The 71,047-nt window shown below is 42.9% G+C and overlaps 3 protein-coding genes across 3 annotated transcripts; all 3 read left to right on the top strand.

Moving 5' to 3' along the window:
- The first annotated feature begins 14,538 nt into the window (after positions 1-14,538).
- On the top strand, positions 14,539-25,177 carry slc12a3 (solute carrier family 12 member 3). Its single transcript, XM_063480449.1, has 26 exons — positions 14,539-14,820; positions 14,895-15,038; positions 15,655-15,730; positions 15,823-15,918; positions 16,023-16,162; positions 16,261-16,371; positions 17,275-17,386; positions 17,471-17,601; positions 17,750-17,834; positions 18,142-18,302; positions 18,573-18,680; positions 19,022-19,145; positions 20,120-20,221; positions 20,341-20,496; positions 20,580-20,679; positions 21,677-21,788; positions 21,900-22,037; positions 22,199-22,305; positions 22,492-22,574; positions 22,778-22,855; positions 22,952-23,050; positions 23,199-23,310; positions 23,729-23,815; positions 24,583-24,721; positions 24,831-24,898; positions 25,036-25,177. Exons 1-26 carry the CDS (start codon positions 14,539-14,541, stop codon positions 25,175-25,177), a joined length of 3,093 nt encoding a protein of 1,030 aa, XP_063336519.1.
- Positions 25,178-26,437: 1,260 nt separating this feature from the next.
- LOC134630347 (homocysteine-responsive endoplasmic reticulum-resident ubiquitin-like domain member 1 protein) lies at positions 26,438-35,852 on the top strand. Its single transcript, XM_063477554.1, has 8 exons — positions 26,438-26,794; positions 27,806-27,883; positions 29,895-29,972; positions 30,727-30,881; positions 31,883-31,993; positions 32,087-32,455; positions 34,687-34,798; positions 35,033-35,852. Exons 1-8 carry the CDS (start codon positions 26,642-26,644, stop codon positions 35,204-35,206), a joined length of 1,230 nt encoding a protein of 409 aa, XP_063333624.1. The 5' UTR covers positions 26,438-26,641; the 3' UTR covers positions 35,207-35,852.
- Positions 35,853-37,972: 2,120 nt separating this feature from the next.
- Positions 37,973-58,306, top strand: cetp (cholesteryl ester transfer protein, plasma). Its single transcript, XM_063480448.1, has 18 exons — positions 37,973-38,071; positions 38,305-38,595; positions 39,136-39,250; positions 39,336-39,467; positions 40,481-40,551; positions 44,132-44,219; positions 44,292-44,361; positions 44,446-44,506; positions 45,566-45,657; positions 45,808-45,907; positions 46,873-46,952; positions 47,626-47,676; positions 47,766-47,918; positions 48,100-48,167; positions 48,913-48,955; positions 49,348-49,417; positions 57,411-57,496; positions 57,588-58,306. Exons 2-18 carry the CDS (start codon positions 38,457-38,459, stop codon positions 57,663-57,665), a joined length of 1,497 nt encoding a protein of 498 aa, XP_063336518.1. The 5' UTR covers positions 37,973-38,071; positions 38,305-38,456; the 3' UTR covers positions 57,666-58,306.
- The last annotated feature ends 12,741 nt before the right edge of the window (positions 58,307-71,047 follow it).

Genomic DNA, 71,047 nt, shown 5'->3' with positions numbered 1-71,047 from the left:
TACCTGCAGTCATCTGCATTTCTTGCCTTCTTACAGATTAAGAAATTAAATTTTGGTCCACTCAGAGAAGACCTCTATCGAATTTAAAAATTACTTTCCTCCTGTTAAGATAGATCTGCATCAGTATACTGTCAAACTGTAGATGTTTGTAGCTTGATATAATCTGTGTTCTTACCCGTGTTCTCTCTCTCTCTCACTCACACACACACACACACACACACACACACACAGCCACAAGTTCTGTGCAGCCTAGAGCATGGCAGGGTGGAAGAGGGGAACACGATGTGTATGGAAATCCTCGTCCTTTCCAGTACATGAGGGCTCTGCGGCCGACAGATCCAAAGATCTACCCTAATGTGCGTGATCAGGTCCAAGTCCAATCCCCGAGATCGTATCAGCCACGTTCCAGTATTCCCGCCCACAGACCCATGGAAACGTATCCGCTCCAGCCTCGAGCACACAGAAACCACCTTGTGGCCAAGCCCAGGAGCTTTGACTTGAGCCTGAGGATTCCTTTTGCTCAGTCTCGTGATGGTGCTAATCCTCCTCGGTACGGACCAAGCGGCCTTATAATTGACAACAGTTTTAATAATCCCAGCAGACACCATGGCCATGATGCTTCCAAGCTGGGCTACCAGTTCAGCTTATCCGTTCCCTTTTCGCGAGGTTCTCCACGCCACCCAGATGGCCAGGAACATCACGGCGGACGTCGACACAGGCCTGAGACAGATGATTTGGGTCATCAAAGAGAGCAGGTTTATGTGCCGGCTCATACAAGGCCGCACCCCGACGAGCAGCAGCATCAGCATCATCATCATCGTGAGCAGCAGCATCAGCATCATCATCATCGTGAGCAGCAGCATCAGCATCATCATCATCGTGAGCAGCAGCAGCAGCATCAGCATCATCGTGATGAAGGCCACCCTGGGCGGGACTCTGCATTTCCAGAGCCAGATGGACCGGAACGCCCATCAAGGCCGCGCCATCCTCAAAGATATGTCGACCCTTACAGTGGCTACTACAACTCCCACATGAATCCTACGGGGAACAACTACTGGTGGCATTACCGTGGACCTCACTGGGGTCATGTAAAGCATCCATCTTCTGACCCTTGGCCAAATTTCCATCGGTCAGCTTCAGACTGACATGGATGGAAGAGACGAGCCAAACTCACAGGGCACAGGTGGGTCACTGGTGTTTGGATATTACAACATGGCATTTCATGATGGTTAAACCTGTTCCTCACAAATTCTTCCTCCTTCACAGCCCTACAGTGCAACAAGGATCTCCTGTATTTATCTAAAATAAAGTGTGAAAGCTCTCCTGCAGTTTCTCTTGTCTTCTGTCAGGTTGAAAGAATAGCTGAACATTTGGGTTGAGGTTAATCTTTCAGGAGCTAATGGCCATTCATGCATTTGTAAGCAAGAAGCAACAAGTCTATGCCCAAATGTTAAAAGCCACTGACTCTGCAGCTCATTAAATATTAGGGGATGTACATTTTGAACTGCATCTAGAGATGTAGCTGAGCCCAGTATTTTACAATTATCACAGGCTTGACACTTGATTAAGTGTCCTGTCTGTGAGCCAACTCTAGCCCTCACTGACCTTGGCTGCAGAGGATGACTGAAATGTTTAGTTTTCTCCCTGGTGAATGACAAACAGGTTTTGGGAAGATGATTCTTCTAAGGGTTAAATAAGACCTTTCCCCTCCTGAGCGTTTAACAAATGCAGTGGAGCACTGAGGTGTTTCATTTGGCAGTTGCTGAAAGAAGACTTTCTGCTGCACCCAGTCCAGATTGGCTGGCCTTGGCTAAATCCCTTCTAGCAAAATATGCAATTCTCAGATTATAGTAGTCATCAATATGTTGCCTCTAGACGAGCCCCTAAAATTGAGGCTGTAAGTTTGAGTCTGCCTGATGTGAAACCAAATGCTGCAGGCTCCACTGCTAGCATATCATTCAAGAACCTTGCATTTTCCTCCAAATCAGACTCGAAAACCAAAGTGCATTGGATGTAAAGCAATACTGTAAGTGGTAGTCTGGTCAGGTACCAGTTTCAGCCCTGTTAGAGGCAATGGGCAAAATGCTGATTGGCCTACAACTGGCAAGAGCTTGAAGATCACCACACTTGTGTACGGGTGAAACAACAGATGTACACAGGCACTTTTGAAAATGGAGATTTTTTTTTTTTTTTTTTTTTTTAAATTAAAAAAAAAATTAAAAATAAAAAAAATCCATCCACATGGAAATGCTAAAATTGAAATGTTGGCCAATCAGAAGTCTAGAAGCCTGGGAGGGAAAGACTAAAGTATGTCCAAAAAGGGTTTTGTTTTGTTTTGTTTTTTTTGGTTGGTTTGTTTTGGTTTTTCCTGGAAAGGCAGATAAATTTGTTACTTTTCAAGTGCCTTCAACATTTGAAATGTTAATAACTAAAGACAGTATTTGGGTTGGTATAGACTTGCAACTAGGAATGAACAAAATGCATACACTTAAATGTTTTAAAAAAATATATATAAATTTAATCAAAACGATGTTGGGATTTGGGTTGTGACAGCGGCTGTGAATGTAGAAGCCACATCTGAAGTTCCCTCTGATGCCTGTCTTTCTAAACGGAGGGACAGTAACTGTGTGTGTGTGTAAAAACTGCAGATAGTCAGATTAACAGCAACAGTGTTTTGTCTCTATCCGCCATTGTAGAAATTCATCTCATGTAAACAATAACATGGCACACAGCGTCACGTTAAAGAAGGCGCACACCTTTGACGTTCCATGACTAAATCATCATCCACACGTAAACGCAGAAACTGTTTTCAAAAATCTCCACCCTGGTAGGAGTTTTTAAAAATCTGTTTTCAGTGATCGAAAACGTCGTTTACATGTGGACGAAAGGTGCAAACGCACAGAAAAATCTGCTTTTTCAAAAATACCCGTGTACATGTGGACGTAGCCTTACTTCAAGTCATCCCTTGGTTATGGACAAATTTGATAATTTTTCATAACTAGATTTACCGCCACTGCATACCATGAGACAGGCCACATGTTCAGCAAACAGCTCTTTGGGAGTTCCATTATTGGTGAAAAATACAATTTTATGCCTATCAAGATGTGCTGTCGTTACAGTTTCTTTTATTTTTAAAGTTGTCTGTTGTGTAGATAAACACTGGTTCATGTGTGTTAGATGCCTGTTTTATGCTTGACTGATTTGTAGGTCAGGTTTACGTGGCTTACCAAACAAACATTCCTGTGACAATGGTCAGCTGTGTCCATGGTGGGGGTTTGTTTGTTTTTCACACCAACCACACAAAGAAAGTCATCAGGTCGGGTAAAGCTGCTTTTTTAAAATAAATAAATAATTTTCTGTTATCACACTTTGGTGAGTCTGTGTGAACTTGAGCTCACTTACACCTCACTGGGTTAAATCCCAGTGCGTCTTATTCTTTAGCCAGAGTGGATCGTCTGCCTCCTTTTCCTCCTATCCCAGCATCCTTCTCTTTCACTCCACCCTCTGCTTGTCCTCCTTCATTACATCCATGAATCTTCTTTGAGGTCTTCCTCTTTATTGCCTGGCAGCTGTATTTTTGACATCCTTTGTCAGTGTATCCACTCTCCCTCCTCTGTACCGGTGTGCAAAGAGAGGAAAAACAGTCTACTCTAGAGATGGAATCAGATATTCAAATTTTATTCATCTTTCATTAACCTTTTGAACATAGTTTGAAAGCTTTTAGAGCTGTATTCAAAAATGTCAAGCTGATTAACGCACACTGTACATAACGTGTTCTGTCCCTTTACCATTTTCTGTTCAGTGTTCATTTATTTCTCTCATGATTTTCTCAATAACGTCAAAATAAAAGCACCCAAGTTCACTGTGTGTATGTTGGAGCATTTACAATTTTTTATTCCCTGGCTTGGCCACAGCTGACAGACCGACTCATCCTCCTTCAGCTGTTCATGAATTTCCACAGCAAAATCTGGATACTTGCAGGTTCTTGTAGTGTGTCGTTGACCAGGCAGGTAAATTAGCTTCAGTTTGTGCTTGTGGTTGAAGGCTAAACAGCACATTCAGTCAAGTAGTGTTACCTCGCCCCAAGAACAATTCAGCTATTTAATCTTAAAGTATCTCAAGTCTTTTTTTTTTGTTAGCTTTTTTTAAAAATAAAAACCAACATATATTTCATACCTCTGATAAATTTGTCTTTAATGTGGCAAATTTCTTTTATGTTGGTGCTTGACCTCAATGCAAGACCTTTAATATTAGTGTTTTATTTCATGTCAAAAGGTGTATAAGTGCTTAAAACTGTAAAAGGAAAACAATACAGCACTGTACTGTAGAAGTTAAAATCAAATGTGTTCTTACTGTCCACATCCCCTCTGGGACATTGATTCAATCACTCTAATATCTCAGCCAGGCCAATCACATCAAGTGATCGCACCTGTGTGAGGCAGCGTTTGCTTCAGCCCAACTTTTCATTAGGAAGTTAGAAAAGACACACACAGACAGCTGCGTGGCTTGGACGCTGGACTTTGAGGCTCCTGGGTGTTTGGTTGGAGGAGCTGGAAGTTGGGCTTTCTGGATCCACGGCTGACAGGGCAGCTGTGCATGCACAGTCCAGCTCAGCGCTCGTAGCTGTGAGGACACAGCGAGTGCAGCTGCAGCAGTCATGGCTGCTGGCTTCCTAATTACAAGGTAAATATGAAAACCAAATAGGTTTTATTAGGTTCATTTTATTTACTTGAGTCTTTGTTTGTCTGGGTCTACCTTGACTGTGTATTTGTAACTGTTTAACAGATTATTGCTGGTCTGTTTGTTGAGTGAGGTGAACTACTCCTCAGCTTTTCCAAGAGGTAAGCCTGACTCACCTCCTGCTGTTTGGAAATGGGGCTAAAACTCTTCTTGTAAATAAGAGAATGGGCCTTTGTTAAAATACCTGTGTTACTATAACTGAAGAGTCCTGCAAATCTAACCCTGCCTCACACGCGCGATGTTAAGAATTGATCCATTAGCAACAATTTAACAGCTCCCCTAATGTAAGACCAAACACTAGGTCTACGATCTGATACACAGCACTGACAAGTCAGGGTGGTGCTTCAAGCAAACTGTGCTTTTGCTTGTGTTTGTATCTTGATGTAGTTTTCTGATTAGCAACAGGTTAAGTTAGCCTTTGAAATTAAAACTGTCTGGGTCCATGGCGTGGAGGATTGCTGCCATTCCTCCTCCGCCTTCATGGATTCAGAGAGAAAGTTGGGGGTTGAGTAATTTAAATTAACAACTTTCCTGATGTAACTGGGTTTCTGTGTGGCAGAATAAAGCAATATGTTGATAATTATTAAGTCACTGACTGACAGGAAAGAGAGGGAACTAATACAAAAATCCACATGTGACTGTTTTACTCTTTCCTATATTGCAGTATTGTTTTGCTATACAGCAAATGGAGTATCTATGAAGGGGACTTGAGGTGGCACTCTTCTTCAGTCCTGAAATGTAACTTTTACAATCTGAATCTAATAAATGATTAAGTTGTCAGTTAAATACCAGTGTAAGTAAAAAAAAATAAAATAAAAAAAATAAATAACTTAAAAGTAAGCTTTATTCAGTCCTGTTTCAATGTATATGGTCTTGAAACATGACTGTGCAGAGTATATATGCAGTATTTTCATGCTATGGAGTTCTACTTCAGTACAGGGTCTAAATGAACCACACTATTAAATAGGAGTTGTCCTGTGCTTCATGTTACGCTGCTTAAAATGTTGCACAGGGAACTAAACAAGAACCTTGTTTAAGCCAACTGTCAGGCCTGTTTATTCTTTATGGCACATCTGCTTTGTTCTTGTTCCTCCCAGAGAAAACTCATTTGAAAAAACGGTAATGTAGCTCGGTGCATTAGCAAACTGTTTCTGTGCTGCTAATCACCAATTATGAAGCTAAATAGATCAAATGAATTATGCTCTTATGATAGATTCCTGCAGAAATATGTTGTTGAGGTTCTAGAGGTGTTGGTTTGGAAAATATAGTATAAATGTCCGAATTTTACAATGTAATTTGTAAATTAACCTTCACCTGTTTTCTTTCATAGCCAGACGTTTTGTGCAACCGAGAGTGTGGCAAAGTGAAGGAGAGGAGGAAGAAGTCTACAACTATGAGAACTGTCATCCTTTCTACTACATCAGTGCCCAGGACAAAACATTGGAAAAGCAGGGAAGTTTAATGACGGTCCCTATCCATATCTGTAAACAAAACCATCCCATTGTGTACCAAAAAGCCTCAAACCTCAAGCCTGCAAACCCCTTGCAGCCACGATCTAATGTTGCCACCAAATGGCCAAAGGAGACTGTTCTACCGCAGCCTCCACCACAGAAGAAATATCTGTCACCCAAACCCAAAAGCTATGAATTCAATCTGAAGATTCCCTTTCTTGATTTCCTGATAAGAAATGATGGAAAGAATTCTCCTAGTAAAAAACATGATGGTGGAAATGATGCGCCTGCTGTCTCCAAACCAGGCTTTCAGGTCAGCTCATCTGTTTCCTCTTCATCTGTCTCTCAATCTCTCAACACCCCAACCAATAGCCATTTTGTCCATTTGGCAAGTCAACACAAACCAGAGAGTCCAGATTTTTTTCCAGAAAAACCCATTTCAGCCATGACTGAATCGAGGCAACCCTCCTTAAACTCTGCTGGTATGGGCCAAACAGAAACACAGGAGCAGCCATTTCCCATGAAACCACAATCAAGTTCAACTTTATTTGGATCAGGAAGACCTTTCGTAAGTTTTGCAACACCCCAGCAAGAGACTCGTGAGCCAGTTCATGTTAAGCCAAGTTCATCTCTGGCTGGGTCAACAAGGCCTCTCTTAAACTTTGGAACAACACAGCAGCAGACTTATAATCCAGTTCGTGTTAAACCACCAAGCTCAACCATGGCTGAATTAGAACAGCCTTTCCTAAACTTTGGAACAACGCAACACGACGGTTATAAGCCATATCCTATTAAACCACAATCAAACTCTGCCATAATTGGATTAAGGGAACCCTTCTTAAACTCTGCTGGTACAGAAGCACAGGAGAAACCTTATAAGCCATATCCCATCAAACTACAGTCAAGCTCGACCCTGACTGAACCAGCGAGGCCTTTACGTTTTGGATCACCACAGCATCACATTCATGAGCCAGTTCGTGTTAAACCACCAAGTTCAAACCAGATTGGAACAGAACGGCCTTTTGTGAACTTTGGAACAACACAACACCAGAGTTATGAGCCATATCTAGTTAAACCACAATCAAACTCTGCCATAATTGGATTAAGGCAACCCTTCTTAAACTCTGCTGGTACAGATGCACAGGAGAAGCTTTATAAGCCATATCCCATCAAACTACAGTCAAGTTCAACCCTGGCTGAACCAGTGAGGCCTTTACGTTTTGCATCACCCCAGCAAAACATTCATCAGCCAGTTGGTGTTAAACCACAAAGTTCAAAGCATATTGGAAGAGAACGGCCTTTTGTAAACTTTGGAACACAGACTCGTGAGCAACATCCCATTAAACCACAATCAAATTCAAACCTCATTGCATCAGCAAGGCCTTTCCTAAGTTTTGCAGCACCACAGCAAGAGACCTATGAGCCATTTCACATTAAACCACAAAGTTCAACCCCAGCTGAATCAGAGCGACCTTACTTTGGAACAACACAACAGCAAACTTATGAGCCATATCCAATTAAACCACAATCTAGTTCAACCATGGCTGCATCTGCAAAGCCTTTCCTGAACTTCGCAGCACCACAGCAGCAAACTTATGAGCCATTTCATATTAAACCACAATCAAGCTCAGATCGGTTAACCTCAGACTGGCCTGCCTTAAACTCTGCTGCTACTGGACATTCACAAGCACAACAGGCTTATGAGCCATTTTACTTGAACTCGCGGTCAACTTCAACCCACTTTGGATCAGAACGGCCTGCCTTTAACGCTGCAGCTGCACGTCAGAATTATGAGCCGGTTCATGCCAAAATGCAATCTTATGACAGTTGGCCATATTTTCAGGACAGGTCAACGATGTCTTCAAGCCAAATGAGAGTCCAAAGACAGGACTCTGCCAGAAATAAACTCAACAGGAAAAGTGACTACCCAAAACTTTTTGATGTGGCTGGAAGTGATGGTCATAACGAGCTTGCTTATATTTAACAAGTTCAGGCTCAAGGTTTTAAGTCTGCAATTGTCAAATACTATCAGAGTTCACAGTTCATCCCCTTGCTTCTAAGACTTCTGATTTCATCTCCAGCTACAACAGGCAAGCCACCAGCCCTTCTGATTTCATCTCCAGTGACAACCAGGATACCAACCCAAACAATCTGGAACCATTTTCATCCTCACCTCTGTTCATCCTACCTAACAACACTTTGATAACAGCCTTGTCAGTTCAATTGGAAGCAAAAATTGCCTGAGGTTTAGGTGAGTCATTACATTCTTATGCTTTGAATACATCTGTGAAAACTGGTATAATGTCTGAATCTCTTGTCTTACAGTTATGCACTTGAACTGAAGAGGTGCTAATCTACTGTCTACTCATGTGAAAGTGCCCATGCTCCATCCTGTTTAAGTCTTTTGATTGGCTGCTCTCAAGACGAAACAGTGACAGTCATGTCTGTGCACTACAAACTGAAAGCAAGTGTCAGAGCAAAGGTTAGAAATATCTAGCTACTTCAACCTGTTAAGTTGACTGAAGTCTTTCTTTGTTTTTGTTTAATCCATACAAAAAACATGAAGTATAGATTTGGCTCTTGCAGTGCGTAGCTTTCTGTTTGTGTAGCTGGGTGCACTGATTTTTAGAAGTCTAATCTCGTGCCCTGCAGCTTCACAGCAAAAAGCCTCGAGGATGTCATGGTATTTGACCAAGCTGCAGCCGAGCACAGTGACCTATAGTTTCTTCAAACTGTATAAATCTCGAGGTGCAAAGAGGCTGTTTTCATCAGTGTTTTTGTTGGCGGTTTGAGATTAAAACGCTGACATGTTGTTGCACTTGTTGCATTGGCACTGCATCACTACTAGAACTTTAATCTAAGATAAGGTAAAGGAGGCACATCTGGAAACCTCAGGGTTTCCATGGTTGAAGTCGCAGTCTACAGGCCAGAGAGAAGCAGTCTGGCTGGCCAAGAGTCTACCACCATAAAGCATTTTTAGTTAAAGAAGGGTAGAGGAATGTCTTGTTTGTGTTGTTTCTTGTTTTTTTTGTTTGTTTGTTTTAGTTCCTGCATTAGCTCAAACTTTAATTACCAACAGATCCAACAGAGTTGTAAATGGTGTGATTGGGAACATAGTCAGTTATGTGATTGTTACCATGGTTTATAACCCTTAGGTCACCATCTTGTAGTCTGACCTGTGGATTAACCACTTGTGGAAGAGTGTCACTGATTGAAAATAAACGATGTTCACTATGTATAAAAAACTAGTCACTCATCCTTTTTGGTCTCTATAATGGTACAATTGTATTGAGTGTAAAGCAATCCTCATCACATTTCATGGTTATATACTGGCCAACTGTAAAATATTTCTTGCTTTTAGTTTTTCTAAAAGTCACTGTATGGTGGATCTTACCCTTTGTATGAAAAGAAGAAAATTACAGTCGCCAAATCTAAGCTCTTCAAGGCTTTTTCCCCACAATATATCCCTAAACCAACAGAGTTGGACACACTAAACTGCTCTGCTAGCTAAATTAACAAATATAAAATGTTAAAGCAGAAGAGAGAAATATTGTGGTGCTGGCTAAAGTTGTTATTCAAATGTCTCCTCCACAGATAAGGTTAACCAAGCAGCATTTAGTTATATTTAACCTTTATTTGCTTTACTCACCACTGTCTTTTTTTCACACTCCCAGAAAGATAACTCTCCACTTTCATGGAGTGGCTTTTGTTGTCTTTAGCTTTGTCTAAAGAGAATCATGTGTGATACTTGTAGTGGGAATCAGGTGGGGCCTCCGTGGGAGCTCAGGTCTTTCCCACTGCCACTGCAAACGTTGCACATTGCCTCCATGAGCCGGGCTCCCCAAAGCAGTTGTCTGGTGGCATGCCTTCTGTAGATTACAACTGAGACTAATGTTAAATGTTTTACCTGCTGGTAAGCATAAGGCCATCATTTTCTGTCTTCGAATTTAAATCTCTGTAGTAAAGCTTTTGGCTAAACTATTAGTGGAAAGCTTTGGTCTTGTATTTGGAATATCACCACAGTAATCTGTTCAAAATGTGCTGAGGCTCAGTGACGTCAGCACAGTCAAATGAACAAATGAGTGTTCAACATATTCGGCTGCTAAGGTTTGGCTGAACTAAAACCTGGAGAATTATGGAGGGTCCTGCAAGGATACTGCACTGTGGCAGACCCCCACTGCTGTTGCTTGAATTGGCTTCTTAACAGATGAGCTGAAGGAGGTTGGCATTTGCAATGATTTAAATTTTTACTCTCAAATAGTTTACTTTTCCCCTTCTAATCGCAAGTTGGTAACTTTGCGTTTTTGAAACAAATAATCTGCTCATACCCAGTATTTTTGTCACAGCGGGGTATAGTGTTGAGGTACAAGTTTTGTTTTTATTAGCTGCAGTGAAAACAGTTCAGGGTCTTTGTCAAATCTCATAAAAGACTCCTCACAAATGTGTAGTCTATTGTATTCAACGATGAGAACTCACTGGAGTAGTTGAAGGAGCAAGTACATCGAGAGGGAGAGGAGGAAGCGAAGGACTCCAAAGTAGCTCTTGAAGTGAGGTTACTGCTGCTTTAATTGCCCTTTTAAAATTGGCTGACTGTAGATTATTAAAGGTCTTTACTTTTTCACTGGGTTCAAGAGTTGAGGACATGAATATATCATATTTACATCCATATCACCAAACCATATAAGTTTTCCATTGAAAATAACTAGTCTGAGTACTTGTACAGTTTGCCAGTGTAAAGAACACATCGGGCACGAATGAGAGGAAACCGGTGTAACATTGAAGCTGCAAGGAGCAGAGGGTGGATGAGTTTAAATACCTGGAGTCAAACGTCCAAAACAACAGACGAAGCAGAGAGAAGAGGAGAGCGCAGGCAGGGCGACATGGGTGAAGACGAGTGTCAGGGGTGTTTTGTGATGGACTCAGAGCAGTGAGAGTAAAAGGAAAGGTTTTTAAGCTGACAGTGGCTCTGAGAAGTTAAGATGTTCATTGGGAATGAACAGGATTAGAAATGAGTCCTCAGAGGGACAGATCTGAGTCAGAGAGGTCAGAGATGGTTTGCACACGTGCAGCCGAGGGAGAGTGAATATACTAGATAAATGCTTCCAGACGTAGTGAAGGAGGACGTGCATGTTGACGTTACAGAGGAGGATGCTGGGATAGGATGAGACTGAGGAAGATGACCCACTGCCCCCCCAGTGCCGCCCCAAAACGAGCAGATGAGGAAAACGTTTGTTGCTGCAGTATCGCGTTTGAAATTCATTACAGTTGTGGGTTTTCCTCAGTGGAATCAATGTAACTATTTCCTGATGAGATCATTATTACAGGAAGCGATGGTTTTGTTCCCTCAGTAAGGAATCAAATGATAAAACATAAAAATGTCAATGAGGGCAGTCAGCAGAACAAAAAGCATCAGAGTCATGTTTATCTGTCCAGTTTACCTTGGTGCAGTCTATGCCAGGGGTGTCAAACGTAAGTCCTGGGGCCCACAATTACCCCGGCAAAAGCTCAAATATGGCCATAGTTTTATAGTTTTTCCTATTGATATATATACTTCACCATTGACACGACACCTAATAACAGAGTTAAAGTTGCTTTTCCCACTATCGATCACATAAATGTAATAATTTTGTTTTTCATTTTTGTTTGGAAATTAAAATACTTTTTGTGAATTAATGAAAACTTCATATTCTTTAATTAAAGATGGCTCTTACCATGAAAAAGCACAAAGTGTTTGTCTGACTGGGTGAATGAGGCAAGTTGTGTAAAGCACTCTGGGTGCTCGCAGTGGGAAAAACTCTATATAAGAACCATTTACCAGTTACAAGAACAGGCTCGACAATGAACTAGCAGAACTTTTGTTTTACATATTTAATTTTACTCGGTTGCCCCACAGTGTAAAATGAGTTTGGTTATACCTGATCTATGGGAAGCATGGCAGTGCTTAAAATGCAAAATTCAATAGCATTGTTGTAAATGAAAAAATGAAGGTTAAGTAGACGGTACGGATTTAAACAACATGTGGGGCTTAGTCACATTTTACCTGAACACTGAAGGACACTGCAGTTATCTCAGATTTATATAAGAGAAAACGGATAAACCCAGAGCTTTAAAACCTGCTGGGTGTCTCTGTTTGTTTTTCTGCTTCAAGGTCAGTTATTTAAACTGCAGAGCTGCAGCTGCCGAACACACAGCCCAGCTTAATTATTTAACTGTTTTAAAAAGGAAGAAGTAATTCAGAGTAATGAGCCTCCACCTTTAAGTGGAAATGGGTCTTTTCTTTGTTATCAAGGTGTCGTAACAGCACTGTTCAGCTGCAGGCAAAAACTAAGAAGTTTAATTCTGGAAAAATAACCAGGTGACATCACAGTGATGTCACCAAAGTTACTCTTACAGTGCAAAACTTACGAACAGTAAAATAAGTTTGTATTTCATGTCGGATTCTGTGTTACGTGGTCAGAAAAAAGACAGAATTAGTCATGTGAGCAAAATAAATGTTTCAGGTGCTCTGCAGCTCGAATATGACAAGAACGTATGAGGAAGTTGAGTGACAGTGTTATACTGTGACAAAGCAGGGTGAAGCGCAACAAAGAGATGCAACAAGTTAAATCTGTCAGATTAACAACTGTTTGTATCTTTCCATGAATGCATGTAGTATGAGTTCATCTGGTTTATTCCCAACATGATGCAGAGTACAGAAGAAAAGCGAACACACCGGTGAAGTGTTAATACTGTTGTTTCTGAGGACGGGTTGGTTAAGTTCTAGGTTTACAGTAGACTAAAAGTGTTGGGTGTATGTTTGTTCCATAATGTTTCCATATGGTGGTCGATAAAGTGACGATTCTGTTGTAATCACAGATTGGCATGTTCACGTTAAATTGTTATAAAGCAAAGAAAAGACAAAAAGGATCTGATCTTCACTAAATTTGAAAAGATGAGACGTATCACCGTATTTCTTCCAACACTAGAAATTTTGTTGATTTTTCTTTAAAGGATCTCACACAACAAACTAAATTTTTGAAGATCATTTTTAGTTGTCGTGCATCATGCAGTAGTTCATACGGCTGGTTATTCTGAAGCACAACTTTTTTTGTTCTTGGCTGAAATATGACACGAATCTCTGTGAAAGTTTGCATTAATCATAGATTGCATGGAGAGCCTGTGAATTTTAAACAGTGAGGTTGGCATCTGTTACTGTGGGGGAACAATGACGTTCTTCCAGAACGTATTCGTAGGGGTGGCCATATCGAGGCACCTGAAAATATTGGGGTGTCACACCAAAAACAGAACGAAGTGGAGGGGGTGGCGACGGGAAATTGTGAGGGGCTTACAAAGTGGCACAGTGTGAATGACGACAATTCTATATGCAGGAATTAATAAGTAAATGTTTCAGCTCATTGTAGGGTGTCTTCCTTCTGCTCACGTTTACTAAAATTATTGCCAACATGGGGCAGTCTTGCCAGGGGAAGCCACTGGGAGGCCCAGTATTTGGGTGGTGCCCAGTGCCCTCCTGACCCCCCCTTCCCATTTTGGGCCATGCACGTTTGTGGTGCTGTGTAGCGTCGCCAAGAAGAACTTTCACAGTGATGCATGTTGTCTGTAACTCTGTCTTTTAGCCAAGATATTAAACAAAATATCCAGTCGATTTTTTTTCTTCTAAATTTAAATTTTCAGACATTAGATATTTGTCTTGATTTTTAGGGTATAATTAAAACCATATTGGTTTGATACAGAGAAACACAAGTGAAACTGAAATGCGACTGGAAAAGTCATGATAATTTGAAGCTCTTTCATGCTCTGTTGACTGATTTAACTGTCAAGGTTACGCTGCAGGTGCGTGTTTGTCTGTAATGATGCTGTTTTACATCTTAACCAAAAATCCCCTCAGGAGATTACCAACTTCTCGAAACTGAGCAATAAGAAGTACACACAGGCTATAAAATCCCCCACTTCTGGTAACTCCTCCATTATTTGAGCTTTTGGAAAACTTTGAAGTGTTGAAGGGCGTTGCGCATGTGACTCCATAAAAATGGAACCGTGTGTTAACTGGCCCTGCTCAGTCCAAAAGGGGTTGACCCTGTAATGTGAAATTGTCCGTGTCAGGCTTAATAGGTTGTGTAATAAGTTGTTTAATTGTTCACTGAACTAGCCCTCTACCACGGCTTCAGGCTCTTCCTGCATAGTTAAGGTCAAATATAAAACCAACCCCTCCTCATTCATCTTGAACCACAGCATGGCTCCTGCACCTTCACTGACTCAGACGCTGGGATAGGACGCTCAACATCGGCTCACTTTCTTCACTAGACTCGTGGTCACAGACATTTTTAAAAAGATAATTCTGCTGTTCTGAATGGAGTTACAAGGAGCCAATGATGGCATTCGCCTGGCTGCCTACAGAGCCAATCTCCCTGCGCCAGTGGCTAATGGTAAAGCGACATCAGGAGGCTTTGAGTCCGATTACTACACGTGTGATGGGGATGGCAGCAGTGTCGCATCTCGCGTATCTGTTGATTTAACTGGCTACGAGACTCTGGATGCCCCGCCGCGCTACGACTTCTATGCCAACACGGAGGTGTGGGGCCGACGAAGGCAGTTCAGGCCATCTCTGTTCCAGCTGCACGCCGGCCCTGAGGTGAGGGATCTCTTATTTATTTAACTACGAAAACTAAGAGAGACGAACTGAGTTTGGTTTTGTGTCTTGAGCAGGATGACTCCAGACCTCCCATGTATGAAGAGACAACAGCTGGACAAGCGGCGGCAGGAGGGCAGGACAGCTCTGAGGAAGATGAGGATGAGCAAAAGGAGCCGCCATCTGAACCCACGCGCTTCGGATGGGTGCAGGGGGTCATGGTAGGTGGAGGCTTTGACCGATGTGAGGCAATTTTTCTGCTGCTGTTTTTGAACTTGGAGCAATCTTGAATCTCCAGATATGTAAAGTTAAAAGATATTTTTCTTAGACTTAACGTTGAAGGCCTTTAAAGCAGCATTCGTCTTTCACAAAATTCTGTCTTCCATGCAAAATGTGTTTCCTGCAACTTAATTCAACTTAAACAAGGAATTAGAAAAGATTAAAATCTGAGACTAATGTAATTTAACTGTCGCCTGTTTTTGCATGTGAAGCTGTGAAAATGTGAAATTGTTTCTGAACATGTTTGCTTGATTTTGACTCTTGAAAAGACACCCTGAGGCATTAAAGGGTTACAGAGTACAGTCAATGACTTATTGTTAAAGGAAGTTAAAAATATTACCCGTGTGAAACTTTAAGTTTCTTCCAAAACCAAATGAGGCCAAAACCCAAAGTAGATTGATGACGATTTCATATTTGATGCACTTTCTACAAGCTCACTTTCATCATGCATGTAGGCTTGGACAGAAACAGGACTTTTACTGGGCCTCCACAGTGATGCCGTTGATGATACTTAAACAGACACCAGCAGGCTTTACTCAGTGTTGCATCTGTTCTCAGATCCGCTGCATGTTGAACATATGGGGGGTGATCTTGTACCTGAGGCTGCCTTGGATCACTGCTCAGGCTGGTATAGGTATGTCCAATGACAGCATCCTTTATCCACGGCACGTTTCCCAGACGGTGAGTATCCGTCACACTCACGGTGTGTTTCCCTGTTCTCATCAGGTATGACCTGGGTCATCATCCTGCTGTCCTCGACTATAACTGGGATCACTGGTCTCTCGACCTCAGCCATCGCCACCAATGGCAAAGTCAAAGGAGGTTGGATTTGTTCACTGCCACATGCAACAGCCTAGCTCTTTACTTTTAATGCTGCTGATTCCACACACAATGCTCACTTTTTTAATCTACCCTCTCATCTGCAGGCGGGACGTACTTTCTGATCAGTCGCAGCCTCGGTCCAGAGCTCGGTGGGTCAATCGGTCTCATCTTTGCCTTTGCGAATGCTGTAGCTGTGGCGATGCACACCGTGGGCTTTGCTGAGACTGTTACTGACCTCATGCGTGTGAGTAGCATGCCGTTTTATACGTGCGCTTTTATAAAATACAGTAAATAATGTCTGTTCATTGTCTTTACTCGTGAAATGTCTTTGTGTGCCATCAGGAAAATGGAGCCGTCATGGTGGATCGAACTAACGACATCCGCATCATCGGCATCATCACGGTGACATGTCTGCTGGGCATCTCAATGGCTGGCATGGCCTGGGAGTCAAAGGTTAGCTTAACCAGTTGTATGTGACACTATGATAAGCTGCCATAGTGGTTTGGATTTAAATGAATAGAATATTTGCTCATTTTTGTATTCAGATTATGAAGCCAGAGTCACTAACCAGTCCGGTATTTGGAAAAATCATTAATGCAACATAAACTCTTTTTAAAGCCATCTCACTTTTTCACATACTAGCAGAGGACTCGCCCTCTTCCTAGTTAGCATGTTGACGCTAGTCTTTGTGATAAACTCGGCCAAGCAAGACACCAAGTCACAGCCGCCAATGATGAAAGACTGAGCCACACTTCAGCAATGAAATTAACATGTTTCCAGCCTGGTGCAAAAGCAGCTAATGTCCCCTTAGCTGAGAACTGAGAACCTTCACAGACCTAATGTCCCCTTCAGATTTTTATAACTCACCCACATGGATTTTGGTAACTCAGCAGTCTGGTGTTCTTAACTGAAAGGTGTGCTGGCACAGGCAGGCTTAGCTCCTGGGTCTCGCCTCCGTTAGCTGAGAAGTTTGCGTTGGTGAAATTGTCGCATTTTAATGGCCTTTTTTCTGCATTTTTTTAATTCATGTATGGGTGTGTTTATGCTTGCTAACCAAGCTTTCCATGTTTCCATCTCCACCACCTTCATTTCTGGCTCAATAAGTAATCTAAATAAAATTAAAAATAAAAATTCAAAAACTGCAAAAACTGAAAATGCAAATGTTGAGGCAAAGACTTGACTTTAGCCTTTTAGCCAACCAATCAGCAGACATTTATGGGTCGTATCAGTTTATTTCCAAGAAGAGCTTTTTAGTTCAACTTGGATATATAATCGATGCATAACAACGTGACTTTGTCCATCTTTTTATTACAGTGTGTGCATCTGCATGTTTACAGCCTATTCTTCCTCCCACAGGCACAGGTTCTCTTCTTCATAGTCATCATGGTCTCATTTGCCAGTTACATTGTTGGAACAATCATTCCTGCTTCACCTGAGAAACAATCCAAAGGTTTCTTTAGCTACAAAGGTGACTATGCAGTGAGCCGGTCGTGCAGTTTACGGTAGTTTATCACCGAGCTCTCCTGTAAACTCATTCTCTTCCCTTTAACAGCAAATATCTTTGCTGCAAATTTTGTACCTGACTGGCGAGGGCCAGGGGGCAGCTTCTTCGGCATGTTCTCCATTTTCTTCCCCTCTGCCACGGGCATCCTGGCAGGAGCGAACATCTCCGGAGATCTGAAGGCATGTTATACAAATGCTTCTTTTTTTTTAATAGTGGGAAAAATATACAGATAAGCCAGTCAGCTTCATGCACACACACACACACACACCTTTAAATTCAATTTACGTATGTTCATGTTTTTAAAAGCCTTTGTCGTCTCCTCCTCAGAATCCAGCAGTGGCCATCCCCCGAGGGACGCTGCTGGCTATTTTCTGGACCACAGTATCCTACCTCATCATCTCTGCTACCATTGGTACTGCAGGCCTCTGGGAAAAGCTCTATTTTAGAGTTGATACTTTTTTAGTTTATTTATATGAAATAAGCTTACAAGCAAGTCTTGTAACTGCATTTTGCACCTGCAAAGTATCCAAACCACTTTTATTGCAGTTTCTGCTAGAGCAGCCGTTTCCACCACACTTTATCATAACACACACACACGGCTCTATGTGCATAGTATCCCAGTAACTGTTGTTTTATGCAACAGCTCCCTGATCGCACAGTTTTCCTCCTGTAGGAGACCAAAAAAAGCAACCCTTAACTTTGTCTTTGTTTCCTCCCAGGATCTTGTGTGGTGCGGGATGCGTCTGGCGGGTTGAACGACACGCTGTCTCCCTCATCAACAGTCGAGGATTGTGTTGGTACAGCATGCCAGTATGGCTGGGACTTCACAGAGTGCATCAACAATAAGACGTGCGTCTATGGTATCAGCAACTACTATCAGGTCAACACACACACACACACACACACACACACACAGGAAATAAAAGTCAGTGCTGCATTTTCTTCCTGGTCATCATGGAAACTTCTAGTCTGTTCTACCCTGTCTAAGGTGATCCCGTTTACACACTTTTACTACTTTTCTGTAATTTTCCCTTACTGTCGCTCCACGGCCACACTCCCGCTCTATTAAGCAGCCACAGCAGGTCACCTTGTAAACACAAAGATGTCTCTGCCCTCTGAGTGTACTGAGTGAGCATATTTCTGTCTGCAGTCGATGAGCCTGGTGTCAGCCTTCGCCCCTCTCATCACAGCTGGGATATTTGGAGCCACTCTATCATCAGCTTTGGCCTGCCTGGTGTCTGCTCCCAAAGTCTTCCAGGTACACGCACAGTCGGTCTTCACGGAGGTTTACAACCATCAGATATTTCTTGTGACTCTTTAAATGTTTTTACAGAGTGTTTGCTTTACTGTGGCTTAAAGAGGTGAAGTCTCACATCCGTAGATACAGGCAGTAAACTCACTTATATTTAGACTATGAGAGGAATCTGGGATGTCTGCAGGAATATTGTTTAGACACAGGGAGAACACGTCAGACTAAATATTACATTTTCTTGTTTCTTACTCCACAGGTCGCAAACTCAGCTTTAACGATGAAAGTCCCTGAGTGTCTTCTTTCTTGTTTTTAATGTGTTTTTAATCTAACCTTTTTCCCCCTCACAGTGTCTGTGTAAGGATCAACTCTACCCTCTCATTGGCTTCTTTGGCAAAGGTTATGGCAAGAACAATGAACCGATCAGAGGATACCTTCTCACATATATCATCGCTGCTTGCTTCATCCTCATCGGTGAGACTTTGAAAGAGTCCGAGTCATGTAATATCTGAATGTGCCGTATGTAAAAGATGCCTCGAGCTCAACATTTTTCAAATAAGATGAGTTAGAGGCATACCCGACAGGTTCAGAGGGCAATAACGGAATCATAGATGCAGCAATCAAAATGTTTTTGACAAACTGGAGGAGTCTCCCCCTGCTGGCAGTTAGAAAGAATGCAGTTTCAAGGCACTTCTGCATTGGGAACAGTGTGTCCATCTTTCATCATTAGTAGTCCCTGCTGTTTGGGTTTTAAATGTCAGTATGTGAGTGACACTTCAAACCCAAACAGCAGAGACTAGCAATGATGGATAGCTGCTGAGAAAGAGTTTCCTAATTTACAAACATTTCTGCTGTTTTCATCTAATTTAAGAAAAAAAATGTTTCAAAAATGTTTAGAAATACATTATTTCATATAATTATATTAAATATAATTTAAATAATAAAATCATAATAACCATAAGATCATTAATTGGATATCAGTTAAAATCTTTAATCCCTTTAGTCAAATTTGTGTCATTTCTTTAAATGAAGTTTCATTTCAATAACATTTAATAAACCAGCTCTTTGCAGAGAGAATGTTTAAAAAGAACCATTTTACACATTAAATGACTGTTCTGTAGCTTTACAGAGCACCATAAAGATTCAGTAAGATGTTTCAATAGGAACGTTTGCTTTGTAAAGAGTCAGCCAAGTTACCAAATGTACTGAACGGTACATGAAATCAAACAGTTTTGATATTTGTGATGGCATATGCTCTATGAAGCCCAAAGTCAGCCAAGTACTTAAGCTTACCTTACTGCAGATATCTGTTAATGCCAAATCAAACTGGATTAAGTTATTAATTATGCTATCAAGCTTTTTCCTTGCGGCTTCATATTAAAAGCTTTTTTCATGTGAAGCAATCACAGAAAACAGACAAATCCTCTTCTCTTTTATTGCATCACCAGCTGAGTTGAACACCATCGCGCCCATCATCTCCAACTTCTTCCTCTGCTCCTACTCTTTGATCAACTTCAGCTGCTTCCACGCATCCATCACCAACTCACCAGGTAAACAGCTCAGAGATGGCAGAGCTGACTTTAAATTTTTAAAAAAGATCATTGTATATAAGAATGAATCATCATCTCAAGTTAAAATATGAATATATGTTAACTGTCTGTGTGTGCAGGTTGGCGTCCGTCCTTCAGGTTCTACAGTAAGTGGCTGTCGCTGCTGGGCGCCATATGCTCCGTGGTGATCATGTTCCTGCTGACGTGGTGGGCGGCCCTTATTGCTTTTGGCGTCGTCTTTATTCTGTTGGCATACACACTCTACAAGAAGCCAGGTAAACACACACAAACTCTCACACACACACGTGTGTAAAAACAAAGCCATGCTGCTGCTTCACTCCCTCTCTGCTGTGTTTAGATGTGAACTGGGGCTCATCAGTGCAGGCGAGCTCCTACAACATGGCTCTGAGCAGGTGTGCAGGCCTCAACAGCGTCGAGGACCACGTCAAGAACTACAGGTGAGCCTCTCCAGTGTCTCTTTCTGTTGTAAGGTATACACCCCAAACAGCTGAAGATCCACTATTAGCTCACACTTGATGAACTCACTTTTAAATCTGACATCTTCTTCTCTTTCTCTCTCTGTCCCCTCTCCCCATCTTGCCACCATGGGGAGCTCCTCTGCTCCTCGACTCTGGAATTCCCGACCTCCTGATTTAAGAAATATCTCTTCCTTCTCTCTCTTTAAGTCCCAACTCAAAACTCACTTGTTCAAAATAGCTTATAACCTCTCCACTCTGCTATTTTAAATTTGTTTTATGTCTTATGCTTTTATGATCTGTGTAAACTGCTTGCTTTTATGTTGCTTTTATTATTCTGCTGTGTACAGTGTCCTTGAGTGTTCTGAAAGGCGCTTTCAAATAAAATGTATTATTATTATTATTATTATCAAAATTTGAAGGTTGGATGAGTGTTTTTGGAGATCCTAAATTAAGTTAAGTTTCCTCTTTAGTCCAGGGGATTCTTTTTATTTTCATTCAGTTTGCAACAGTGTTACCATTTTTTATACTATTACTAAAGTTGGATCCACGGTTGAAATGCAGTAGTTTAAAGTTTGTTTTGAGTGACTTTATCAACACTTCAGTTATTTTCACTAACCTCATAATAACATTATGGCAACGATGGGGAGGAAGAACACTTTTAAAGCAAAGCTTTTTTTACTTCTACGTTCTAAGATTGAATCAATGTTTCTGGAACGATTGATGCTTATTTTAGAACTTCTTCTGGATTCATGAAGACATGAAGTCTAGTGACTTTTTTCAGGACTGCAATGACCTTGGTCACCAAGGACATGCCCCTCAAAAATAAATGGTACAGTCTAGCTTATGCACCAAGATACAAAAAGCAGAGTAGGACTGATAGATAGAAGTTTATTTAGTAATTTTCCAGGAAGAGAAAAAATGGAATACATGAGACATGAAGAGTAAACTGCTCCGTATCTAACTCCAATACTTTCAGGCCCCAGTGTTTGGTGCTAACGGGCCCTCCCAGCAGTCGTCCCGCCCTGGTGGACCTCGTCAGCTGTTTCACAAAGGATCTCAGTCTTATGTTGTGTGGAAATGTGTTAACTGTGAGTTCTCCCACTGATCGCACAATAAATCCAAACAATAATCGGAACAATGATGAATTGTTTGAAAGCAGAGTAATGAAATCTTTCTCCCTTCCTCCCCGTGTTTTGCAGGATGGTCCCTCTCCTTCAGTACTGGAGAAGGCAATGAGCGACAGTCACCTGAACTGGCTCAACAAAAGGAAGGTCGGGTCGTTCTACAGAGGAGTGGTGGCTGCAGATCTGCAATCTGGGGTTAACGTGTTGCTACAGGTCAGGGGTGAAATAGTGTAATTTATAGTTGAGATGTATCAGCAGAATTGGGCCGAGGGGCAAGGCCCACCCACAATTCCAATGCTGCCCTTTTGTAGTGACTGAGGTGAGAAAAGCACACCTGTGAATCCTCACCTGCTTGTGTTCTGACTGTCCACCAGGGGGCAGGTTTGGGCCGTATGAAGCCAAATGTTCTCATCATGGGTTTCAAGAAAGACTGGCGGAGTGACACACCTCAGGCTGCTCACAACTACATAGGAATAATGCGGTAAGCCAGAAAAACTTTTATGACCAATACTGCTGATACAGTCTTGCTAACAGTGTATTATTTTTGCAATATCAAATATGTATTGTTTAAAAACTGAACCTCAGTTCCATAAAAGGCCATCCGGCCAGCTAAAAGGTACGAGTGTGTGTTGATGCACATGGTCATTCATTTAAATGTCGCTTGCAGTGATGCGTTCGACCTGCAGTTTGGTGTGTGCGTGCTGAGGATGAGAGAGGGATTAGAGGTCTCCAATCCATCTCAGTCACACGGTGAGAGCCTGCATGCATATTACAGCAGGCTGCACATCAATGAACCCGGGAATGCTGCAGCCACTGCTACGTTCCCGTGTCACTTTGCTCTTGGCATCAACAAGAGGCGTGCTAGGATGTGCAGTCCACATTTATCCATCATCTTTTAAGTAGCTGCCTGCAAATAAATTAATGTGCAAAGAAATGTCTTGTTTTTGTTTCAGTTAATCCAAGTTTTGACGGTGGACCAGAGAGCATCAACAGCATCTCTGTTCCTTCCTGCGTTCAGACAAGCCCGACATGTATGTAAATGCATGATAATATCACAGGCACACAGAATACCCAAAGACCCTCTATGGTGTCATTTAAATTCTATAAAACACGTTGTCTGTTTGCAGCTTCTGTCTCCATCGAGCCCGAGCCTCAGCATAGTACACAGTTTCAGAAAAAACAGGGAAAGAAGACCATCGACGTGTACTGGCTGTCTGATGATGGAGGTCCGAGTACATCTCCATTAGTCGCCTGCTTTATGTCTTAATTCAAGAATGTCCACAGACATTTACTCCTCGTGTGTGTGTGTGTGTGTGTGTGTGTGTGTGTGTGTGTGTGTGTGTGTGTGTGTGTGTGTGTGTGTGTGTGTTCCAGGTCTGACCCTGCTGCTGCCTTACCTGCTGACCCGCAGAAAGCGCTGGGCCAGGTGTAAGGTCCGAGTGTTTGTGGGAGGAGACGCAGAGAAAAAGGACGAGCAGAAGCAGGAGTAAGTATCATGCACAGGTCTACAGTGTGGACATGTCCTACTAATGTCCCTGTGAGCCACAGCTCAGGCTTCAGACTGCTCTCAGTGCTTCGCTTCAAAAAGTTTCTTTCTTCTCTTGGAGTTTTTCCAAATGTCCAAATCATCTCAGGAACGCAGCACTTTAAAGTCAAACTGTAGTTTGTTTTTTTAATAGGTCAGTAATATAAAAATTCTCTTACTGACAGCCAAGTTTTGTTATTTTCACCGTAAAATTGAACAATCTTTCATCATCATCAGCCTATATTCCATCAGAAAGACTTACTTTGTTTTCCCAAGAAACGGGGAAATGCAGTATATGATCTGACATCCTGCGTTCTCGCAGACACAGACTACACGCTGTTAGACATGTGCTCACTCCAGCCTCACGTTCTCTTTCCAGGGTGTTGGAGCTCATCAAGAAGTTCCGTCTTGGTTTCCATAGTGTCGAAGTCCTTCCTGAAATCAACCAGCCTCCTCAGCAGATGAAGTAAGCTTGAAGATGAGAATGAAGGATGGATGTTTGGGAATGTGAGCCAAAAAAGCTGCTGTCAGCTAACATGATAAGAATCCTGATCACTCAGTTTTTTGTTTTTTTTTTTTATTTTAGGTTTTTTGTGGTACATGAGGTAAATTAGCCAAATCACTAACTTTAATCTTTTATAATATCCCCACCCACCAAACAGCTGTTGTGAAGAGCCGGGGGAGTCTATGAGGACTGACTCACTTTTGAAAGCGGTCTCTAGTGGCCGTTAGACGAACTGCAGCTTTTGGCACCATGCTGACTTTAGAGATTGTTGCTTATGACAAAGAATATATTTGAACACAGTATTTCAGAAAAGTCTTTAGATAACTGTGTTAAGATTTCACTTAATCTATGAGCTGCTGCATCTAAAAAAAATTCAATTTAGCTGAATTTAGGAGTTTTATTCTTCTAAAACTAATCAGCAATTAGTTTTACATTTTCTGCTCAGGCGTCTCAGATTTGAACAGAATTTTTTTGGTTCAGAGTTTGAGCATATATAGGGTGATATAAAGTTTTAGCTTCCCTATTTATTTATTTTATAATGTGTCCATCTCATACTACAGCTGATTTATTTAAATGAAAAATGAATTTGAAAGACTTAAAAAAAAAAAAGATGTCTTGAAAAGTACAGTATGATATGTGAAGCTAAAATTTAAAACCAGACAGTTGAACAGAAGGCCCACGATGATTTGAGATGGAATAACTCCAAACTCTGTCTCTGTGTGCTTCAGTGTCCATCAGTTTGAGAAGATGGTCAGTCGCTTCAGGGTGGATACAAATTCTAAGCCAGACTCAGATTCTGGATGTGCAAGCCAACATCAGGAGCCCTGGATGATCACGGACCAGGATTTCGAGAAGAACAAGGCCAAGGTCAGACACAAACTGATCAAATATGTTTAAACCAAGCCAAAACATTTCTTCTTTCCTCGCGCATCCCGTTAATTTGAACGTTTTTTGTTTTTTTTCCTGTGGAATTCAGTCTCTTCGCCAGATCCGCCTAAATGAGGTACTGCTGGATTACTCTAGAGAGGCCGCTCTCATTATAATGTGAGTAGTTTTTCTGCTTTTATTTAATAAATGATGGCAAGTGCTGAGTTTACAGGTGTTGTGAAGCTCTCACCTGAGAATGTTTCAAGCTTATTGTTACTGGGTGAAAATCAGCTGTTTGCTGTGTTTCCTGACAGCACCATGCCAGTGGGGAGGAGAGGAGTGTGTCCCAGCACACTCTACATGGCGTGGCTCGACTTCTTGTCACGTGATCTGAGACCTCCAGTCCTTCTGGTCAGAGGAAACCAGGAAAACGTTCTCACCTTCTACTGCCAGTAACATCTCCAGTGAGACCAATGGACATATATGAAACCAGTTATCCTGACATTACAACACCTTTCAGGCCACAGAAGACATTTATTTTTCCATAGATTTATTTCTTGTAATTTAATTTTCAGGTATTAGTGAATGTAATTTCTTCAGTAATGAGCACATGAAATGCTTTGTTACATTTTGATTAACTCTGATCACAAAAATTAGTGAAAAGACGTCTACTGTACAGTGTCCTCTGTGTTTATCAGTTAGGGTCCCTTCATGCTAATGTTGCACTCTCCACTTCATAATATACAATAAAAAATAATAAATATAGCTAACATACACATTCATGGGAATATGAGGTTGAAATAATTATGCAAGTCTTTGTCTGACAGATAATTGATATTGACAGAAAATGCTAAATAAATATGCATCTGACTTCTTTTTTTTTAATCTTTCTATTTATGGATTTGTGGCACAGGAGCAATGGTCTCCTATAGCTTCACCATCAGTCTAATTTAACTTTGTAAATAAAGTCTTCAGTACTCTTTTTAATATTAAGGTACAATATTAAGGTAATGAGGTACAATGGGAACACACGGTATCACAACATGTCCTTGTTGTAACTCTCTTGTAGTTAAACCAACGAGCTATGTAATAAATCGATCATTAAATTAATAAATACTTGTATTTGTAAGTATATGCATATAATCAAAACATGATACAGTATTAAAAATGTTTAAAGGTGCTGTTGTAGTTTATCTGGTCATTTTTTCACGGCAGTATTTATATTCCGATGTTTTACTCAGATGTGTCGTTAACATCTTGTGGCTCCGTTCACTTTTATGGATAAATCTTGTGGGAATATCTGAAAGTTTACAGCTGATGTAACACGCCTGATGTAACTTCAGCTGAGATAGTTTTGCTTCTCTTATCAGAGACGGAAGCTCACAGGAGCTCTCACTATGACTGTGTTTTAGAAAACAGCAAAAGCAAAACCTTGAAGAAAGCTCACAGGAAGTGTACAAAAGAAAACATACAAATGTTTCACTTTGGTGGTGTGTGTTCGCTTTTACTTGGACTTTAGCCCGGGTCTAAGCGCGTTTATCTCTGCTTTTCGATACCTTCTCAAATGGCACCAGAGTGTGGGTTATTCCTAAATAAACGATCTTTGGAAGCATAATCAATAACTGCGCATGCTCAAGCGGCGAATATTCTGCAAACCTCCACGTCTGAGCACGAGCAGACGGTAGCCAATCAGGAGCGGCCACAGTGTGTTTGGAAACAACATTCCTCCTCTAAAGTCCCGTATGAGGACCAGCGGAGACACTAGAGCCACCCCGGTCACTGCAGTTTCTCTTTAACGTAAGACGCACTTTCCCCCGGCCGTTCTTCGTGTTAGGGAGTCCAGCGAGTCACGGAGACATCCTGTTTTTCTAGCTCACACATCGCCATTACACCCGGAGCTCGAACCGACAGACGGTAAAAATGGATGCAGGAAATTCTGAACAAAAGGCGATCACTCTCATCATAAAGACGCCCAACCAGGCTCAGGAGGACCGGACCATCGAGGGAGTGAGCCTGCAGTGGACCATAAAGGAGCTGAAAGCGCACCTGTCCGCTGTCTACCCGACCAAACCGGTGAGTTTACACAGAGGGCGGCGGAGCTACTCGCGGCTGTGCTGTGGAATGTGATGAGAGTAAAAACGAGATGTCAGCCATTTCCCGGGTCACGCGCGTGCATATGCGCGCGCTCACACGAAACCAGCACAGCGTGCCTGCGAGTCCCGTGAGCACGAGCTCGCAGTCATGTCATTTTTTTCTGTTTAATTAATAAACTGAACTGTGACTGACACACCTGCAGTGAACACGTGTTTATGTCTGTCTGTTGTTTTGGTACAGACGATGGAGGTGTTTTTGTATCTCTCTGTAGATATGTCTCTGAAATAAGTACAACTTCACGGGAACATTCGTGTTATTCAGACCACAGAGGTGTGTCTGGGGGGGGGGGGCTGCACATGTCAAACATCAGTTTTGAACAGGAAGCAGAGAAGCAAAGAAGGATCTACGCTTCAGTGGGGTTTGGAGGCGTAGTGATGGCAGCTGTAGCCAGGCACAGGCAGTGGACTGAAAAGGTTCAAGTGAGGAGCCAGGTTTCGGTCTGTTTACCCAAATGTTGTGGGAACTTGGCCATGTGTTTCTGGTTACGAAATGTTCTCATCGAAATCAAAGGCGAGGTGCTGAGACAGAGAGGGTCTTCATCCTCTTTGATGAAAATAGTGCTGTGGTAAGCTCACAGCACACGAACACTTTTTAAGCTTTAATATTGGGACATCCCCTGATATGTCTCAGATTGCACTGTAGAGATGATTTACTGCAGCTGGAACCTGCAGTGAATAAAGTGTTATCTTTATTCTTTGTTTTGATACTAAGAATTCTTTTTTGTTGTTGTTGTTGTTTGTTTACTACAAATAGATATCATTTCCCGGTGTCAATTATAAGTCTGTGTGATCTACTGCAAACAAATTACTCGACTTTGGCCATATTTCATGGTTTCAGTTTAGTACCTTAAAAAAAACAAGCTCCCATACCAAACCCAAAGCAGCAAGGAGATCTGATCCGTTACTGACTTTATTCTTGTTTCGTCTCCAGGCTGTGAGTGACCAGAGGCTGATCTACGCTGGCAAACTGCTGCCTGATAACCTGCACATTAATGGACTCTTCATACAGGTGTGTATGATAGCACGAGCTGTCATGTGAAGTTGTAAATGTCACGAGCTGATTATGTGCCACTATGCCGGTGACAAACTGGTGGAAGAGGGCTGCTTTTATCTCGCTGCTGCTTGTAGGAAAATAAGAAAGTACACAGTAATTACTGAGACCTGTGAAAGGGCTGTGCCACAAAAACTAGGACAGACTATTTCATGTGTTTGGTTGATGGTTTTTGTTCAAGAATCCCAGTAGAGGCTCATATTGCCTGAGAAGGTATGATAGACGTAAGACAATACCAACCGTGCACAAAGGAGCTGTCAGCCATTTATTCTGTAAACCAATCAGCATACAGCTGTAGAAAACCTGCACGCAAGCTTTGGAGCTTCTGCGGCCTCAATTTTGTGGGCCCGTCCCCACTTCCTTATAAACTAGAAAAACAAAACAAACAAAACTCATCTTACTGTCTGTCAGCGTTGGGAGCAGCCGGGAGGAACCACTATAGAAAAGAGTGCAACAGAGGGACACTGAGAAGGTTGAGAGCCGAGGCTGAGATGGTTTGGACACGTTCAGGGGGGACAATAGCAGATCTGTTGGACAAAGGATGATGAAGATGGTGCTGCGAGGTAGGAGGAAAAGAAAAGGACCTCAGTGAGGATTCATGGCTGTAGTGAAGGAGGCCAGGGATATTGTGAGATGGAGATATAAACTTAAATTTCAGTTGTAAACAGCACTGTAACGAAACAAAATAACCGTGGACTTTTTTTGTTTGTTTGTTTGTTTGTTTTCTGTAAAAATCACTGATTTTGGCGTAGTCTCAGTTTTTTTCCTCCCATGGTCATCCACAGTTTGAGAACCACTGGCTACTCTGAGTAGACCCAAACCCAGCAGAAGAGCTTCATACCGTACCAGAGCCATGCTTCCCTCACTGTAAGGGTCAAGAGTGCAGTTTTTTTCCTTTCATTTGTCACTGGTTATCAGACACACACACACTGCAGTGAAAGGCCACATGCAAAAGTATGCAAAAAGAAAAAGTCACAACCTGGACACCGTCGTACAAAACGACTTCATTATTTCTGAGAAAAAGATTCCACAGAAGCATCAACATCACAAACAAGTTGGTTTAGTTCAGTGGCTTAAATTAGCACAGGTGAAGGCTAGCAGACCCCTATCATCTGCCTGATATGGCTAGGGATGGGTATTGTTTAGGTTTTATCCAATACCGGTGCCAAACCGGTACTTTTGAAACAGTGCCGGTGCTTAAACGGTGCTCGAACCGGTGCTTAAAGAATGGAGAACACAAACATTGTCCTGACTCTCCTCTTCGGGTTCTTGGGGGATGTTGCTAACTCCGGGTCCGATAACAGGCACCACACCCACAGTAGATGTGCTCGGTGTGAGGTCTCGCAGCAAGCTATCAAACACGGTGCATTTCTCAGCTTTTAAAAAAACGCTATGCGTCGCCAGGTGTTTCATCAGATTCGAGGTGTTACCTCCTTTGCACAGTATCACCTTAAAGCACTTGTTGCAGGCTGCTGAGTTTGCATCTTTTGCTGTAGCTCTGCTCTAAAAGAATGTACGTACCTGGGCCCGCCTACTATCCTTGGAAAGGTAAAATGATTGGCTAGAATCCAAAGTGTATGACATCTCAGGGGGAAAAAAAGCACCGAAATGTGCACTGCTTTTCGGTCTGGTTACTACCGTTTATGTCAGAACGATACCGGTACCCATCCCTAGATATGGCACTAATGGAAGTCACTGTGGCCACGCCCCAAATCGTACATTCGGGTTCTAAAAAAATTCACGGTCAGTGCAGACCAAAACGTTTTTCAAACCAGGCTGTAAACATGCCTCATAATCAGTCTGTGGAATCGACACAGGCGACGTTAAGTGGCCTCCAGAGCTCGTACGTTGGTTTAATTTTGCAGCCTTTGAGGTTATCAAAGTTTAATCGGGGTTCATTCAGACACAAGTCTGTATGTGTTGGGTGGATGTCACATGTTGTTTAACTGTTTTACCTCCACTTCCACAGACAGACTCAATTCCCACACTGCACCTGGTGTGTGCTGTTAGGAATCCTGCCCAGGGACCTCTGGGAGCCAGACCCAAGGTGAGAACACTTTAGAAGTAACACTCAGTGACTTTTCTCTAACGTCAGCACGTTGTTTCAGTCCTCCTGGCTTTATAAAGACCTGCAAGTTCACAGTGAAACTCCTGTTGGTGAGATATTTGAATTCTGAGCTCCTGTAAACAAAGCAGCTGGCTTCATGTCGCCCTCGTGTCCCTACGTTTGCATACAGGCTAGTTTCACACACAGCGTCCTTGTGTGCGGTCTGTTACCATCCTTGTGTCTCAGAAATGATACCTGGCTGAGGCAACAGTGTAGTTTGCACTTCAAATGCTTTTCTAAATAGTTTGTAAGTTTTGTCGAATTTTCGAGGATATTTTCAGACTAGGACAGACTATTTCCTAGAGCCCAAACTAAAATAAAACCTTTTATTTTGTTTTAGTTTGGGCTCTGATGATGACAAATTCCAATCAAGAAATCAGTGTGAGGTTATGTAAATAACCTCAAGACACTCTGGTAAAGAGTGCTGCAGATGTGCTTCTTCACCTCCGCCCTTATTGTTACCCCGCTGTGTAGTGGAACTGTTCTGCTTCAGCTGTTATCTACCAGAAGTCAGCCCAGACACTAAAGATGGCATGCATTAGTATCAGTACACTTCCAAGCCGGAAACAAAGCTGCAGAAACAAAATGTGGTAGATCTGATAACACAGGTCCCAGCAGATGTTTTTTGTTTGTTTTATTTTGTTTTGGGGGGGTTTGCAGAAAAAATGACATCAAACTCTTCTTCCCTTTGCAGGCCAAAGAGCCACATTCCTCCAGTCCACAGCCCACGCCAGCCCAGACTCCCAGCCCACCAGAGCTGCGGCAGAGGAGGCCGGCCTCCGCAGCTCCAGCCCACACACAGACTCCAGTGTCTCCTCCACAGACTCCTGTGTGGTCTCCTGCTGCCATGTAAGCAACAAAGGAAGAACTTCAGCTTGTGTTTCAGTGTGCTTTAATCCATCGTAGCAGTGTTTGCACTGTCAGAGAGAATGACCGCTACGCAGCCAAACCACTGAACATTTTTTATTCACCTTTAATACAATGCAGCTATGACTGCTCACCGTACAGTAAGCCATCGCTGACTTCCCTTCTCCACTTCCCCACTGGGGGAATCCCAGTTTCAAAACCAAGTGGCCTTCGGTTAAACTAACCTTTTAAAAGCTGAAGAACAGTCGAATCCTGATCATGTGATTTCTGGATCTTTGTTATTGTTTGTCAGTGACATTCAACAAAAACCCCAAAAGCTGAACTTAAAAATCATCAATCGTGATAAAGATGGAGAACATGGAAGAACCCACAGTGCTTTGCAGGTTGTGCTTTCTGAGTGGCCACTGTTTTCTGTGTCAGGCCGTATTTAAATTGCAAACATGTAGCTGCTTTTAAGGTGGATTAAGGTATAATTTGTAGTTCATTTCATTTAAGCAGTGCAGAGCACTACCTCTGGAACCAGTATCAAAGATCACTGTTTCAGAAGCTCACAGCAAACGGCAAAGTGTTTTGAATTTTCAAAAGTAAGCACCAACACATAGAGATGGGTGACTGTAGTTCCTGGAACCAAGAAGACTGAAAATAATCAAGCATAGCTGAAAAATCAGCTGATGTTAGTTGGAGCTCCGCTGAGCCCGCTCTACACATACAATTACTAAATCTCATTTTATTCATCGTATTAAAGCTGCTTTAGTCTACAGTTGCTGTGCATCTGCGGGCCGCTTTGCAACCCACCATCACTCAGTGCCTGCTCTGCTTTGTACCGGACTCTTTCTGCTGCACTCCACGTATGGGACTGAAGGCGAACACAGTCCCAGCACAGAGATGTTCTCTCACGTATAAACGACTGCAGATGTCAGAAAATGATTTCTGTTTCCTAAAGAGAAGCGAAGATTAACAGTCTCGTGTCATGTCCCCGGCAGGACTGGAGCTCCTCAGATGACCCAGCCAACCTTTCCCACCTACTCCCTGTACAGCCCCCAGCAGCTGCTGTGGCTCCAGCATGTCTACGCTCGACAGTATTATATGCAATAGTGAGTTCTACTTCACGCACTGAAGGTTTTACACCCACAGCCACGTCTTGTATTTGTCTGACTACTCTCCTATTCTCATTTTCCCACCACCAGCCATGCAGCTTTAGCAGCAGCAGGCAGCATTCCCACAACAGCTCCAACCATTGGCCAGTACCCTCCTGTTCCCGCCCACCAAGTACCCGTCCCTGCCCCGCTAGCTGATCAGAACCCCATCAACAACCTGCCAGCCAATCAGAATCCAGTGCAGGATGGTGCTTTCATCAACCCAGGGGAGGCCAACCAGAACATGCGGATGAACGCGCAGGGCGGAGCCGTTGTGGAGGACGAGGAGGGCATGGAGCGCGATTGGCTGGACTGGTTGTACTCTGCTGCAAGATTCGGGGTCCTGATGATGATCGTGTACTTCAACTCCAACCTGAGCCGCTTCCTGCTGGTGATGGGCACCCTGCTCCTCATGTACCTGTAAGTGTGCAGCTGTGGGTTCAGAGAGCTGTTGTAATCACTAGATTTAACTCGGAGGGCTCAACAAGAGTCTGGTTTTCTGAGTTCTCCCTTTTTAGCGTCTCTTGGTGAATTGCACACCAACACGCCTCGCCCATTTAAAGCCCAGCAGCCTGTCTGACTCACAGACGGAGCCAATAGGTGTGTATACATAGAGCCCCGCCTTCAGGACATGGATCCTTTAAACCTGTTACACCAGCAAGGGGAACAAAAAAGGTCCCTATACAGACCAATATAAGAAATATGTATTCTATTATATTTATTTGTCTAGCAGACCTGTACAAATTAGACTCGAGCTGCTGTAAGAGCAGTTTTGGTAACACTTTGGTTACACTTAATATTTAGTGGTAGGTACACTAAAATAAGGCAGTAATGTCAGATTTTTAAGATAAGACTTTATTGATCCCACGACGGGGACATTTTTGCGTTACCTCAGCTCAGGTACAGATATCAGAAGGAAAAATACAAAAAAAGTACAAACAAATTAAAAATAAGTAAGATAATACACTATATACAACGGTAGCATACACAGTATGTGATTATGAATATGGTTGTGGAAATATGCAAGACATAAACTATATAGCTTAACATAACTATTCTACCACTGCTACAGAAGACAAATGAATATTTAAATTAAGAACTGCAGGTGCTTCAATTACTAATTTCTTGATAATTTAGCAGAAAAACAAACTATTTCTTTCTCAAGTATCCCATACTGTTCAGGGGGCAGCCTTATTATAGAGCGGCTTACCCTTTGCCAACTTCTTGGTATTGTGCAGGAAAGGAGACAAATATTGTGCTATAAAAATGTAAATTGTGATCTGAAACCCGTCACCTCTCAAAATAAAATAAACTTTTTCAATGATTTACTGTTAAAGTGGAACTGAATTAGAATTGAAGACGGTAGACCTATAATCTGACAGTAGACACGTTCACAGAGTTAAATGAAGTGTGATTTCTTTTTTAACATTATTACTCTTTTGGGTCAACGAATATCAGTCATGTTTCCGTCAGTACTTGTTTCTTCATATGTATTGAACTTCTGTCCTAAGTGAGTCTAAACCACTGAATAAAGCCTGAACTTCCTCTTACTGAAAAAGCTTAGACCGCAGTACTTCCTCATGCTGCGGGGCTGCCACACAATCATTTTTACTGCAATAAGCTTTGAAATATTTGCATCTCTCTGTAAAGGAGGGAGTTTCCGGGCTCAGCTGTGTACTGCTGACTTAAAGTCGAGTGATTTCATTAATGATGGCTGCACTGATAGCCATCGTGACACATACGAGTTGTTGTTAACATCTATCAGCCATGTTGGCAGGATGTGCTGACTCACTTCCTTTAAAAAGTTTTTCTTTAAATCTTAAAACTCTGGAAGCTGTTAAAGAAAGGCGCGCTCACCAAAGGCTTAGTTTGAGGGGTTTGCTGCTGGTCATGCTTACACTCTTATTGAGACTGGAGGCGATCACGCTGTCACCATCAGCCATGCTGCCCTCCACCCACTTCCCTCTTGCTGACCGATGACCTCTACGGCTCAGTTCTGTTTTTGTTTTTTTTTTTTACTTTTAATCATGATGGTAGACTTTAAATCCTCACAAATGAGTTCACAGGTGTCAGCACTCAGCTGAAGGTTGACTGAAAGCATCACCTGCAGTTATAGTTTCTAATCACTTCTTAGTTTTTGGAATAAAAGGCTCTAGACGAGCGCTCACGTGTTTTGTTGCCGTGACAACTTTATTAAGTGCTAAAATGTCATGTGTAATGTCTTCAGCTTCTCATCTTAAGCAGAAATCTGATCTGACATTTAGTTTTTCTCAATAAATGACTCATATCGAGTTCTGTGAGATCATGTTTTCGAGCCCTGAGCTGTACCCAGCTGCCCGCTGCTGACCCCTAGTGTTCACTTTCAGATTTATCTGACTGGTGTTTAGGTGGTGCAGTTCTCCTTAATCACAGGGAGCAGAAAATGGGGGGCAAGAAGTTTTTTACCACAGGCCTGAGCTCTTGATCCAGCATTCTGATGGAGACTAGCGTGCTGAAACCAGGCACTGACAGCTCTATGTGGGCATCACGGTGCAGGAAGATCCAACCACGATGTGACGTTACAAACCTTTGGAGCTTCTTTCAGGATTATAACAGCCCTCGGATAGTTAGCTTTTCCTTGTAACCCCTGAATTTCCTGCCTTGTTTTCCAGACACACCGTTGGCTGGTTTCCCTTCAGAAGGAGAGTGCAGGTCCCAGAACCCAACCAGCTGCAGCCCCCCGAGAACCAGCAGAACCAGAACAGGAACCCAAACCTGAATCCAGTAAGAAACTCATCATTTTTCTCTCTTGTCCACTTTTCCTACATTTGATGAAACTCCAGCTAAATGCTGCACACTGAGAAAAGACTGAAGAGTATGTTTTTGAAATGAGCGTGAGCTAGCAGAGGGACCAGGGTCAGGTCGAGTCTCTAACCTGCACACAGGCCCAGATGTTTGCTGTAGTGGGTGAATTAAGTGCTGCAGGCTGATGTGTGACGTGTGTGTGTGTCTCCTCAGGCAGGTGAGCACGCCGACAGACAGCAGGACGAACCAGCAGCTGAAGGATCAGAGGGAACGATGACAGCGGTGTTAGTGCCTCCTCACCGAGTGTCCGTCATGTGGACAGCCTGGGTTTTCTTCAAAACCTTCTTCTCCTCCCTCGTACCCGAGGCCGCTCAGGCTGTGGCCTAACTGAACATCTGGGACGGAGGACTGATTGCAGGCAGTTCCCGCTCTTCTGTCATCTCTGGAGATGTTTCCTGAAGCGTGGGTGGAAGGCGTTTACCGAATAATAAATGGACGCAGACAGAGCGCTGCACCTCAGTGCTCCGAGTTCCTGTGTGACTTTGATCTTTCAAGTGAGCGGGAAGCAAACCACACCAGCAAGATTCCCAAGAACTGCCAAAAAATGTGGACAGAATCAAAAGATGCAAGACCTGAAAATATATTAATAAATCCTCCAACAGGATCCCAGCTGACCTGACCACATGCATCCACTGCCTGTCACCACCCCCCCACCCTGATCGTTCCCTCCTTTTGTCCATTAAAGTGGCAGCAGGTGCCGATAATCCTCCTGAAAGCTGAAACTGTTGTGCCTAAAACGCTCTTCATGTAACGACGTTTACATCCACATGCCTTCTGATTTAAAATCATGTGTCACGCTGTGGTCACTGCGTGGCCCGACTCCGTGAATCAGTATTCGGATCATCCGAGGACGCGTGGGTGCACGGGTGTCTGTAACACTCAGACGGACTGAAACGCTCGCCTCTTCCGAAAGCGGCTAAACTTATCTTCGCATTGAATTTTTTAAATCAGGGTGCTCAAAATGATCAGACAAAGATATATATATATATATATATATATATATATATATATATATATATATATATATATATATATATATATATATATATATATATATATATATATATATATATATATATATATATAAAAGGATTTCTGTTATTCATATATTTTGGGACCTTTATTTGCTTCCTTACACTTGTTATAGTTAATCAGAAACAAGCTGGAGGTTTGTCCAAACATCCACATTAACAGAAGTGAAAACGACACTTTACTCCTCGTTATTTTTGGGGGGGCTTTTCCCTTTCGGTGAGTGGCAATTGTGACCAAATACAATTTGAAATCAATCTGTAAAACAGTGATGGCGGTGTAGTTTAAAAATAAGTTTTGTAATTCTATTGTATGTACACGAAGCACTTTATAACATGTATCTTATGCAAAGAGAGGTTGTGATTTCTATTAATGCCGAGTGGGCTCATAATTGCTTTTATTGTCAGAGACTGGACAAAGTTTCGTTTTAAAGTGTGACTTGATGTGAAACTGAAATGTGGTACGTTCCTGCTGTACCTGCCCTACTCAAGCCTCCCCTTCTGTTCTCAGTTTATCAGCTGTGCTTGTTTTGGGTTTTTTCTTTGGTCCTCAGCAGAGAATAAACAGATGTTAATATCATAACAATGCCTCTGAAAAGAAGCAGCTTTTAGCAGAGGTTAAAGCCCTTCCTGTAATCCAGTCTAGTTTGCTTAGCGCTTAAGCCCCGGGTGTTAGCACTCCGGTTCCCTGTGAGGGGACGACGGTCGCTCGTGGGTCACAGTGTGTGATTGGAAATTTATTTTTTAATCATCTTTCCATTACAAATGGATGAATGCTGTACAGTGAAGTGTGTTTTCCAATAATGGATGCAATAAATATTCTTAACTTTAATGATTCCTTATTTTGTGGATTTGTTTCTTCTGATGTTTGCGTTTGAGTTTGATGACCGCATGTTTAAACATACTGAGGCTCAAGTCCCTGCAGAACACGTGTTAATGTTGTGACCTTCAGTAAACTCTCTACATACAGTCTCCCCACTGCATGTGCTGCCTGCAGGCACAGTCACAGCACAAATACATTGAAATTATAGGTTCAGCACAGCAAGCTAACAATTATATTTGCAGGTTATCTTAAGCCGAATGCAAATAATTAATACAAAGTAGAATCCACTAGTTAAAAACAGGCAAATGCAAAGTTTGGCTGCTCTCTAAAAGGTTCCAGCCTGCATCCAAGGGGTGTAAGCCTCCTGTTATTAAATGGAATTTTAGTGTATTTCCTTTTGAAATTAAAATGTAATCAGATACAAATACAGGTTATTGCACTAGAAGAAGTCAGAAATAATTATTTAGGTAGTGGAAAATTTCCTGGTAACAGGAAAAGCAAGCAAAGTTAAACCTTTCACCACCAGGGGGCAGTCTTCTTTTTCCATATGGTGTTATTGTAGCTGATGAATAAGTGTCCAGAAAATGCATGTTGTAGCTCTGCCTCCAGAGTTTTCTGCTCCAGCCTCCTCCCTCAGTCTAAACAGGTAAAGTGTGGGAAGCAAACGGGAGCTGACACGTTACCATAGCAAGGAAGTAGCTCATCCACCTGGATGCTGGAGTTAGGCTGTACAGGACAGCCACGCTGGATCCTCATGCAGTAAGCTCTTCATGTTCATGTGCTGATAGCACAAGCACAAAAAGATACGGTGATGTGGACTGATGAGGGATGTTTCTTCCTTCATGTAGATGTTGCTTTGACACTTGGTTTCAGAGCTCAGGAGTACCTGCAGTGTGTTCAAACCTTTCAGGAACAGAGCAATAAGCAGCTTCATGTCACTGGACCAATCATCTGCAGAAGCTGAGAGCGGGCTACCTTTGTCCAGGTTTGGTGAACTTGTGCCTCCCACAGCCTCTCGTTTCTGTCTCAGACTCGTGTTTTTAGAGTGGAAGAACCAATCAATAAAGTCAGCTGATGTCATCGCACATAAAACACCCACACTTATTGATTCCTGTTAAAGGCCCCAGCTAGATCAGTGCCCCCTTTGTTGTTACGTCCAGGCTCCGTCAGCTGTACCTCCCCTTTCGTCTCCTCTTACAGGGAGCTCCTGTTTCATTGTGACCCTGCATTTATTCAGGAACGCTGGCCCTGAATGTTAGTCCCCTGATGAGAGAAGGAAAGGCTGGAATCATTTTCAGAGGCTCCGTGTCCTTTTGCTCACTTTTAAGGCGTCTTTGTGGGGTATGTATGCAGGCAGTGTTGCCTTCTGCTTCTTGTTTTGTCACAGTTTGAAAAGAAAGGGATGCATTCTGTGTCCTGCTGAAGAGTTCAAAACTCCAGAGTCTGTGCTCATACCTGAGGTGATAGGACAGGTTGGACTTTGATCAGTTTACTTTAAGGGGGACAGACCTGAGTCAGTGTTTGTCCTTTCCACGAGTCTGAAGCACACGACTTGTCTTTCTCTGTGAGCACAGATATCAGGAGCACAGTTTTCCACGTTCCTGATGATCCGTTAGTAAAGCCAGAACCGAGGGAACCAGGATTTACCTGCTGTGCTCCGACAGAACCGTCCACGGGGTTAGACACCTCAGCCAGTTCTCAGAGAGGGAAAACCACCTCGTGCACGATGCCCAGCAAAGTCCCGCTGCTGCTGCTGTCGTTGCTGTCCTGGTTCGGGACATCCCACTGCTGCCTGCAGGACCCCGCTTCAGCCTACAGATTCACCGGAGCTGTGTGCAGGCTCACCTACCCCGCTGCTGTCGTGTGTGAGTCTGATTTGGATGCTTTTTTCCCCTGGTATTTATTTGACTCCATTTATTGATTTAATCTAATCATCCACTCAAGCAGCGACTTTCTGGAACCAAAGAGCAGGAACAGAGTGACGATTTTATTCAAACACATACATTCAGTGAAGTTTCCGGATAGTTTTCCCTGTTTGCACTCAAATAGCAGCAGCAGCAAACTTTCTCAGCTTTAACATGAATTTGATTCAGTTCTTGGTCATCACGTGAAGTGCACGTGACATCTATCTGCCACAAACCTCAGTCTGGTTGTGTTGTGTTAAAGTTTCTTTTCTCCTCACTGATGTTTTAGGGTCTTATGAAGTTCATTCATGTGATTATTGCAATTTGGTGCTAATAAAACAAAAAGATTAAAACATTTAAATGGAAAATAAGACTTGTTTTCACCCAGTTCTGAAGGTTTTACTTAATGGGATGTATTCACGTTGGCTCACCTGTCAGATGAGGTCACCACAGATCACAACCCTTTGGTGTTTTAGAGCACACGTGCTTTTATCTTTGCAGTGAATGAGAAAACTACTAAAGTGATCGAGGCTGCTTTTCAACACGCCCGATACCCGAGCATGAAGGGGGAGAAGTCCCTGCTCTTCATTGGAAAGGTCATGTACGGCCTGGACAAGTGAGTAGACACACACATACATACACACTATAAACATATATGTGACACCCATGGTGAAAAAGCGTGTCCATTCTTCACCGTCCAGTTTGGAGATTCACAACCTGTCGATTGGTCAGAGCGCGTTTGAGCTGCATCCAGGTGACGGCATCGCCATGGAGATAAGCAATGTGTCTGCAGTGTTCAAGGGCACCATCCAGTATGGATACGGCAGCTGGCTGTGAGTATGTGTGACCGTCAGTGGCACGCTTCACATCCGTCACTTTTTACAGTGTGGTAGCCACAGGTGCACACACACACACACACACACACACCACCATATAATCTGATCTACAGATTCTTAGAGACTACTGCACATTACCTCGCTGAATCATGTTACTGTTTGTCTGTCACAACCGTTTAGGTAGGTCTGATGAGAAGTGTGGACTCAGTGATGCTACTGTCAGGTGGCACTTGTGTTTGGTTGTAGTTTAGCCACGAGCTGTACAATTAGTACCTTTAAAACAAGATCAGAGAAGCAACACTGCTAATTTAAACCATAAAAAATCCAAATCCACGTTCGCATTAGAGAGCAGCCCTGGTTTTGTACCGGGCTCAAAACAGGTTATAGTTTCATCGCTGAAGTTTTAACATGGGTCTCTATGGAGACTGACTTTCTTTGATGCTAATGCTCTTCATACTCCAACGCGCCCAAAACTTCCAATTTAATTTGAATGAATGCGTCTTCACTTTGGAATCAATTATTATTTCTCATTAATGCGATCACAGCAGCGACCTGAGATCTCTGCCTGCGTGTCATTTTCTCCTGTAGTTTTGTTTTCAGGGCTTTAGAAATGATTCCGTTCAACAATGACAGTCTAGCCGTCCAAGTTTTTCTTTGTTTGGTTGTTTTTTAAGTTGTACTTTAAACTTTGACACAGAGTTTAAATAAATGTCAAATAGCAGCAACATGGCTGACTAGCTAGGATAGCTTTGTTGCTTGTTTGATTGAGTCTGATGGGAAAAACTTATAGTTAACCTTTGCAAAACCACTGCACTAATACTTTGTTTTTAGCATAGATAGATAGATGGACCTTTGTGCATTTTGTGGGTGTTTTTAAACATTTTTTAGTTGAATGACATTATTTTCAGCGACTGGGTGATTACTAATTCTCAGGCGGTGAGGATTAGTAATCCCTCCTGTTTCCTGTGATCTTTGACCTTACTCTCATTTGTATTTTTCTTTTTCTTTAGTGTTAACTTCGGACATTCAGTTGACTTTGAGATTGACTCTCAGATTGATCTTGGAATCAACCCCAAACTTTGTAAGTACATCATGTACCACTTTGTTTGACCTCTCAACAAGCCACTCCCATCTGCAGTCACCATTCCTGGGTTACGTTTATGTTTTGTTTCACATTCATCTTGGTAGTTTTTTCCTTTTTTTGATGCTTTATGTTTTAGCTCCATTAATTTTTATGTATTCAAAGCTTTAAGAATTTATCAGGACTGAACATAAAAACATACAATGATCACATAAAATTAGTAAAACAAAAAAAATGGCATAATGAGAGGTCAGAGGAGAATGGCGAGCCTGCTTTGAACTGACAGGAAGGCAGCAGTTGTTACAAGTTCTAACCACTTGTTACAACCAAGCTGTGCAGAAGAGCCTCTCTGAACCTGAAGCAGATGTGCTGCAGCAGCAGAAGACCACACTGGATGCCTTCCTGCCAGCTAAGAACAGGAAACTGAGGTGACAGTTCATACAGGCTCACCTAAACTAGACAACAGAAGACTGGAACCTCCATTTCTCCTGCAACATTCAGATGTCAGTGTCAGAATTTGCCATAAACCACATGAATCCATCCTGCCTTGAATCAGTGATTCAGGCTTGTGGTGCTGTTGCTGTAATGGCATGTGTTGGGCCTCTAAGTGCCCACTGAGCATTGTTTAAATACCACAGCGTACCTGACTGTGCCCATCACAGTGCAGTCATCTTTTTTTTTTTTTTTTTGTCCCCCTGTCCCGTTTGGATCTTTAGCCATCAGAATTGTTGTCTTAAGGCCAAGAGAGATGCCAAGCGGATTTACTTTACCAAGTGGATCATCATGGCCTTGCCATATTGGTCCATTTGATTGACCTTTATTATAATTATGTATTTATTTTATTTTTGGTTGTTACAGTTGGGACAGACATGACTGGGGGATAGGACAGGGAGAAAGAATGAAAGAAAGAGAGGGAGAGAAAGAAAAATAGAGGGGAGAAGAGATGGTGAGAAAGGGGAGACGAAAGAAAGAAAAAACAAACAAAACACCTGGATCACCTGTATGGAGAAAAAAAAACAGAAGAGAAAACAAACAAACAAAAAACAGCAACATAATAAATACAGCACCATCACAACAAACTAGCTAGCAGTAGATAACAGTAGATACTAGATATTAAATGTTATTGTGCAGCACGCAAGATAGACAGCGCACAATGTGCTTTGAGGTAGCAGCCAAGAAAGGTGTAGTTTGTGTCTGTGAACACCCGTGTGTACACCTGTGTGGATAAGCATGCTTGTATTCCAAAGGTTTCTCCATGTAACGATCTGCTAGGGAGTGAGGGGAGCCATAGCCCCGTCCCCCAGGGCATGAAGCAGGTATGGAGGAGATCCAGGCCCCAGACATCTAGAGGCCCCAGAGTACGAGGACCCAAGGAGGACCACCAAAGGGGGGGAACCGTGCCACCCTCCTGGGAAGAGCTGAGTGGAGCCCCAAACGAGAGGTCACCCAGTAGCCACAGAGCAGAGGCCAGAGGGGATTGCAGTGGCGTGCCCGCGGGCTCTGCTGGCAGCGAGCTGCGCCAGAGAGGACCGAGCTTCAGGCCCAGAGGCCTGAGGGCACCCCACCCCCCGGAAGGGGCCCAGCCGGGCCACAGGCGCCAGGCCCCGCCAATCGGCCACCAGGAGTGAGCCGGTACATACATGAGCGCCCAGTCCCAGCCGACAAGAACCACCAGCACACCAACGTCTGAGGGCATCAGCCACCGGCAGGGAGTGTGGTGAGGGGAGATAGGCCTCCGTACTTTGGAGGGCCTGAGATGTTCCCAGAGAGGTGGAGTCTAAGACCCGACCTGACATATAGACACAGACGAACAGGCGCACGCAGACTCAAACATGTATTCCCACCCCCATATACACAAACAAATACTCGGCACTTACCCAACGTGTGGACAGACACAAATAGACACTGCACAGACAATCACACTCCCCAAACATACTCTATATCCCAGGTCCAGGTACCCCCACCCCCCGAGGGGCAAGCCGCACCTAGACCCAGGAGGTGTAACCCTTCTCTCTGGGGTGGAGGCAAGCGGACCGCCTCCTTATCTGCAGTAGCAGGGAGGCCCCGCATCCCAGACCCCAATCTGACGGCCAGCACCTCCTCCCAGCCCCCCAGCCCTGCCGGCTAACAGAACCGGGGTGAGTGAAGACCCCAAACCTCCCTCCGCCCGCTCATATGTAGTGTTGCTGTGTGCTGTTCTAAAGTGCATTTAAAACACAGGAGGGCATGGTGCTTCCTGCCAGAGAGCAGCACGGCTCCTCCCGAAAACCCTCAGTGTCTATATGCATTAAAATTGAGGGTAGGGCACCAGCGCCAGAGGTGGGTTGGAATACACAGACCATCCTCTGGATGCTGTAAAACGTGCCCACCCCCAAGGCCCTATATGTATGTGTTATGTGAGAGTGTGAGTAATGTGGATGTCTAGGTTGCAGAATAAAATTGAGGCACAGGCGGCCAGAAGGGGACAGAGGGGGGGGTGCCTCCCCTGCACCCTGGTGACATATCTGCACCCCAAGCCCTGCGTGTGTGGGTGGGTGTGGTAGAGCGGGAAGAGGGAGGTAGCTGAGGATGGGGAGGGAAGAAAGGGAGGGGCAAGCGGCCCCTCCCTGGGGCCAGCTCCCCCGCTGACCCCAGTAGGCACCCCCACACTCTGGAACCCACCAGGGTGTGCAGTCATCTTCTGACGCCTGCTTCCAGAAGGAAAACACACCATGTCACATCACAAAGCTGAAATAATCTCACACTGGTTTCTTAATAAACTTGATGATGACTTCACTCTACTGAAACGGCCTCCACGGTCACCTGATCTCAGTCCTGAAGAGCACCTTTGGGATGTGGTGGGATGGGAGATTATCATCTTGGATGTGCAGTAACTGTCCGGTGGACCAAGTGAACGTTTCCAGTACCTTGTTGAAGGTACTGGCAGTTCTGATGGTGAAAGGAGATCCAGTCTGACACTAGCAGGGTCTACTTTATAAAGTCTAATATTATTTCCACTTAAACAAGTGTGCCTTTAGTATGGAAAGAAACCCATGAAGGCACAGCAGACGCATGCCCTGGTGTCTTGGACAGCTACACTAAAACTAAAAATCTAGCAAAAGGCTGCCCCCTGGTGGTGAAGGTTTTAGTTATTTTTTGAAGAAGTTAATTGTGTGAAGTACAAACTCAGTCTAACTGTGCCGCTGCACAAATATTGCAGGGATTTAATGCCTGTCGTTTGTGTTGCAGCTTGTCGGCCTTAACCAGACAAAATATTTACAGCCGTTTAACGTTCTACATGTGAGAATATCCCAGCCTGGTTCTGCAGAAAGTTTTCCAAAGTTCATGTGTTGTTGGGAAATTTCACTGCTAAATGAGTTTGTTTGTTTTCCATTAATACTTTACATCTGTATTTATTCAAGATTTTCAAACTGTGTTATTAGTATCATTTTAGTTTGATGTCATTATATCATCCACCATCTTAAAATGTGGCTGCTAGTGTGTCGTGTGACAGTCTCTTTTATTCCAGCTGAAACACAATGAAGCATCATATAAACACGTGCTGACTAGCTATCCTCTGTTACCTGTGTGTCCCCGTCAGACTGCGGTGATGGAAAGGTAGCAGCAGACACAACAGACTGTTACTTGAACTTTCACAAGCTGCGTCTGCACCTGCAGGGAGACAAAGAGTAAGTAACAGAACTGGGAATGAAGCATCTGCATGAATCTCAGTGTCTGACTGTTAACATTTTTGTGGTCAGGCCGAACTGGCTGAAGAAGCTCTTCACCGACTTCATCACGCTTACTGTCAAGCTGGTCATCAAGGGACAGGTGAGGGCAGAGACAAACCTATGATGTGCACAACAATGATTTTTGAGGAGAATAAAGCAGTAACAGGTATCTTCTCAAATACAGATCTGTAAGGAGATCAACAAGGCGGCAAATATACTGGCTGACTTCATACAGGACACGGCAGGTACGCGAAGACCTGAAGGAAGTGTTTGAAATCTAGAATTAAAATCACTTTCCTTAAGCATCTGTTTCTGTACAAACTTATTATTGGCACCAAATAATCTCCCATAAATGCTGTCTTAGCACATATTTAATAGAAATGCTAAAACATAATGTGACTCTTACACTTCTCGGCGGGGTTTTGAGTTGCACGGTGCTCCTGCGGCCGGTCTTTTGATTTTGAGGTTTTCAGCTCTTCACATGGATGTTCTTGTTCGATTAAGGTCGGCGGAGGTCACTGTAGAACTCTTCAGAAAAGCCCGGCTCCTGCTATGTTTGTCGTTTCTTTGTATCATTTGTCGCTTCCAGCTCGTCATAAACTGACAGTTTTCCAGGACTTGTTGGACTACCAATCATGGAGAGCAGTGTGGATGTAAATGTCTGAAACAGACGGCATACAAATGTTCTCTACTGCCCTGGTGTCTGAAGACTGTGGTCTTAACCTTCTGACTAAACGGGGTAGTGGAGTGAGTAATTAGTCTCGTAGAGTTTTGCTACAGCACCTGTCAATCTGCCTGCCTCCTTTTTATCTGTTTGAAATCAACGCTAAGGGGGTGCACATTAAAATAAGACAGGAAGACAAACTCTTTGAAGCTGAAATGGATGTTTTGCTCTAGAATTCTTCAAAAAAAATTGATTTCATTGGTTTTTGAACAGATATTTAAGACAATGAAGCCGCTGTGTCTTGATTTTGTACAGCGTCAGTTTTCATGTTATGGATTATTTTTCTCAGTGGCAGCGAGTCATTGCTCAACTTCTTCTTCCTGTTGTCCCTGGTCGTACACGCCAGACAGAATAGACTTCTTTAAATTATCACCACACATGTTCAAAGCAACAGAAAGTGGGGAAAAATGCTTCACTTTCCACAGTTTCCTATAAATGCGTGCAGGCATGCCAGCAACACTTCAAAGGAAGAACATATGATTGTTTCAGTGAGATACCAGAGAAATCAGTACTTTGGCCTCATATGTGATCGACCATTTTTTGAAGTTTTCTATTTTATCCATGCGTCTGAACATTGCAGAGCAGTTCCTCACTGATGGAGACATCAGCGTGGACATCGGTATCACTGCTGCTCCTGTCATCACAGCAAACTACATCGAATCATACCACAAGGTAAATGATAACTTTAGATACATAATTGAATACACAGCAGTGCTGGATCTCCTTTAAATGGTGTAATCTGCAGTAATTCTTCAGTACTGGCGGACATGTAGGGGTCTAATAATGATCTCGTTGGTCACTGTGGGGCTCCACCTCTTTCAGGGACTGACCAAGTACAACAACAAGGTTGCTGTCATCAATGAATCAGTTTTCCATCCAAGTCAGCTGACAGAAGACAGGATGATCTACTTTTGGATTTCAGGTTAGCAGTAGACACTCTGTTTATCTTGTGTATTTTATTTTCCAGGTAATTTACACCTTTGTGAAGTGAAATTCCACCAGGTACTATAGAAGGCAATGACCTCGCTCCCCGTTTCTGTCTTTTCTATCCCCTCACCCCCACCGGTCACAGCAGAGGGGTGGCCCTCCCTGAGCTCGGTCCTCCTGGAGGTTGTTAAAAGGGAGTTCTTCCTCCCCACTGTTGCCAAGTCCTCGTTAATATTGGATCATCCACTTGTTGGGGCTTTACAAGTTTCAGATTAATTTGTAGCTTTGGAAGTCTGCCACTAAAGAAAGAAACATGAAAAACAGTGTGTATGTTGGTTAACACATAGACATGCTCAAGACGACCTGCTGGAGTTCAGTCTGAGCTTCAGAATGGGGAAGAATCGACTTGAGTGACTGTAAACGTGGCGTGTTTTTTGGAGCCATACAAACTGCCTGAGTATTTCAGAAGCTGCTGATCTGCTGGGATTTTCCCACACAAACATCTCTAGGTTCACAGAAAATGGTCTGAAAAAGAAAAATATCCAGAGAGAGGAGCAGCAGAAACTGAAATAACCCTAGTTAGAACCAATGGATGTAGAAGAGCGTCTCTGAACCTTAAAATCAGCAGAAGACTCCTCCAGGTGTCACATCTATTCAGCCAAGAACAGGAAACTGAGGCTACAGTTCAAATCACCACACAACACTGGAATTGGAAATTGGAACATTTCTCCTCGAGGCAGTCTACATGTCTAAATTTAGCTGAAACACTGAAACCAGATAAAGGATGATCAAACAATGTCCCAACCATGCACCTGAGCAGCAGCAGGCTGGTTCCTGCCTCTTTAACGTTCAGAGGTTTATTTGTAAAAAAATGAATAAAAACAATTTTATTTAAATATATTGAAAAAACATTTGTTTGTACGTGGAACACTATTAATACAAATGGTGTTTTTACCGCAGACCAGTTCTTAAACCCGATGCTCAAAGCAGCTCACCAAGATGGCCGCTTTCAGCTCAATGTCTCTGGAGAAGAGCTCACTGTAAGTACTTCAGCATGACCTAAAACATCCAAGTCAAACATTTGTGGTATCTTCTTGGTTGATCTGGGATCAGATATTTGAACTTGCCTGCTTCCTAATTTCCTATTTTTTGTATGTTTGTCACATTTAAATGTTCAGATCATCAAACAAATTTTTCATTCACCACAGCAAGTCTTCCAGGTCCGGGGCAGCAGACCATCACACTACCACCACCATATTTTACTGTTGGTATGATGTTCCTTTTCTGAACTACTGTGTTACCTTTACGCCAGATGTAACGGGACACACACCTTACAAAAAGTTTAACTTTGGTCTCGTCAGTCCACAGAGTGTTTCCCAAGAATCTTGGGGATTATCAAGATGTTTTTTGGCAAAACTGAGACGAGCCTTTATGTTCCTTTGCTCAGCAGTGGTTTTCATCTTGGTCTACGCCACTTTGTCAGGCAGGTCCTATTGAAGGAAGACTTTAACTTTGTTTTTTACCCCTTAATAATAAACACCTTCATTTAGAAACTGCACTTTGCATTTGCTTGTGTTATGTTTATCTAATATTTAAATTTGTTTGATCATCTGAAACATTTAAGTGTGACAAACATACACAAATATGAAATCAGGAAGGGGCAAACACATTTTCACACCACTGTACATGTTTGAATCTTGAATATCATTTCAGACGCTCCTCAGGACAAACCTCTCTACTGCCATGCCTGAGTTTATTAGGAAGGTAGGAATGAAAGCTGCCTTGCAACACGTCTGCATATAATATATACTTTCTTAGATAGGACGTAAAACTTTTTGTGTTTTTGTGTTCAGTGTCTGCTGGATTCAGCTTCCCCAGAGTTAAGACTGTGGAGTTCATCTGTTCCACATTTGAACAGTTCCACCTCGGGAACGACAATTTGGGTGCAGGCATCTGGACGGCTCCACTGTGAGGGTCAAGGCACACCAGTACTCTTCTTTCAGACGGTACGTTTTCACAGTGACAGAATATCAGCTGCCTTTTCCTATACTGAGACAAACTGAGAAACACATCTAATTCTCAATATTGACACATTGCGTCTGTCAGACTGTGCAGTGAATAAGAAAGCCGTGAATTACAAAGGCTGCTTTGTGTTTGATCTTTGTGTTCTTTGTCTTTGATGTGTAGGACATGGCCGTAGACATCACAACTTCCTATGTTAACAAGAAAGTCCTCCTGCAAGGTCATCCAACAGAGTAAGACTGGTTGATACCTGACTCATATTTTTGAACACCTTGACTGATGACCCAGTTTGGTCCCAGCATTAGCTGTGGCTTAACATTTGGCTCTAGAATACTTTGGTGTACAGAGGAGCTCGTGTATGAGGTGTTTGGTTTCCTCCAAACGTGGTCCTGTGCATGATGGACTAACATCTCCACTTTGGTCTCGTATGTCCAAAGGACATTATTCCAGAGATCTTGTGCTCTTGGGTAATTTCTCTGAGCATTGCAAGGTCTGACCTTTGGGTGAATTTGCTCGGACATCCACTCCTGGAAAGATTGGGCTTTAATTTTCTCGGCACTCCTTCAAATTTTCAATTTTCTTTTTAAGTTTTTGCTAAGTGAATATTGAGACAGGGTAATGTGGTTGTATGTGTAACACACTGCGTTTTATACAATGACCCCAATAACAAGTTAGTGGTCTTGGTATCAAAACAAACTAGTTCAGAATTTAGTTTAAAAGCAAAAGTGTTGATCTTAGTCTGTTGCTTGAAGAAAAGGTTTTAAAGGGCAGAACTCCAGAGGTTCGCCTGTGCTGTCTGACACTAAGATGTTAACAGCAGGTTCGAGCCCTTTAAATTGTTCTACTGTTCTCACCTAACTGTAAGGATGTAAGTGTTAGACTCTGATATCTGATTTAAAACTTATTTGCAGATGTAACTTTGGTCAGTTTGTCCTGTTCTTCTACGCCTGTGTGTGATCGTGATCCTCTTTCATTTAGGATCTCAGTATTCAGAGCTGAGCTGCCGTTACAGGATCAGCAGGTAGGTAGTCAGAATAATACAATTTCCTTTATTTTGGATATTGTGGTGCGGTTGTGCTAATTTTGTACCTTTTACATACTTATTGGGCTGTTGTCAAACAACATGTCAAAAGTAATTTTCATGAATTCACCCTTCTGAAAGCATTACAGATTAACTGTTTACTTTCACTCAGTTTCTAAGACACACGTTAAAGTGTTATTTTAGATGTATGACAACCTGCACAGAGATATTATTGTACATTATTACTGAATTGTTTTCTGATGTAAGTGTGAATAATTCAGTTTTCTTTTCCCATTCAGATTATTTAATTCCCAGTTAAACTGATGCAGATCCTACTGAACATTTCCATTTTTTGGTTAGATTACATCGGTAACCCTTCCCTTTGTTTCTAGCTATATGATGAAGCACTGGAGTTCATAAAGGAAGCTGTGGTGAAAATTGGAACTCCCAAAGTCCTGTCTGGTAAGAAACACAGCACCTCAGCTCCGTCCTCAAACCTTTCACATTATTATAAAGCTTTGCTAAATCTATAAGACTGCATGAGTTTAATCATTACTACACTACGCCTCTCTGCGAGACACTTATGAAAGCACTTGTTGATTTATCATCAAACAGCTGATCCAGTGCTTCAGCTTGAATGATTCTTCAAAGTGAACATAACCACTACATGTATGAAGGCTCATTTACACCATGACGCTCTCAAAAACAGATCTGTAAGTGAAGCTGGTTTAAAGCAGCTTTGGCAAAAGTATAGACTTTCTTTACGTAAGTAGAATTACAGATCTCTGTGTTTACTCCAGTAAAAAGTTGAAGTACTGAGTAACTTCTTTGCTCGATTAACAATATTAGTACAATAGAATCAAATTATTATTCCAATCTAAGTTCTAATTGTCACGAAAGCTTCAGTCTGTCATGTCGGACACATGCAGTGAAGGAGAATTTTATAAAAACAAGTATTTTCTGTTGCCTACATTGTGGAGCGTGATTTTATCTCCACAACTAAACAGTAAAATGAGTCACGGGTTAGAGTGGGATTCAGCAGGCGGGCTAACCCTAACATCTGCGTGGTGCCTCAGCATAGAGAAAAGAATCACAGCTCGCAATGATTTCTAATGTGAACTTCAGTGGATTTTTTAGTCTACATACGTCAGCTGACCAGCAGGATGAATTCACCAAGATGTAAACACTTTCACACGCCATCATGGCTGATGTCCACTCCCTACACTGATACTGTTTAGACTGTCTTTGTTTTTAGTTTTAGTTTTTGCACACTTGGCTTTGTGCACCCATAATTCCATTGGACATGTACAATGACGATAAAGGGCTATTCTGTTCTATTCAATTCTATTTTAGACAGTATGCACTTGGTATCAAGTTGGACCCCAGTGAATGAATCTAATCATCATCAGCTTAAATGTAACCTAAATCTGACAATGCTACTGTCCACCTGTCCAACACAGAGCTTTACTGTGAATTCACCACAGTACTGCAAACTAATAGTGACGTGTGGGTCACGAACGGAACGGCTCTGTGAAGTAAACGACGAGAGCCGACTCCTAGTTGGGAGCCGTATTTTTTTTTTCTTTCTCTCACCCTCTCTCTCTCTCACTTTTTTTCACTTCACGTCTCACATGAGCCTTGTGTTTGCCGAGCAGAGGGGGGAGGGGCGGTAGTTACACTCGCAGTAGCACAGGAACAGAGCGGGAGGGAGAGGGAGAAAGAGAGCCAGGGACAACAACGTCACATTAGAAAGAGTAATGAAAATGATTGACACCAAGAAAAGAAGCAAAATCTGGAACCATTTCAATTTTATTGACAATACAAAGGCAGAGTGTAGAGTCTGCAAGAAAAGACTATCATATAGGGCCGGCTCCACAAACAGCCTGCACAGGCACCTGAGAACTGTCCACCCATCAGTGCAATGGGAAGATAAAAGACAGTGAGTTGAGTGTGATATTAATGAAGGTGCCAGTGTGTCTACTGCAACTGTTGCTGCTGAAGGATTCATAGAGTTTATTCATGCACTGAATCCTATGTATGCAATTCCAAGCAGGAAAAAACTCTCCCAAAAAATCATCCCAGGCCAATATGACAGAGAACGTGCATCTTCTTTTTGTTTTGCATATTTTAATTTATATTTTATTGTGTTGTGGTTTGCAGTGTTTTCTGTTGTTTCACTTTAAATTAGTTTAAAAGGGAAAAGCTGAAAATTTAAATAGTTAAAAGTAGAATTATACATAGTTGGTTTTTGTATTATATTTTTTACAGAAGCGGGGCTGCCATCAGCCCCTCTGGCCAACACCAGCAGGTGAAGTGTCTTACCCAAGGACTCAACAACCAAGACAAACAGAGCTGGGGATCGAACCGGCAACCTTCTGGTTAATTCAATTCAATTCAATTCAATTTTATTTATATAGCGCCAAATCACAACAAAAGTCGCCTCAAGGCGCTTTATATTGTACAATAGATCGCACAATAATAAATACAGAGAAAAACCCAACAATCATATGACCCCCTATGAGCAAGCACTTTGGCGACAGTGGGAAGGAAAAACTCCCTTTTAACAGGAAGAAACCTCCGGCAGAACCAGGCTCAGGGAGGGGCGGGGCCATCTGCTGTGATTGGTTGGGGTGAGAGAAGGAAGACAGGATAAAGACATGCTGTGGAAGAGAGACAGAGATTAATAACAGATATGATTCAATGCAGAGAGGTCGATTAACACATACTGAGTGAGAAAGGTGACTGGAAAGGAAAAACTCAATGCATCATGGGAATCCCCCGGCAGCCTACGTCTATTGCAGCATAACTAAGGGAGGATTCAGGGTCACCTGGTCCAGCCCTAACTATATGCTTTAGCAAAAAGGAAAGTTTGAAGCCTAATCTTGAAAGTAGAAATAGTGTCTGTCTCCTGAATCCAAACTGGAAGCTGGTTCCACAGAAGAGGGGCCTGAAAACTGAAGGCTCTGCCTCCCATTCTACTTTTAAATACTCTAGGAACAACAAGTAAGCCTGCAGTGTGAGAGCGAAGTGCTCTAATAGGGTGATATGGTACTACAAGGTCATTAAGATAAGATGGGGCCTGATTATTTAAGACCTTGTATGTGAGGAGCAGGATTTTGAATTCTGGATTTAACAGGAAGCCAATGAAGGGAAGCCAAAACAGGAGAAATCTGCTCTCTCTTTCTAGTCCCTGTCAGGACTCTTGCTGCAACATTTTGGATTAACTGAAGGCTTTTCAGGGAGTTTTTAGGACATCCTGATAATAGTGAATTACAGTAGTCCAGCCTGGAAGTAATAAATGCATGAACTAGTTTTTCAGCGTCACTCTGAGACAGGATATTTCTAATTTTAGAGATGTTGCACAAATGGAAGAAAGCAGTCTTACATATTTGTTTAATATGTGCGTTGAAGGACATGTCCTGGTCAAAAATGACTCCAAGGTTCCTCACAGTGTTACTGGAGGCCAAGGTAATGCCATCCATAGTAAGGATCTGGTTAGATACCATATTTCTAAGATTGTCAGGGCCGAGTACAATAACCTCAGTTTGATCTGAATTAAGAAGCAGAAAGTTAGCGGCCATCCAGGTCTTTATGTCTTTAAGACATTCCTGCAGTTTAACTAATTGGTGTGTGTTACCTGGCTTCATGGATAGATAGAGCTGCGTATCATCTGCATAGCAGTGAAAATGTATGCTATGTCTTCTAATGATGCTGCCTAAGGGAAGCATGTATAATGTAAATAGAATTGGTCCTAGCACTGAACCCTGAGGAACACCATAATTGACCTTAGTGGGTGAAGAGGACTCTCCATTTACATGCACAAATTGGAGTCTATTAGATAGATATGATACAAACCACTGCAGCGCAGTACCTGTAATACCTACAGCATGTTCTAATCGCTCTAATAGGATATTATGGTCGACAGTATCAAACGCTGCACTAAGGTCTAGCAGGACAAGCACAGAGATGAGTCCACTGTCAGAGGCCATAAGAAGATCATTTGTAACCTTCACTAAAGCTGTTTCTGTGCTGTGATGAGCTCTGAAACCTGACTGAAACTCTTCAAATAAGCCATTCCTCTGCAGATGATCTGTTAGCTGTTTGACAACTACTCTTTCAAGGATGTTTGATATGAAAGGAAGGTTGGAGATTGGCCTATAATTAGCTAAGACAGCTGGGTCTAGAGATGCTTTTTGAGTAAAGGTTTAACTACAGCCACCTTGAAGGCCTGTGGTACATAGCTGATTATTAGAGATAGGTTGATCATATTTAAGATTGAAGCATTAATTAATGGCAGGACTTCTTTGAGCAGTTTTGTAGGAATGGGGTCTAAAAGACACGTTGATGGTTTGGAGGAAGTAATTATTGAAGTTAACTCAGAAAGATCGATTGGAGAAAAAGAGTGTAACTTAACATCAATGGTACTAAAAGTAGCTGTAGATAATATTACATCTGTGGGATGATTATTGGTAATTTTTTCTCTAATGATAAGAATTTTATTTGTGAAGAAGTTCATGAAGTCATTACTAGTTAACGTTAAAGGGATTGTTGGCTCAACAGAGCTCTGACTGTTTGTCAGCCTGGCTACAGTGCTGAAGAGAAACCTGGGGTTGTTCTTATTTTCTTCAATCAGTGATGAATAGTAAGATGTTCTGGCTTTGCGGAGGGCTTTCTTATAAAGCAACAAACTATTTCTCCAGGCTAAATGATGATCCTCAAAATTTGTGACACGCCATTTCCTCTCCAGCTTACGAGTTATCTGCTTTAGGCTACGTGTTTGAGAATTATACCACGGAGTCAGGGACTTCGGATTTGAGGCCTTAGTTTTCACAGGAGCTACAGTATCCAGAGTCGTACGTAGTGAGGAGGTAAAATTATTAACAAGATGATCGACCTCTGTTGGAGTAGCGTTCAGATAGCTGCTCTGCTCTGTGTTGGTACAGGGCATTGAAGATGACAACAGTGGGTGGATTATATTCTTAAACATAGTTACAGCACTTTCAGAAAGACATCTACTGTGATAAAGTCTACTCTCCACTGCTGTGTAATCAATCATTGTAAATGTGAATGTTATCAGGAAATGATCAGACAGCAGAGGGTTTTCAGGAAACACTGTTAAATGTTCAGTTTCTATGCCATATGTTAAAACAAGATCTAGAGTGTGATTAAAGTGGTGGGTGGGTTCTTTTACATTTTGAGAGAAGCCAATTGAGTCTAATAACAGATTAAATGCAATGTTGAGGCTGTCATTTTTAGCATCTACATGGATGTTAAAATCACCCACAATAATTATTTTATCTGAGCTGAGCACTAAATCAGATAAAAAGTCTGAGAAATCAGAGAGAAACTCTGTGTAAGGCCCAGGTGGACGATAGATGATAACAAGTAAGACTGGTTTCTGAGTTTTACAGCTGGGGTCAGTGGCGGTCCTAGCCTGTTTGGCGCCCCGGGCGAACACGCCCTCTGGCGCCACCCCCCGCCCCACACACGCACGCACACACGCACACACACATATATGACCCTATATATGAAGAGAGAGAGAGTATGCATAGTATGCAAACGGCTACCAAACAGACATCATAATTCGTCATACAATGGGAACAGGACAAATCAACAATTGACACTGACTAATTAATATTATATTATTGTATATATTGTTTGGAGTTTAGTCTGTTACTGTTACTATTTTTACCATTTCTTCTTAGAGGAACTGTAACCCACATAATTTCCTTAGGGATTAAGAAAGTATTCTGATTCTTAATGTTTTAGGATACATGACCTGCCATTATCCAATGACACATCTGCTTACCTGTAGCTTTTGCTCGTTTCTCCTTGTAGGAGCCATAATTAAATGTATTGAATTTTAATGATCACTGGGTTTTCATTTGTTTGGTTGCTATGGTGATGTGTAACGGGAGTCACGTGGGTGCTAGCGGTGACATTAAGAGGGCGTTGTCAGTCTGTCTTTCACTGGTTTGATTTTGACAGAGAGGAGGGCTGGGTAGCCGTAGTTTTTGTTGACCGCAGCACAACGAGTTTCCCCTTGTTGCATTAGAGCTGTGATGTTTTAAGAGTTTGAATCGCGAGTCGATCGCATTGCTCTGTAAACTTTTCAAGCACTTTAATAAACAAGCAAGCAATTCCACCTCTGGCATTATTGCGTAAAGTTGACAGCGCGTCAGGCAAATAGGCAGGCTCCATCCCCGGCCTCTAGCGACTGTGGAAGTCGCTAAACTCCTCCTCTTCTTTTCTCTTTTTTTTAAACTTTAAAAACGGGTTGTGTGAGACTTTAAATCAACAAAATATAAAATATATATTTTAAATTGTTATTGATCCCTTTACCCCTGGTCCTAAAGTGTATATTTATTTTCTTACTCTTCTTATATTTATTGTTTGTTTACTTGCACTGCTGTAACTGGAGCCTCGTCGTCTCGTCTCTCTATGTACTGGACTGTATGTAGCGGAGATGACAATAAAGTTTACTTTGACTTCAGCAGCGAGCAGGCGCACCGAGGGCTCTCGCGCTCACTTTTCACGTATAGAATTTCGAAAAAACATTGGTGCAAATTATAAGTCTGTATCATGATGTCTGCTGTTTTCGTGTTGTTGGTTTGTTTTTATTTTGTTTTATTTTGCGAGTTGGTTATTAGATGCTGCTCCAGCCACCCAGAGAATCCCCCGCCGCCCCGCCCTCTCCGCCCTGTGCCGCAAGCAGCAGGCGCACCTCGCAAACGGAGGGCGCCCTTACTCCCAGCAAATGGGCGATAGAAAACCGATCGGTGCCTATGACATTCCCAATATGCGCTGGCTGATGTCGGGGCAGCATGAGTGCGAGCATTTTTTTTTTGCCGATGCCTGTGATGCCGCCCCCCACCACGATGCCGCCCCGGGCAACCGCCCGTGTCGCCCGTATCTAAAACCGCTACTGGCTGGGGTGGACAAGGCTAAGCATCAGGCTTTCAAATGAATTAAAAGTCTGTCTGCGTCTTTGGTTGATTAATAGGCTGGTGTGAAAAATTGCTGCCACACCGCCCCCTCGGCCTGTGCTTCGAGGTTTCTGGTAGTTAGAATGACTCGGGGGTGTTGATTCATTTAAACTAACATAATCATCCTGCTGTAACCAGGTTTCTGTAAGGCAGAGTAAATCGATTTGTTGATCAATTATTAAGTCATGTACTAACAGAGACTTGGAGGAGAGAGACCTAATATTTAATAATCCACATTTCACTGTTTTACTCTTTGGTTCAGATGTGGATACTGTATTGTTCTTTCTTTGTGATTTTTTTATGTTTAAATTGTTTATTGCTGGTTTTTAGTTTGTTTTTTGTCTGTTTGGGAGCTGACACCGTCTCAGTGGAGATGGGTTTTTGGTTACAATATTTAGTGTTTATTTGCTGGTTTGTCGGTAGTGGCTCCTTAAAAGCAAGTCTACCAAACATCTGTTTGACCAACACCAGTTAACTGGCAACGCCAGTTAATCTGGAACACCGGCCCACTTTAACTCCCGAGTATAAATGCTTTAAATGATACTGTTGAAACTAAAGTAACGAGTCTGTTTTGAAAATGTAAGAAGTAGAAAGTACAAATACTTGTTTAAAAATGTAGAGTGTAAAAGTAAAAAGTTGTCAAGAACAGTACAGACTCTCTTCCATATTGTTCTCGTTTATAAAGTGCTTTACAAACCCGAACATTATGATTAACAGGTGGATTTTGGCGTTTTAGTGCAATTAGCCAAACAACGTGGAGCCACTTCCTGGTCAAGAGAGAGAGTGAAATTGGACAGTATATCCTAGATTTGTTCATATTAAAATCATTGTTGCAGCCAGGGGCAGCACAAAAGTTACCCCCCTTAAACATATTTTAGTTTTACTGTAAGTTATTGGTTCTGTCATTAATTAGCTAACATAAATTCATCTAATAGCAGAAATCAACCATCAACCTGGTGACGTAACTTTCTGTACTGACAGAAGATGGCGCAAGACATTTTCTAAAAACTTGAAACACTGCTTTCTTAAATCCAGCTTCACAGCCAGTGTTGCATGTTACATGTTGTGGGCGACCGTGGTTCAGGGGGTTGGGAAGCTCATCTTGTAACCGGAAGGTTACCGGTTCGATTGCGGTTCGATGGATTCATCGTTGTCTCCTTGGGCAAGACACTTCACCTAACCCCTACTGGTGATGGCCAGAGGGGCCGATGGTGCGACATGGCAGCCTCACTTCTGCCAGTCTGCCCCAGGGCAGCTGTGGCTACAACTGTAGCTTGCCTCCACCAGTGTGTGAATGAATAGTGGAATTTTGAGTGTCTTGAAAAGCGCTATATAAATGCAATCCATAATTATTTATTATTACATCTGTATCAGAGAGTGAGAGCAGGGATCCATGGTGTGAATTAGCCTTTTGTACAGTTAGTCTTTCATTTCCACTCTAAAGGATGCTTTTGTGGTTTGTGTTCCAGTTCTGGGAGTTGAGCTAACCAGGCTTCTGGACAAACAGGGATTATACCAGTTTGATCTCTTTAACCCTGAGGTGCTTCCCCGGGACGTGAGTCTTCTCATTTCTCTCTTTCTCTTTCTGTATGTGTTGTATTCCTGCATTCTCACAGCTTCTGCCTCTTCCTCACTCTCTGCTGCAGGGCTTTGTGGTGATTCAGATGGATTTTGGTTTCCCTCATCACCTTCTGGTTGAGTTTCTCAAGAGGACACTGCAGTAACCTTTAAATATCCGACCCGAGAGTGTGTTTTAATCTGAAAACTCAGCTAGGACTGTTGTGAGTCAGTTAGAACATACTTCTGTCAAGCTGTCGGTGAACATTTTGTTTGTTGTTGTTTGAATAAAATTAAATACCATGTAAAAACAGGCTTCTGCAGGTGATGTACAGTCAGTTAAAGATTGCTACAATTATTGTGAGACCATAGCTGTGTCCCAAAATGTAGACTGCATCCTCCTGAGGCCGCATTTGTAGACCGATTACGTCACAGCGACGCGGCAAAGGCTGTCCCAATTCGTAGACTCCTCCGAATCCAGCCGACAAATGCAGCCTCCTTTTCCCCATATTTGAAGGATGGGTCAGGTGTATCCGTGACCCACCATATCGCAGAATTCATAGTGCGGCCCAGCCAATTCCAGTTTTCAACAATGGCGGCCGCTACTACGTTTTAAAATTACTCTTATTACTCTTTCTGGGTCACAAAATAAACTTTTAACATATTTTCAGGCGAGAAAGTAGCTGTGTAAACTTCAAATATCAGCTCGGTTTATCAAGATATCACACAGTTGCAAAAGTGCTCCGACGTTTTCAGAGACGTCTGTTACCCACCAGCTCGATAGCTAGCCGGGGGGTTCAACGGTCACTCGAGCCAGCGAGAGCAGCGGACTCCCAGCTTCATCGTTTTCAGACCCCCTGCGGTCTTTCGCTACTCAGGTTAAACATGATATATAAGTCACTCAGATAACTTAAAAATGTTATTGTTTGGCTTTTTTCTGTGTTTTATTTGTTCCGGAGTAAATCGATTTGGCTGAGATCAAATTTATTAGATTGTTAGATTAAATAAAACTTTATTAATCCATCGGGTGGGTTCCTCCGGGATTTTCACACAGCTGGATAAACGTCAAACAGAAAACTGATTAAACAGAAGTGTGAGACGGTCGAGAATTTACGCCAGTGTCCTGTTATATTTTAGATAGCAAGGAGCAGACGGCCGAGTTTATTAAACTCCACCGACACAGCGGTGACGCAAATCTGAAGGCTAGACCGTCCCATTTCACAGCCTCACGCTTCCGGCCTTCTCGGTCTTCGAAGGACCCGGCCCACGTAGACCGTGACGGCCTGGTCCTCCGAAGGATGCGGCCTAGGTTTTGGGACACAGCTCTTGCCTCACCCGATCATGTGACTTATTGAGATCAACTGACACAAGATGTGAGTGTGAGTGAAAGAAGCCTTCTTTGTCCACTGTGAACGACCATCCTTGAACAGAGGAGCTGACTTACACCTGTCTGCCACCTATAATCTAGTTTTGAGATCCTTTCCTGGACGCCTGAACGCCCACTGACAAATGCCCAGCTGGGACAACCACATTTACTCAGGGCTTTGATGATGTGATGTTCTTCTGTTTCCCTGACAGCTGTATCTGTGGGGATGGTGTTCACTCTGTGCTGGAGCGTCCTGTAGCGTACGAACATTTATTTTCACACTGGCATTTGAGACGCTGTTCTGATAAGAAAATATAATCACAGGAATCTGTTATTCTGTCTGGAAATAGGAGTGGAGGATTTTACGAGGATGAAAATACACAGTTATTAACTGTTTTATATATTTTATTGTTTGTTTTGTGCCTGTAAAGTTTAGTTTTGCTTTGGTGGACAGTCATTGTTTGAGAGATGCTGTAGAAGGACAGAATACCTGCACCGTGATCCAAGTACACTCGTAAAGGACTGAACCTCAGACAGGAGTTTGGATGTTTTACTAGTGTATGGATTTTGTCATAATCTAATGCCCAAGATTTTTCATTAAAACTCACATTCATTCACATTCATATGCTGAATAACATGCTTTGTTGGTTAGGGTTCTCTTATAAAGTTTATTAATAACTCCTGTCCCCTGGTCTGATAGTAGAAAAATGTGTTTGGGCTGTAGCTTCACCTCTTAAAACACAATTTAATGTGATATTCTTTACTGACATCTGAACACAGAAACATGTTATCAGTGCAAGAAATTCACAGAAGCAGTTTTAGTGAAGCTTTTTTATTGCAGCTTTCAGACAGCAGTCATACAGCCTTGGAATCCTTTACCCACATGTTTTTCTTACAACAGAGTTTACGTTTAGTAAACTTATACAACTATAAAGTATGAAAAAATACTTTATAGGTCAGATTTGTGGGTTTTATCTCCATTTTAGACCTCTTTCAGCAGAAGGCCATAAGGACGGATGGCCCGTTCCACCATCTCCTGCTCTGTTTTCCCCGATAATCCAGCTGGGATGGGAACCAGCCAGTATTTACTGTTGTTGTGTTTCTGTCTATAAGTTGGGTTGATCCGATTCTGCAGAATCACTCTGTACTTCTTGCCATTATGAGCGGAGGTGAATATTTTGGAATACGGGATGGCCTCTTTGATGTAAGGAGTGGAATAAATCCCTCTGCCGTAGGCTTGACCCGGGCCCGGCTGTTAAATAAAAGTGAAACATAATTTACATTTACAGTTACTCTGGGCTAACCAATACCAAACTTAACGCCACTATAACATTCACATCACCTGGAGTTTAACTCTATGACCAGAAAAAAAACCCATCCTATTCTAAATGATCACATCGTTATCTGCATTTCTACATATTTTCCTTTTGTGACTGTTTAATAATAATATTATTGAAAAAGTATAACGTAGTCTAAACAAAGGCAGGAGTTCACTTGTTGCTTAATGTCAGCTACATTACATATAACAATCGTTTATTGTGTAGAATGTTTATTGTAACACAGTTTTATTGGAGACAATAATGCACTAACAGTAGTAATAATAAAATCGAACCTTGTAGAATCCTTCGATGATGCCCTCAGCACCTTCCTTTGACGTCCCGTGGTAGGACACGGGCCACTCCCCCGGCACTGACTGGGTGCTCCGGTACTGGGTTCCGAGCCATGTATTTCCATCATACTTGTTCAGGACCTAAAACATTTTCATAAAAGAAAAAAGTGATTTTAAAAAACGGAACAGCTTTGCAAAGTTTGGAGCGTTCAGATGCAAAACTCAGAACAAAACCATTGATCACTGGTGATGAATAAAGGAGCAAAACCTATTGAAGCCTGTTACTTTCTCCACAGGCGCTGAGGTGAGCTTTACGACTGGTGCTAAACTGGATGAACTGAGGGACTATGTTACTGATTTAGCATTACTTACAAATACGGTGATATATTTGATAATATTGATGATGACTGCCCAGATCTTTTACTGTGTAATATATTAGTACTGAAGTCAGTCATCTGTGTTTACCTTGACGGCAAAGCGTTGCCAACCACATGGACGTTCATACACCTCTCCACCTCTGCAATAGGTCTCCGTGTCTCTCAGCCCAGTGAAGTCGTAGTCAAACTTGCGGTCAAAGAATTCATCCTCATCGATGATATAAGTCTTTCCCCCTCTTGTCCTTTCATCAAATGTCAAGCTGGTGGAGCTTTCAGAAAGCTCTCCACCTCGGAGAACACTTTGAATCCTGGCAAAGTTGTTTCTTGACAGTGGGCTGTAAGTTAGCAGAAAAGGATGCAGGTTCAAAGCAGATTAGCTATTTCTTCATGTTATCATCAACAGGCTGCATTCTGTTATAGAGGTTAACAATCTGGTGAAATTAATCTTTCTTAAATTAAGACTGAAAATCGAGACTCACTTAGGGGTAGTTTAAGTTTAATCCAGCATACGACGAACAATGTCGAAATTTGAATTAAAAAATAACAAACACTCAAGGTCCTAAGTCACTACCTAGACCACTAAATAAAAAGACTAAATACATAAAGTTAAAACCTGCATTCAGTTTTGATGACTAACAAGAGTGACATTGATCATATTTACCAGGTTTGATCGCCACCCAAGATCGCAGAAATGAGCTGGTTTGCAGACAGAGTTGGCGCTGCAGAACTGGGAGAGGCCAAGCCTTGGAAAGCTACACTGCGTGCTCCGGATCTTAGTTTTTGAACTGAAGTTACTTTTGCATTGCAGATTACACCCAACGCTTCAAGTGCAACCTCTCTGTCAATCATCTTGAATTGGTGTCTTTAAGCTGCAGCTGCTCACTTCTTCCTACAAATGCTCTGGCCTATGTGAAAACTGAGCTCATATTTATAACACCTACTGAGTGATGACGCCATTTAACACCATACCATTAAAAAATAGTTGCACAAAAGAAATTAGGACAAAGTATTTTCTTTGTGAGGCTAACAGCAGTGATATAACTTTTTCTTTAGAAAGCGTGATCAAAAGGTCACTTCTCAGGAAGCTCTAACTGGCAGAATTATTACTTTATGAAAGTTATCCTTGGAGCGTTATCACACAAATAAAAGACATCTCATTAAATTTGAATGTAATGATGTTAACCTGTGTTGGATTTTGAACAGAGAAAAATGAAGAACATTTAAAACCTTTAACACAAACAAATAGACAAAAACTAACTGTAAGAAGGCTTACTGATGGGTTAAAGCTTGTAAGAAGAAGAAATAGAATTTATAATAATACCAAGAAAAACACAAGTTTTCAAATATTTCATTCACAGTAGTGATGGTATTCAGGTTCTATTTGTGGGGTAACAAATGGATGGAGACGTTTCTGAAATATTTCTACTTAAAAAAAATATCACAGACCAAGACCACTGGACGATGGAAGCCGTTAGTCTATTAATTATTGCTGCTTTCAGTGTAACAGTGTTTTATGGAAATCTGAAATAAATTACTTTTTAAAGTATTTTTGTGAGGTTTTAATTTGCAAAATGAATTTGAATGTGATGCGAAGTGGTCAAACAACAATACAGAGCACAACAGAAGTCTGCACAGTTTTAGACAAAGAATAATAAAAAGCACAGAATCATTTGTAGAGATAAGTTATCTACCCGCCATCAAAAAGATAAGGAGATTATATAAGTATTATATAAGTCATGGAGCATTCCAGGTCAGCTTAACACAGAGAAAGGCAGAATCTTAACATTGTTTTAAAGTTTTAAAAAGAGACTTTTCCATTTGATTACATTTTGTATGATGGATTATGCAGAAAAAGTAGAATTGGGCTGAAAGATCTATTGCTTTATCACCTATTCTGGTTGTAAATCGTGTTTTTAAAAAGTAACTAAGTAACTAAGTATTTAATTACTTTTGAAAATAAGTAATCAGTAAAGTAATGGGATTACTTTTTTGAGGAAGTAATCAGTAATTACTTACTGATTACTTTTTTCAAGTAACTTGACCAACACTGTCATTACACAGTGTTTGTTCAAGTACTATGAATTTACACTGAACACATTCAGAACCTAATGTAACCACTGTATTTGCAAGAGTCTTTTAGCCACTTTATAAAAGTTAAATATTCCAGGCATTCCTCTTTAGTATTTTAACGTGAAATAATCTTGAAATTGCGTTATGAGAGAGTGTTATGGGAAAGGAGCGGCTGCAGATCAGAGGGGAGCTGAGGTAGCTGAATGATACCGCTGTGCTCTGTGGGAAGTGGTGAAAGACTTGATCAGAGATTTTACTTAAGTACAAATACAGCAACATACAAAAAATACTCATGTAGGATCAGTATGTAAGTATTATGTTACTGTAGTAGCTGCTGGGTTTGAAGCAGGATTCATTTCCTGTGAGTGACTTCCTTCGAGAGTGCTGTGTGTGTGTGTGGGTGTTCGCTCGCTTTGTGGTAGAGTATCACTTCCTGTTCCTGCTCAACCACAGTGGTGTTTCTGAGTAGCTTTTCTGCTTAGCAATTTAATTAAAAACTTTTAGATACATTCCTTCTTCATAGTATAATCTTCACGTGCTTCATCTGAATCACCCTTTCTGTGTACTCACTACCTAAAAGTAGTCACTCACTGTCTCTGTACTGTTTCGCTAGCTTAGCTTAGCTCGTAGCCGACTCGTTAGCACCATGGCTACTTCACCTGTCCCTCCTGCACTTTCCTGCTCATTGTGTCAGATGTTTAGTTACTCCTCGGCCTCCTTTAGCTGTAATGATAGCTGTAACAAATGTAGCATATTTGCAGCTCTGGAGGCCAGGATTACTGAATTAGAGACTCGGCTTCGCACCCTTCATTCACCCGTAGCTAGCCAGACCCCTGTAGCTGGTGCAGCCGAAGATAGCGTAGGCCCCGCTAGCTGTTCCCCGGCAGACCCCAAGCAGCTGGGGAACGAGGGCGGTTGGGTGACGGTGAGGAGGAAGCATAGTCTTAAACAGAAGCCCCAGGTACACCACCAACCTGTTCATGTGTCTAACCGTTTTTCCCCACTCGGCGACACACCCGCCGGGGGTCAAACTCTGGTAATTAGTGATTCTGTTCTCAGACATGTGAAGCTAGAGACACCAGCAGCCATAGTCAATTGTCTTCCAGGGGCCAGAGCAGGCGACATTGAAGGAAATTTAAAACTGCTGGCTAAGGGTAAACGTAAATTCAGTAAGATCATAATTCACGTCGGCAGTAATGACACCCGGTTACGCCAATCGGAGGTCACTAAAATCAATATTGAATCGGTGTGCAACTTTGCCAAAACAATGTGGGACTCTGTAGTTTTCTCTGGTCCCCTCCCCAATCAGACCAGGAGTGACATGTTTAGCCGCATGTTCTCCTTAAATTGCTGGCTGTCTGAGTGGTGTCCCAGAAACGATGTGGGCTTCATAGATAATTGGCAAACCTTCTGGAGGAAACCTGGTCTTGTTAGGAGAGACGGCATCCATCCCACTTTGGATGGAGCAGCTCTCATTTCTAGAAATATGGACCAATTTATTAAACCCCCCCAAAATATGACTATCCAGAGTTGGGACCAGGAAGCAGAGTTGCAGTCTTACACGCCTCTCTGGAGCTTCTCTCCTCCTGCTACCCCCCCAAAAACCCATCTCCATTGAGACTGTGTCAGCTCCCAAAAAGACAAAAAACAAACTAAAAACCAGCAACAAACAACTTAAACATAAAAAATCAAAAAGAAAGAACAATACAGAATCCACATCTGAACCAAAGAGTAAAACAGTGAAATGTGGATTATTAAATATTAGGTCTCTCTCCTCCAAGTCTCTGTTAGTACATGACTTAATAATTGATCAACAAATCGATTTACTCTGCCTTACAGAAACCTGGTTGAAGCAGGATGATTATGTTAGTTTAAATGAATCAACACCCCCGAGTCATTCTAACTACCAGAAACCTCGAAGCACAGGCCGAGGGGGCGGTGTGGCAGCAATTTTTCACACCAGCCTATTAATCAACCAAAGACGCAGACAGACTTTTAATTCATTTGAAAGCCTGATGCTTAGCCTTGTCCACCCCAGCTGTAAAACTCAGAAACCAGTCTTATTTGTTATCATCTATCATCCACCTGGGCCTTACACAGAGTTTCTCTCTGATTTCTCAGACTTTTTATCTGATTTAGTGCTCAGCTCAGATAAAATAATTATTGTGGGTGATTTTAACATCCATGTAGATGCTAACAATGACAGCCTCAACATGGCATTTAATCTGTTATTAGACTCAATTGGCTTCTCTCAAAATGTAAAAGAACCCACCCACCACTTTAATCGCACTCTAGATCTTGTTTTAACATATGGCATAGAAACTGAACATTTAACAGTGTTTCCTGAAAACCCTCTGCTGTCTGATCATTTCCTGATAACATTCACATTTACAATAATTGATTACACAGCAGTGGAGAGTAGACTTTATCAAAGTAGATGTCTTTCTGAAAGCGCTGTAACTAACCGTGCGTTCACACCGAACGCGATAGAGGCGGCCAGAGCGTCAGGTGTACATGTAAAGTCAATGGAAAGAGCGCGATGACACGCGATTGCGCGTCCAGCGAACATGCGGAAGCAGATTTGCGTCGCCAAAACGCCTGAAACGCGCGTCAGTGTAGCGCGTGGGGCGCGTTTGACTCGCGAAGAAAACCACGCGTGTCAGATTCTGTGTTGCATTTTGTGCACACGCGCGTATCGTGCCAACCGCTCGAGTTGGAAAATCTGAACTCCGGTGTCAAATCACGCCGCAACAACCAATCAGGAGCCTGGTGACGTGGCTGTAACTAGGTCAAAGGGGCAGATCCAGCCAAAGCCCTTCATTCGTCATTCAGTATGGAGGAAAAGCTCATCAGTGTCGTGGCTAATCATCCAGAGCTATATGATGCTAGCTGCTACTTCTACCGAGACAGGAATAAAAAGGACCTAGCTTGGAGGCACATAAGTGAGGAGATTGGGCAACCTGGTAAGTTCATTCATTCTTCTTTTTAATTTTCAGACTGACCCGATGAAGCCGCGCAAAAGCTAGCAAGCCCGCCTACTGTCCCGTTATTTTCCCACTGATGTACAAATACCTTTCCGCTAACAAGATAATGTGTTTATTCAGAGGACATCTGCAGCACAACACATCTGGCACAACTTCCTCCCACATTCCTCCCACATTTCCGGTTCACGCGCGTGAAAAGATGCAATTTTGCGGCGCGATGGATTTTTCTTGGACACGCGTTGAGGTGCGAATGTGCACGCGTCAAATTAGGGGCGTTTGGGGCGTTTTCGCTCGCGCCTATCGCGTTCGGTGTGAACGCACCGTAAGTTTAAAAATATAATCCACCCACTTATCATCTTCAATGCCCTGTACCAACATAGAGCAGAGCAGCTATCTGAACGCTACTCCAACAGAGGTCGATCATCTTGTTAATAATTTTACCTCCTCACTACGTACGACTCTGGATACTGTAGCTCCTGTGAAAACTAAGGTCTCAAATCAGAAGTACCTGACTCCGTGGTATAATTCTCAAACACGTAGCCTAAAGCAGATAATTCGTAAGCTGGAGAGGAAATGGCGTGTCACAAATTTAGAGGATCATCATTAGCCTGGAGAAATAGTTTGCTGCTTTATAAGAAAGCCCTCCGCAAAGCCAGAACATCTTACTATTCATCACTGATTGAAGAAAATAAGAACAACCCCAGGTTTCTCTTCAGCACTGTAGCCAGGCTGACAAACAGTCAGAGCTCTGTTGAGCCAACAATCCCTTTAACGTTAACTAGTAATGACTTCATGAACTTCTTCACAAATAAAATTTTTATCATTAGAGAAAAAATTACCAATAATCATCCCACAGATGTAATATTATCTACAGCTACTTTTAGTACCATCAATGTTAAGTTAGACTCTTTTTCTCCAATTGATCTTTCTGAGTTAACTTCAATAATTAATTCCTCCAAACCATCAACGTGTCTTTTAGACCCCATTCCTACAAAACTGCTCAAAGAAGTCCTGCCATTAATTAATTCTTCAATCTTAAATATGGTCAACCTATCTCTAATAATCAGCTATGTACCACAGGCCTTCAAGCTGGCTGTAGTTAAACCTTTACTCAAAAAGCATCTCTAGACCCAGCAGTCTTAGCTAATTATAGGCCAATCTCCAACCTTCCTTTCATATCAAACATCCTTGAAAGAGTAGTTGTCAAACAGCTAACAGATCATCTGCAGAGGAATGGCTTATTTGAAGAGTTTCAGTCAGGTTTCAGAGCTCATCACAGCACAGAAACAGCTTTAGTGAAGGTTACAAATGATCTTCTTATGGCCTCTGACAGTGGACTCATCTCTGTGCTTGTCCTGCTAGACCTCAGTGCAGCGTTCGATACTGTCGACCATAATATCCTATTAGAGCGATTAGAACATGCTGTAGGTATTACAGGTACTGTGCTGCAGTGGTTTAAATCATATCTATCTAATAGACTCCAATTTGTTCATGTAAATGGAGAGTCCTCTTCACCCACTAAGGTCAATTATGGTGTTCCACAGGGTTCAGTGCTAGGACCAATTCTGTTTACACTATACATGCTTCCCCTAGGCAGTATCATCAGAAGACATAGCATAAATTTTCACTGCTATGCAGATGACACGCAGCTCTATCTATCCATGAAGCCAGGTAACACACACCAGTTAGTTAAACTGCAGGAATGTCTTAAAGACATAAAGACCTGGATGGCCGCTAACTTTCTGCTTCTTAATTCAGATAAAACTGAGGTTATTGTACTCGGCCCTGAAAATCTTAGAAATATGGTATCTAACCAGATTCTTACTCTGGATGGCATTACCTTGGCCTCCAGTAACACTGTGAGGAACCTTGGAGTCATTTTTGACCAGGACATGTCCTTCAACGCACATATTAAACAAATATGTAAGACTGCTTTCTTCCATTTGCGCAACATCTCTAAAATTAGAAATATCCTGTCTCAGAGTGATGCTGAAAAACTAGTTCATGCATTTATTACTTCCAGGTCATATGATTGTTGGGTTTTTCTCTGTATTTATTATTGTGCGATCTACTGTACAATATAAAGCACCTTGAGGCGACTTTTGTTGTGATTTGGCGCTATATAAATAAAATTGAATTGAATTGAATTGTGTGTGCGTCCGTCAGGAGCCTGTTTCGACAGCCTCCCTGGGTGCTGCCTTTCCCCTGTCATTCCTTAGCTTGGCTAACCCTTAGCTGGTCCCTAGCCCCGGTCTCCCTTAGTTGGTCTCCCCTGGCTCGATTTCCCCTTGATCTCCCTAGCCTCTGTCAGGCGGCGATTAGGCTGTGTTCCCCCATTCGCAGGCTTACACGCCAGTCGGACCTCATTGTGCTTTGGCTAGCTTAAGCCAGGGTCTGTCAGGCTTAGCTGCGCTCCTCCTCAGGCTGTGTTCGGGTCGCGTCCCTAGCTTGGCCCTCCTCTCCAGCGGCTGCACTGCAGCTGCAGGCTGTGTTCCCTTGGCATGTTGCCCGCATTCTCCAGCTAACGCACCAATCGGACTTCACTGCAGCAAGTGTGCATGCTCCAGCCTCTTAGCCAGGTTCTGTCTGGCATATGAGCTGCTGCGGCTGCAGGCTGTGTTCCCCTGGCATATTGCCCACTTTGCCGGTTCCCATGCCAGTTGGACCTCGCTGTGTCTGATGCCTCAGCCAGCGAGTGAGTGTTCTCTAGCCTGCAGCGCTGACCATGCACGAGTAACGAGTTTGCCCTTGCAGCTCCCCTGCTGCGACAGCACTGGGGCGCACCTTCAGGTTGTGTCCCCACTTGGCCTTCAGCTGGCTGGACCACCAGCCCCTTCACCAGTCTGCGGATGGCGCAGGGTGGTGTTGCAGCTTGGGGACGGACCCTTTGGGTCACGTCCCTACCGGCTTTCAGCGGCCATGCTGACATTGTGGGCTGTGTTCCCCTGGTGTATTTCCCGCAGTTTGCCGGCTTATGCCCCAGTCGGACCTCGCTGTGTCTGATACCGTGGCCTGCGAGTGAGTGTTCTCCAGCCCGAGGCGCTGGCTCTCTGTCTGGTGCATTGCTTGTGTGTCAGGGGCTTACACGGCCCACACGGACCCGCTCAGTGAGCTGGGAGTTTATGACTGACCTCGAGTGTCTCGAGTGTTCACTCTTGAGGCTGATCTGTCTTCAGACAGCACGTAGTGATGGTGCTGGGGGTGGGCCTTCGGGTCGTCGCCTTGCTCAGCCCTCCACTTCAGCATTCTAGGCTGAAGTGGAGGGCTGTCTGTCGACAGCACGGGGTGGCTTCGGCTCTGTGGATGGACAGGTGACCTTGAGCGGCCGATCACTTGCGGCCCTGTGTCCTACACGACCGGTTCAGGCCAGTCTGGCATCTGCAGACTGCTGCCTCCACCACCCAGCTTGGCCTCCGCATCTGGCGAAGCCCTGACCGGGGTGGTCTGCTAATGTGTACTTTGTCGATGGTTCATTGGCACCTTCACTCTCAGTGGTTCTTTGTCTGACATTAAAATGTGTTTGCTGTGAAACCTTTTAGTGTGACAAATATGCAAAAAAAGAAGGAGAAGAAAAGAAATCAGGAAGGAGGATAATACTTTACTGGCCCTGTACACAGTGTTGGGGAGTAACAGAATACATGTACCAGCGTTACGTATTTAAAATACAAAATGTGAGTTATTGTATTCCGTTACATCCATCCATCCATCCATCTTCATCCGCTTTATCCGGGGCCGGGTCGTGGGGGCAGCAGCCTAAGCAGAGAAGCCCAGACCTCCCTCTCCCCAGCCACCTCCTCCAGCTTATCCGGGGGAACACCAAGGCATTCCCAGGCCAGCCGAGAGATATAATCTCTCCAGCGTGTCCTGGGTCTGCCCCGGGGCCTCCTCCCGGTGGGACATGCCCGGAACACCTCACCCAGGAGGCGCCCAGGAGGCATCCTTGTCAGATGCCCGAACCACCTCAGCTGGCTCCTTTCGATGTGGAGGAGCAGCGGCTCTACTCTGAGCCCCTCCCGGATGGCTGAACCTCTCACCCTATCTCTAAGGGAGAGGCCAGCCACCCTTCGGAGGAAGCTCATTTCCGCCGCTTGTATCTGCGATCTCATTCTTTCGGTCACTACCCACAGCTCGTGACCATAGGTGAGGATAGGGACGTAGATCGACCGGTAAATTGAGAGCTTCGCTTTTACACTCAGCTCCCTCTTCACCACGATGGACCGGTGCAGCGTCCGCATCACTGCAGCCGCAGCACCAATCCGTCTGTCGATCTCCGGCTCCCTTCTCCCATCACTCGTGAACAAGACCCCGAGATACTTGAACTCCTCCACTTGGGGCAGGAACTCATCCCGGACCCGGAGTGGGCACTCCACCCTTTTCCGGCTGAGAACCATGGCCTCAGATTTGGAGGAGCTGATCCTCATTCCCACTGCTTCACACTCGGCTGCGAACCGTTCCAGTGCGAGCTGGAGGCCATCACCCGATGAAGCCAACAGAACCACATCATCCGCGAAAAGCAGAGATGAGATTCTGAGGCCACCGAAATGATTGTTCCTCCTGTATCTGAGGTTCGACTAGCGGACGAACTCTCCTTTCCAGCACCCTGGCATAGACTTTCCCAGGGAGGCTGAGGAGCATGATCCCCCTGTAGTTGGATCACACCCTCCGGTCCCCCTTCTTAAAGATGGGGACCACCACCCCGGTCTGCCAGTCCAGGGGTACTGCCCCTGATCTCCACGCAACATTGTAGAAGCGTGTCAACCAGGACAGCCCTACAACGTCCAGAGCCTTCAGGAACTCGGGGCGGACCTCATCAACACCAGGGGCTCTGCCACCAAGGAGTTGTTTAACTGCCTCAGTGATCTCGCCTCCGGAAATTGGCGGGTCATTCCCCTCATCCCCAGACTCTGCTTCCTCCTCAGAAGACGTGTCAGTGGGATTAAGGAGGTCCTCGAAGTAGTCCTTCCACCACCTGACAATTTTCTCAGTCGAAGTCAGCAGCGCTCCGCCAGCACTATACACAGGGCAGGTAGAGCACCTCTTTCCCCTCCTGAGACGTCTGACGGTTTGCCAGAATCTCTTGGAGGCAGTCTGAAAGTCTTTTTCCATGGCCTCGCCGAACTCCTCCCCAGCCAAGTTTTTGCTT

The sequence above is a fragment of the Pelmatolapia mariae genome, linkage group LG7 (assembly GCF_036321145.2).
Source record: "Pelmatolapia mariae isolate MD_Pm_ZW linkage group LG7, Pm_UMD_F_2, whole genome shotgun sequence".
NCBI classification, from domain to species: domain Eukaryota; kingdom Metazoa; phylum Chordata; class Actinopteri; order Cichliformes; family Cichlidae; genus Pelmatolapia; species Pelmatolapia mariae.
The sequence above is the reverse complement of the archived record's forward strand: the minus strand, read 5'-3'. Positions and strand labels throughout refer to the sequence as shown.

Excerpts from the sequence above, each read along its gene's own strand:
- slc12a3 (XM_063480449.1), top strand. The coding sequence starts at position 14,539 with ATGGAGTTACAAGGAGCCAATGATGGCATTCGCCTGGCTGCCTACAGA. Across the intron at positions 21,789-21,899 it reads TGTGTGGAAATGTGTTAACT|GATGGTCCCTCTCCTTCAGT; the intron begins GTGAGTTCTCCC and ends CGTGTTTTGCAG. Across the intron at positions 24,899-25,035 it reads GAGGCCGCTCTCATTATAAT|CACCATGCCAGTGGGGAGGA; the intron begins GTGAGTAGTTTT and ends GTTTCCTGACAG.
- LOC134630347 (XM_063477554.1), top strand. The coding sequence starts at position 26,642 with ATGGATGCAGGAAATTCTGAACAAAAGGCGATCACTCTCATCATAAAG. Across the intron at positions 26,795-27,805 it reads CTGTCTACCCGACCAAACCG|GCTGTGAGTGACCAGAGGCT; the intron begins GTGAGTTTACAC and ends TTTCGTCTCCAG. Across the intron at positions 31,994-32,086 it reads CGACAGTATTATATGCAATA|CCATGCAGCTTTAGCAGCAG; the intron begins GTGAGTTCTACT and ends TCCCACCACCAG.
- cetp (XM_063480448.1), top strand. The coding sequence starts at position 38,457 with ATGCCCAGCAAAGTCCCGCTGCTGCTGCTGTCGTTGCTGTCCTGGTTC. Across the intron at positions 45,658-45,807 it reads ACATCGAATCATACCACAAG|GGACTGACCAAGTACAACAA; the intron begins GTAAATGATAAC and ends CACCTCTTTCAG. Across the intron at positions 45,908-46,872 it reads GATCTACTTTTGGATTTCAG|ACCAGTTCTTAAACCCGATG; the intron begins GTTAGCAGTAGA and ends TTTTTACCGCAG.